This window comes from Vicia villosa, linkage group LG7 (genome assembly GCF_029867415.1).
Source record: "Vicia villosa cultivar HV-30 ecotype Madison, WI linkage group LG7, Vvil1.0, whole genome shotgun sequence".
Classification (NCBI taxonomy): domain Eukaryota; kingdom Viridiplantae; phylum Streptophyta; class Magnoliopsida; order Fabales; family Fabaceae; genus Vicia; species Vicia villosa.
The window spans coordinates 77631763-77703851 of record NC_081186.1 but is presented as its reverse complement, the minus strand read 5'-3'; the positions used below and the strand labels follow the sequence as shown (position 1 = coordinate 77703851).

General features: G+C 37.0%; 5 protein-coding genes and 1 long non-coding RNA gene across 6 annotated transcripts; 2 read left to right on the top strand and 4 right to left on the bottom strand.

Annotated features, from left to right (window-relative positions):
* Positions 1 to 3449: 3449 nt before the first annotated feature.
* Positions 3450 to 8205, bottom strand: LOC131619404 (uncharacterized). Its single transcript, XM_058890503.1, has 2 exons — positions 8127 to 8205; positions 3450 to 3880 (listed from the first exon to the last, which is right to left on the bottom strand). Exons 1-2 carry the CDS (start codon positions 8203 to 8205, stop codon positions 3450 to 3452), a joined length of 510 nt encoding a protein of 169 aa, XP_058746486.1.
* Positions 8206 to 24411: 16206 nt separating this feature from the next.
* LOC131617534 (uncharacterized ATP-dependent helicase C29A10.10c-like) lies at positions 24412 to 27481 on the top strand. The gene is made up of 7 exons (XM_058888810.1): positions 24412 to 24525; positions 24615 to 25190; positions 25353 to 26053; positions 26087 to 26417; positions 26504 to 26828; positions 26929 to 27187; positions 27268 to 27481. Exons 1-7 carry the CDS (start codon positions 24412 to 24414, stop codon positions 27479 to 27481), a joined length of 2520 nt encoding a protein of 839 aa, XP_058744793.1.
* Positions 27482 to 29022: 1541 nt separating this feature from the next.
* On the top strand, positions 29023 to 31412 carry LOC131617533 (uncharacterized). The gene is made up of 5 exons (XR_009288604.1): positions 29023 to 29412; positions 29842 to 29932; positions 30361 to 30442; positions 31069 to 31123; positions 31211 to 31412. It is a non-coding gene; the product is annotated as an uncharacterized LOC131617533 (long non-coding RNA).
* A 27648-nt stretch (positions 31413 to 59060) lies between these two features.
* Positions 59061 to 62654, bottom strand: LOC131617532 (helicase SEN1-like). Its single transcript, XM_058888809.1, has 6 exons — positions 62331 to 62654; positions 61585 to 62190; positions 60408 to 61460; positions 59990 to 60314; positions 59636 to 59894; positions 59061 to 59554 (listed from the first exon to the last, which is right to left on the bottom strand). The coding sequence occupies exons 1-6, from the start codon at positions 62502 to 62504 to the stop codon at positions 59266 to 59268; spliced, it is 2706 nt and encodes a 901-aa protein (XP_058744792.1). The 5' UTR covers positions 62505 to 62654; the 3' UTR covers positions 59061 to 59265.
* Positions 62655 to 63651: 997 nt separating this feature from the next.
* On the bottom strand, positions 63652 to 64796 carry LOC131619403 (uncharacterized). The gene is made up of 2 exons (XM_058890502.1): positions 64499 to 64796; positions 63652 to 64385 (listed from the first exon to the last, which is right to left on the bottom strand). The coding sequence occupies exons 1-2, from the start codon at positions 64794 to 64796 to the stop codon at positions 63652 to 63654; spliced, it is 1032 nt and encodes a 343-aa protein (XP_058746485.1).
* Positions 64797 to 65860: 1064 nt separating this feature from the next.
* LOC131619402 (uncharacterized) lies at positions 65861 to 67081 on the bottom strand. Its single transcript, XM_058890501.1, has one exon. It carries the CDS (start codon positions 67079 to 67081, stop codon positions 65861 to 65863), a length of 1221 nt encoding a protein of 406 aa, XP_058746484.1.
* Positions 67082 to 72089: the final 5008 nt, after the last annotated feature.

Here is a 72089-nt window from a genome sequence, read left to right as displayed (position 1 = left end):
ATATATTTCAGTAACCATGAGAACATACTTTGCTTCGTTTATCTTCTGTCACAAAAATCATTCCTCTTTCACTAGGTTGCTTTGTGTGTTTTTTTTACATTCAGCTTGTGTTGTCTTTATGGAAAGTTGGTATGATGCATGTAAAATCGTGTACTCAACCAACTTCCAAAAGTCAAAGGAAAATGTATCATATGGAAGAATTGCACTTGCACATACATTGCTTTCATTCTAATGTCAATTTTGTGGGTTTAGAGCCATATATCAAAGGATGTTTGAAGTATATATATGAATGGTTCCTCCCAACTTACCATTTTTATAATACATTCAATTACTTAATTATTAACTATATTTTGAATCTCTTATCTATAAAATGAGTTTTTTCTTTTTAAAATTTAAGTGAGATACATATAAAACGATGAATATTGATGTATTCGGAAAAAAAGTTTCTTTGGTGATTTTTTTTGTGCCTTTGAGGAAATTGGTAGCTTAAGGGTTAAAAGCCTTTTTTATTCATGCCCTCTTACCGCAGATTTTTATTCAAACAACTATGTTTTCAATAATAAATTAAGAGTTTTAGATTAGTCGGTCGCAAGGCCAGATACCAAGAATTTCAAAATAAAAAAAACAATGCTTATAATATAACTTGATTCTTCCATACCTAAATTTTTCTTTAACTTTTTTCTTATTTTGTAATTTGTAATGTAACTCCTGTGAATTTTATTACTAAATGTTATCACTAAAAATATCAGTTTATTATTGTATTCTAAGGAAACAATGAAAATGATATTTGCAAATTTTACCACATCGTATGAATTTTATCACTGGATTTCATTATTTTTACGGGTCCTTACCACTACAATACCTTTTTTATTTTAATCAACAAAATATTTATAAATATTTATAGTTATTAGTGATATTTGTAAATATTTATACTTATATATTTTTAAATATTTTCAGTTATTAGTGATTTTATAATACCGATTATATATTTGTAACAACTAAATCTTATCTAATAATGTAAGATATAAATGAACTTACCTGTGCGGACGCACGGATCTTCTACTAGTATTATTACGATCGTCAAAATAGTTGTAGTAATAATTGATTTATGTTCGCCTAAATTTTCTAATATTTTATTAAAATATATTTATCAACAACTTTTTCTTCTTTTCGATACAAAAAGGGATTATCATTATACTTTTATAAAATAAAAATATTTATCACCATGGTTAATATCAAAAACCGTTGTGAATAGTACTTACATATTATCACAATTGATTTTAACAATTGTGATGATAAATTTTATATATATATATATATATATATATATATATATATATATATATATATATATATATATATCATCGATTAAAATAATGATGATGATTCTGAATTAGTCAACATATTGATGTTTTGCAAAATAAAGTATGAGAGAATAAATTGTTGCTTTGAAGAACTCGGGGCATTGAACCAAATTTTATGTGTTAAATAGCAAGACTTGAATTATGAGATGCATGTAGTTCGAAAAATAATGGTTCGTTTATGTTGTTTTTCAAGAATAACTTAATATTTCTAATTGTCATCTTCTACATCAATTTTAATGATTGTATACATTTAGTAAGGTGTAAGGAAAAACAAGCAATCTACATATTATTTAATAAACTCAATATACATATTATAACAGTTATCTTTTGTAACTGTGGTGAAATGTTAATTTTATTTATGATAAATTGTTGTTTATATGGGTTTCAAACCCATGACCTAAATATATATCACAATAGTTGTTTAAGATAATCAATTGTGATAGGTAGCTCACTACTTGACTTATAATTACAGTCGCACGACCGTGGTGGAAAGCATCATTCATACATACAACCACCCCTTACCTCGCAACGGTTGGTCAGACGTTCTGGTATCCATTTTCCAACCGTTATGAAATGACTTTTACATAATAATGATGTTTGCAGGTTTCATATCTCTGAGCATTAGCCTTGCAAGTACACTTTCCTCCGACCACCGAAGATAGCTACCATTAATGCTGGAAAATTTCGACGGTAAACATCACTAGTTTGAATCTCATTTTTTGTTCTACACTAGAATAGTGGATACATTATGAAAATCATCTCTTCATTCTCGCTAAATTTGACATTTGAAAATATTTTTTTAATAATTATGAATAATTTTGACATTTAAAATAATATTTTTAATAATTATGTTAATTCAATTTATTAATTTATATATTTTTAAAAAATAAAAAATAAAAGAGAAAATCATAAAAGAAGAAGCTCCACAAGCGGAAAGACCAGATGATGAAGAAGAAGCTCCATCATAGTTTAATTTCACCCAATTTCTAGGAGGGGGCTACCATAAAACCTCCATAATATATGGTGCCCTCGGTGACCGAATTGTCACCTTAAAAATCATAATGAAAGTAAAGTTCTACATATTCAGATGAGAACCATGTGCTACATCATTACCAACAATAAGAACTTTAGTTTTAATAGTAGAGATACAAGAAAAAGTAGTGAGATCAAAGTCATTAAATTTGGCCCTCTTCCACACGAACCAGATCGAGTGAAGAAGAGAAAAAAACCGCTAGATGAATCACTTTACATTGGGGCAACATCGTCTTTGTCAAAAATCCTCCAAATATCTTCCCAACCGAGAATCGAGAACGAAATATTGAGCATGAATTTAAGCCAACTCCAAAGCTTCAATGCAAACCGACAGCAAAAAAAAAGGTGTTGTTCGGATTCCGCCTCAAGATCACACAGAGAATATCTAGAGGGGCAGGAGAAACCTCTTCTTTTCCAATGGTCATCAATAGGAAATTTGTGATGAAAGAGTCTCCAAACGATAAAAGAAATAGAAGGAGAAATGTATTTTTTCCAAATTAACTTCCATCGAACTTGCAGATTATCTCTAATTCTCTTGAAATCATATTCCAACTTTAAGGAAAGGTTTCCATTTGGAGAGTTGTCCCAACATATCTTGTCCGAATGAGAGACAAGAGGGATATGATAGTTAAGAATACGAACTTGAAGCGATACAGGGATGTTGGTAGCCGAACCAAAAAAATACCATGAGCCATTAACCAAAATACGGTTCACCGAATGATCCTCAATCAAATTTGGAGCATCGCTATGGAGGAATAACGAAGGACCACACCAATGGTCGAACCATAAACTGATGGAGCTACCGTTACCAAGACACCAATAGGAGTTTTCCATTACATTGTTTATTTCTTGTTTAACACTGGACCAGGTTGAAGAAAAAACATGGTGAGTGATGAAATTGTTCTTTCTTGTAACTTTGCTACGAAGAATAACAACCCAGTTGCAATCGGAATCAACAAGCTCCCAAGCAAGCTTCAACTTGAAAGCTTCCTTTAACTTGATAATGTATTTGAGCCCAAGACCTCCTTCCTCAGTTGGCAAGCAAACCGAGTTCTAACCAACAGTGACAACTTTCTGTTTAGACGTATCACCGCTCCATAAGAATCTTTTTATCGCCCTTTCCAAGTCACGAATAAGAGACAAAGGCCAAGCATATATGACCATACTATGTGAAAGCATCCCTTGGATATATGACTTGACCAATTCCACCCTACCTGCAAAAGATAGCAACGACCCTTTCCGCATAGCCAACTTAATGATAACTTTGTCGGTAATAGGTTGTAGAAAAACCTTTTTAGGTTTATCCTTTAACAGCAGAACACCAAGATAATTGAGGGGATTAGAACCAATGTTGAAGTTTGCTAAAGCAACAAGAATATTGAGGCGGGAAGCATACATAGCACCACCGAAAATATACGACTTCCCACAATTTACATGCTGCCCAGAAATTGCAGCATACTCTTTGAAGGTGTTGGAAATCTTCCCTTTACAGAAAATAAGAACATTTGAAGAATCTTTGAAGGTGTTGGTGAGATTTTTAATATGCGAAGGAACCGTGATATTCTACAGGCCATAAATGAGGTCGAGTTTACGATCCGAAGCCATCTAAAGAATCTTCCTGATAATCACTTCTTCAGCCAAACAAAATAATAAGGGCGAGAGCGAATCGCCTTGTCGAACTCTACGAGAACAAGCAAAAAACCATGTAAAGCACCATTGAACCCAAACTTCTCAGAACTTTGAAGAGGAAGTCCCAATTAAGAGTATCAAAAGCTTTCCTAATATCCACCTTCAATGCCAAATTACCATACCAAACTTTGGTGTCCAAAAAATTAATCCCTTCATAAGCTAATATGGTACAGTCATGAATTTGTCTACCTTGGATAAACTAAAGCCCCTTTGCTCTTGAGAAATCATGATAGGCGTAATAGAAGAAAGTATGTCAGCAATAATCTTAGAAATCAGCTTGAACTTGAAGTTAGAAATTGTAGTACCTCAGTCTCGTTTGGCTTTATCTCAATATTTGGACATGTCGGTATCAAATTTGATTCTGGCCCAAACGTCCCTCAGTTTGATTGTGGCCTGATGGGACTCCTTTGTATTTGCTTTTTATTTAGTAAAAAGGGTTTCCTTCCCCTTATATTTATATTTTTGTTCTTCCAGGTCTTCCTAACATTGACCATCGACTATTCTTTTCCTTTGGTGACGACCCTCTCTTGATTAAGCTCGGTGGACACCAAGAAACAGGTTTGACAAGCCTTAAAATCTGCATCTACAATAACCATTATGTCCTTACCAAACTAGTATTTTTGTTTCTGATGGACAGTTGAATATACGACCCTTAAGGTAGCCAATGTAGGTCGGTCTATTACACATTTGTAGAAGGATTTGCAGCCAATCACCAAGAATTGTGTTTTCACCTTTTTATGATTTCTTTCTTCCAAAAGACACCACGAGTTTGATGTATTCCCATGAACTTATTGTTGATCCATTAATTCCATGAAGGTCACTCCCTTTATAAGGGATGAGATTTTCACGATTCATGCATAAATTTTCTAGAATGTTGGTGTATATTATATCACACGAGCTTCCTTACTTTATTAAAACCTTCACACATCGTAATAGGCCTTGACAACCCTTACCAATAGTGGGACATGGGAATTGGGTACACTGTTGAATAATTATCTGTTATAAAATGATATTGGTAGTTAACACTTCTTAGTCGGTTCTTGGTCCATTTTCTTCTCTTGCAACATAATCTCCCTTTTCTTTCTTTTAAATGAATTGTAGGAGGCCCCTTTAGAGTGAGGGATATTTTTCAAAACCACTCGTGTGGGTATCTACGAGATTCATTCAGATGATATCTAGTCCTGTTTGACTTTATCTCTTCCACAGTTTTCTACTATTACATGTTCCATTCTGATGTTAATGGAAGGGTCTTCCAAGATTGGAATAGCTATCCTTTAATGTTCATGGAACATCAACAATAACACACTGCAAAAAGCAATAAAATAATACAAGAGATTGGTAATCCATTTCGGTGAAACCACACATACGTCTGGAGGGCACTCTACCCAAGAAAGAAAAATCACTACTTTGAATTAGTTTTATAGGAACAACAACCCCATGTTGTTCAATGCCTCTTCCTAATCATAGTGACATTCTATTTAGGTCTCCTTTTAAAGCTATTTCACTTTAAATAGTCAGAAGGACAAACAGACTTACTCTAAATTCTCTTAATTCAAGGCCACTACTATCCTAATACTACCTGTGAAGCTTCGTTCTAGTTTTCCCCTAAATATGATAACCCCTCTCAATTTCTCTCAAACACTAATCCCAAATGATCAACTCAATAAAATATAATATTTATGTTGAATTACAACTCAACTAAGACAAACAAACAATTATGCCAAGTTAATGAAGCAATAATGCGGTGTACACAAACACTTTGTTCTCATGCTTATAAAATTAGAATCTTAGAACAAAGTTTTACAACTCAACTAACAAACTAAACTTTATGCCTTAATATATGAATGGAGGCGCTAAAGTACACAAAAATAACACAAATAAAGACTCAAAAGATAAACTCTAACAACAAATCTTCAAAACATGCACACCTCAAACGTGAGGTTTGAGTATTCTTAAATAACAATGCTTCTTTTGGGCTTTTTCCAATGGGAATATGCATCTTTTGATCTTGTCCAAAAATATAGAAGATTTGATTGTGATTTGTTCTTCCACAAAAATCTTCAAAAGATATGATTTATTATTAATTCAAATTTAAATCTGATTTGATCTTCAACAGTTATCAAACAAATCACACAAACATTGCTAAACAATATGCAACAAATCTGATTAAATCTCAATAAGAAATTTTACACCTATTAACATTCATCATGTCCTGCTAACAAGGGCTAGATGTTGCATTACACACATGCTAAAACATCATATATCACAGGTTGCATCAAAACATCCAAATCAACTCTCTTTATAAAAATACATATCTTCTTGTAGAGTGAATCTTGGATAGAATAAGTTTAAACCAAAATTGAAATAACATCCGTCTATTGTGAGAGACTAGATGTTGCAGCACACATGTTGGAACATCATGTCCCACATGTGTCCTTTCTGTATCTAAAACAACTTGAACATACTCCATGTTGTTTTGTATAATGCTACCAATCCAAGAGAAACAACAATATCCCAATTTGGCAAATTTTGGCAAAAATAACTCTTCAAGAAGAAAACACAATTGAGTATCAAAAGGTATCTCATACTAAGAACAAACATCAGCAGCAACAGACGAACATCCATTAGAGTATACAATAGCAGCAGAAGCACAAGTCAATAGCATGGCAGTGGCTACACTTTATTCATTTGACACACGGTGATGCTCCCATAAAAAATTGACATGCAGTCATTCATGATAGATTGATCATGCATGCACACACAATTAGTAGTAAGTATTCAAATGTTAGAAGTTATTACTAACACGCACAAATTAGCTCACACAAGGTCAGATATCATGGGAGTTGCTCCAGCATGTGAGTATACATCGGTTTTAACAGTTAGTACACTAGTTAGTACTAAGCACACTAGTAATTAACATATTGGCAGTACTCATACACCATAAAGTCAACAGACAGTATTTTAAGCACACCACCCCTACACATCATTGCTCCCCCATTTTTTCCATAATTTGGCAAAGTTCCATTAGCACAGTCAATAAACTTGTTAGTCAAGAGCCCACACAAAATTAGGAGTAGAACTATCAACAATGACCATAAGCATAAATGTTGATAAAAAAGCCATATCATTAGGACTGAACCTAGAACATTAGAACAGAAAGCCAAAATATCTCCTGATGAAACAAAATTAGCCCAGTCTTCATCATCATCTGAGTAGGTTTATCTTTAGAATCAATTGTTTGTGTAAGTTTCTTCTTCAATGCACATCCAATCTTCCAAACTTCTTGATTAATCCAAATCTTTATTTTAAAGTAATTACAACAAAAACTTGTACTTGAACAGACTTGAAACAAATATGAAGTGTACGATAATCCAACCAATATAACACGCATGCCAAGATTCACACAACATGTTCCAAACATCTTGCTTTCTATTTTTCCTATAAGCCAAACAAAGAAACAACATTCCCCTTTGGCTATTTTCTAGGCAAAGAAGAGATTAAACACTTCTTCAAGATTTCACCACAACTAGTGCACAAGAGACAAAGACTAAGAAAATATTATCAAAAAAGTGTGCCCTTTACTATTTATCCTCCTCTTTGCCAAAAAAGAGACAAAGGACATAAGACCACGATCAAATAGACAGCCTAACAGTAGATCTTGCAGAAAGACATGATATTACACGTATTTTCCCAGTCATTCTTCAGATAACAATAACACACAACTACTTATGAACACCAGATAGAAGCAGCATCCTTCCACCCACACTTGTAGCAGCAATAACAACAGACTGAGGTGAAAAAGCTCCAACATTTCTTCATCAAAAACCATATCAGATTCATCAAATGGTACATATATGTTGGACATAATGTCTGAGACATCTTATTTAACAAACAACTTATATTTGAAATTCAGCAAATTATGAGGAAAACCATCATTCTTTAACCTCAATCTCCTCCATAAACATAGGATAAAAAGCTCTAGTATTTAACATTATCTTCAACAACTAAGCATCACTATAAAGTTCCATAAAATTAATATACTTAGTGCTTCAACAAAAAGTTCTTCTACATCTTCATTTGCAATTTCTTCTTCTTCCTCAGCTCCCTTTTTCTTGGTCATAATCCTGACAATAGAGGGGACATTTCTTCTGCCTAATTAATTAATGATTAAAGGTTAAGGCTTCACACACTTTCCTCTATCATACATTTTTCTAAACTCCTTGACCAACTTTTCAAAGCAAGGACCAACATCAGTAATAGTCTTCATTAACCCAACAACTTCCATGAGTTCCTTGTAATCTAGAGCTTCTTTACCTAGCTTTTTCTAAATTTCAATATTTCTTTGAGAACCATATTTCCACTTCTGAACTCTTGTTTCATAATGGAATGGCACATTATCCATGTGAGAACATGTGACATTCACATGAATTCTCATCCCTCCAACCTTTCTCCTCATGGTAAACACAATGTTCTGATTTCTGAACATATGCTTTAATATTTGTCTCAGATTTATATGTTTGAACAAGCTTTCTATTCACTCAGAATTAACAATATCAGCTTGTTCACCCTTCATCTGAGTTTGCAACTCAGTCATCAACATGTCATACATGTTGTATGGCATATCTTGGTTGACAATAATATAACAACAATAATAACACAATGCGAAAAGCAATAAAATAACATAAGAGATTAGTAACCCAGTTCAGTGTAACAACACTTGCATCTGGAGGGCACTCTACCCAAGAAAGGAAATCCATTACTTTGATTTAATACTATTAGTCTTATAGAAACAAAAACCCCATGCAGTTCAATGACTCTTTCTAATCCTAGTGAATTTCTATTTAAGTTTCTCTTTAGAACTATTTCATTCCCAGTAGTCAGAAAGACAAATGGACATACTCTGAATTCTCTCAATTCAAGGCCACTTTCCTAATACTACCCGTGAAGCTTCATTCTAGTCTCCCCCTAAATATGATAACGCCTCCCACTTTCTCTAAATCATTAATACAAAGTGATCAACTCAATAAAACATAATATTGATATTGAATTATAACTCAACTAAGACAAACCAACAACTATGCCAAGTTATTGAAGCAATAGTGTGGTGTACACAAACACTTATTTCTCAAGCTTATAGAATTAGTGTCTTGGAATAAAGTTTTACAACTCAACTAACTGACCACACTTTATGCCTTAAGATATGAATGAAGGCGCTAGAGGGGTGCACAAAAATAACACAAATAAAGACCTAAAAGATAAACCCTCACACTAGGAATCTTCAAAACACGCGCTCCTCAAATGTGAGGTTTTAGTCTCCTTAAATAGCAATGTTTCTTCTGGGATTTTTCTAATGGGCATTAACAACACTTGATCTCATATAGAAATATAGAAGATTTAGTTGTGATTTTTTATTCCACAAAAATCTCCAACATATATGATTTTTTATTAATTAAAATTAAAATTAAAATCTCAATTTAAATTTGATTTAATGTTCAACAACTGTCAAACAAATCACACAGACACTGCTAAATAATCTGTAGCAAATCTGATTGAATCTCAGTAAAAAATTTCACACCTAACAACATTCATTATGGTCTGCTGACATGGGTCAGATGTTGCACTATACGTATGCTGGAACATCGTGTTCCACATGTTGCACAAGAACATCCAAATTAACTATCTTCATAAATATATCGATCTTCTTGTAAAGTGAGTCTTGGATAGAATAAATATGAACCAAAATTGTAATAACATTTGTCTATTGTCAGAGACCAGCTGTTGCAACGCACATGTTCGAACATTGTGTTCCACATGTGTCCCTTATGCACCAAAAACAACTTGAACATACTCCATGTTGTTTTTCATAATGCAATAAATCCGAATGGAACAATTTTTTCCTCGTATTATATGTACTTTTGAGCTATTGCTAGTTGGCTAATAAAATTTTCCGGGCCCTGATCTGATTCTTTCTGCAAACTTAGACCCTGATTGGAGTATGATGCTCAACAAATACTTTTTCATTTCGTCGCCTCCCCTATTGACTAGAAGAAACTCCTTGTTGAGCCTTTTAATATAAGATCACAAGGATTCCTCCTTCTCCTTCCTAATCTACCTTAAGTTTTCCAACTACTTTGGATACCATAAAGTCTCTCTGAAATGAGAGGAAAACCACCAGTGAAGCCCTCAACTGTGAATTAATTGATTTCTTTCTTAATCCTTTGAACAAATCCACGACATCGCCCTTTGGCCCCCTAACTCCTATAAAATTTAGGAGGAAGCCAATTATTTCCACATGCACACAGGGGTCGATCGTCCCATAAAAAATTCTCATTACAATGGTTTTGGAGTTCTCGCCTATATGATATTAGTTGATAAGCATTTCTAAAAGAAATTTTCTCGCCCCTTCGAAAATGTCGGAGGATGAGAAATGTGATGTGTGTCGACGGATATGACAGACGTACCCCAAACAATGACCTTTAAACTCTTATCATAAAGGGGATATCTATGCGGGACTAAAGAACATGTTCTACGCACCAGTGACCTTGTGGATGGTGTACAGATAACTTTGTATGGTATTAATGTAGTTTTTCATTATGTCATAATTGATCTGGGTTGTTCCTCTAGTGAGTGTAGGTATTATGAAATGGTCGATATATGTTGTTTTGAACCTTTTGGTGCCATATTTGTCTCCTTGTTGAGACAAATGAGGTTGTAGGGTTTTTTCTAATTGGTGATGGCTTGTGATGTGATTTGGTGGAGGGGCCTTGATGCTTTCGATTGCCATTAGAGGCAGAACCAAATGTTCTTAGCTTAAGGAGGATGATTGTTAGTTACCAATTTGTGTAAATATCTTAGGTAATTTTTGGTAACTCTCAAGTCTTTTTGTGGTTAATAAGTAGTATTTTATTGTCATTTGGTATATATTTATTCTTATATTTATATTATTGTTGAATAGTTCTTATCTTTGCAATCTATGTTGGATTTTGTAGTTTTTATAGATAATTGGAAGCTGGGACCATTGAAAAAGCATTTTGAAGATGTTCCAAGACCAAAGCCAAGGATTGCTGAAAAGAGGTAGCGCGCTAAGCGAGGTTGAGCCCGCTAAGCGCGCTTTTGAAGAAAAGAAGGAAGTTCTGGCAGAGAGTTCCGCGCTAAGCGAGGTCTGGAGCCCGCTTAGCGCGGTTGGGCGGTTTAAGCAATTAGTGATAGCGCGCTTAGCGGGCTGCACCGCGCTAAGCGCGGTCTGCGAAACTTTGTTTATTTCTTTATGGGCCAGATCACTTTTGTGGGAGTGTAGGAGATATTTTAGAGAGAAACAAGAGCAATATACACTGTAGCAAATATAGAGTTGAAGATTGGAAGCCTTGATCGTCGATTAATCGCCATTTGATGCTTGTTGATCTTCATCCTTACCTTCTTGTGCAAGCTACCATTCTCATGGATAGCTAAACCACTTTTGTATCAAGTTAAGATGTAATCTTCCTAGCCTTTTGTATGTTTTTCTTGTGAATATATGTGTATGAACAAGTGATGATCAATATAGATGGTTTAGTTTGTTTATTAAAGCTTTTCCTTTGGTATAAATGTTTGAGACATCAATGTTTGTATCTAGACCTAACTAATCATCTTTCAAACTATAAGTTGCAGACATGGATTTAGAGTTTGATGTTTACTAAGTATCGGTTCTTAAAACGTTATTTGTATTGTTTAAACGGTGGAGAAATCGTCGGTTAAACAATACGGTAAATCTAACTATATCGTTGCGGACACGGACGATATAGGTGTCGATACGTAATTATATTGATCGTTAGCAAGTTCATAAGCATCTATTTATAAGGAAACATACAAATTTAGGTCGATGAAATCGAATCTTGATACATTTTCTTTAACTTAGAACTTTCATTAATTTACTCTTTGCTACTAAAAGAATTGAATGATCTTTTGCAAACCTAAAACTAAAGTAACATTAACTCAAGACAAAATAGGCTATAGAACGGCGGTGATATCGCAATAATCCCTGTGGATACGATATAAACGAAAAGTACACCACAATACTCTTTCAACAAAATGGCGCCGTTGCCGGGGATTGTTGTTTAGATATTGCAAGCATTGCAATAGTTTGTTTTGTATTGAGTCTTATAATTAATATCTTGTTTCTAAATTTATTTTCCTTGTGTTTGTTAATTTGCTTGGTTAGTTTTTCAGATTACAGTTTATGCGAGGACGTGTACCTGCAGATCAACTCCTTTTTGATCCTGAGATTGAGAGGACTGCTCGTAGAGAGAATAGCAAAACTCGTAGGAGGAGACAACTAGCTAGGGAAAGAAGACAGCAACAAGAGGCATCTTCTTCTTCAACTCCTGTTGAAAACTTGGTTGAGGAAGAAATGGCTGCGGATCCTCCAGCTCGAGGGCCATGTGTTAACAGCCCTCGTCTAAATGCACAATTTGCTCGTGATCAGGCCAATGGAAGAAACTCCGAAATGAAGACGGGGTTACTTCAATTATTATACCAAAATCCGTTCACAGGGGCAGATCACGAGGATCCATTTACTCATCTAACAAAGTTCTACGAGATCGCCGGAACAATTGGTGCTCCGGAAGACCAAGAAGAACAGGTGTTCAGGAGACTTTTTCCTCATTCCTTAATTGGAAAAGCTAAGGAATGGTACCTTGATCAACCTAATAATGTCATGACAAATTGGAACGAGTTAGAAGAGAAGTTCTTGGATCGGTTCTTTCCTCACAATAGGTTCATGGAAGCGAAAACTTCTATTGCGGTGTTCTCTCAAGGGTCGAATGAATCTCTCAATGAAGCATGGGAGAGGTTCAAGTCCATGGTTAGAAAATGCAAAGGTCATGGGTTTGATGAGTTGTCTCAAATCCATATCTTTAGAAATGGACTCCAACCTCAACCAAAAACTCTTTTAGATGCTACCGCGGGTGGTTCGTTGATGTCAAAAACTGCTGCAGAAGCGATTGCTATCATTGATAGAATGGCTTTGAATGATCATCAAGGGCAACACAACCGTAGTGCATTGCAAAGAAAACCGGGAGTTCTTGAATTGAATACTAGTGATGCAATACTTGCTCAAAACAAGTTATTGACACAACAAGTAGAATTGCTCACTCAACAAATGTCAAAACTCCCTCAACAAATCAAAGAGATAAATGGGAGCCCTTCTAAAAATCAACATGTGATGTGTTGTGAATTGTGTAGGGGTGACCATCAAACAGGTTTTTGTCCTCCACCGGGTGAAGAGGTGAATTATGTGTCTAATCCTAATCAAGGATATGGTGGAAGACAACAACAACCTTACAACAATAACCAAGGTTACCAACAAAGAGGTAATCAAGGTTATCAACAAGGATGGAGGCCGGAAGCGGGCCCATCGAATCGTCAAAATCCTTATCAAGGCGGTTACAATCAACAACCTCAACAAACAAAGCTTTCTATCGAGGACACTCTTAGCCAATTCATGCAATTGCAAATTGCAAGCCAAAAGAGTACGGATGCCGCAATTAAGAACCTTGAAACTCAAGTCGGGCAATTGTCAAAGCAACTTGCCGATCAAAACAAAGGTCCTTTTCCGGCTACTACACAAGAAAATCCTCGTGAGCATTGTAAGTCAATTCTAACTCGTAGCGGTAGAAAAATTGATATGGGTGTAGGAGAAATAGTTGAGGAGGAAATTGTTGAGAAAGAAAAAGATAGGGTGATTGAAGTAGAAAAAAATGTTGAGGGTGATTTAGTTGAAAATGAGAAAGAGAAAGAATTAGTGGAAAAAGAAACTCTTGAGAAAGTTGTAGAAAAAGAGAGAAAAAAATTGAGTGTGAGTGAAAAGGGAAAGAAGAAGGTGGATGATTCTATACAAGTGAAGAAATTACCTTACCCTCCCGGTCCGTCAAAGAAAGAAGATGCAAAGCACTATGCTCGGTTCTTGGACATTTTTAGCAAGTTGCAAATCAATGTCCCTTTTTCCGAAGCATTAGAGCAAATGCCGATGTATGCAAAATTCATCAAAGACATCATCACTAAGAAGAGAAGATTCTTGGATCCGGAGGTAGTAACGGTGAGCTCTTGTTGTAATGCGTTAATTCAACGCACTACTCCGATAAAATCAAATGATCCTGGGCGGGTAACCTTACCGGTGTCTATTGGAAATGTTCACATAGGCAAAGGTTTGGTAGATACCGGTTCTAGCATTAATTTGATCCCATTGTCTATGGTGAGAAGATTAGGAATCAATGATTTGAAGCCGACAAGAATGACGTTATCATTAGCAGATAAATCCACAGCTCATCCTCATGGAGTTGCGGAAGACTTGCTTGTCAAGGTTGACAAATTTTGGTATCCTGTTGATTTTATTGTCATAGACATGGAAGAAGATCCTGAGATTCCATTGATCTTAGGAAGGCCTTTTATGAAGACGGCCCGAATGATGATCGATATTGATGATGGCTTAATGAAATTAAGGTACCAAGATGAAGAATTATGTCTTGATCTCTTTGAAGCCATCAAGCATCCTAATGATGAGGATGATTGTTTTAGAATCGATGCTACCGAAAGGGCTATTATGAAAGTGGAGAATCAAATGCACTTGTCGAATCCTCTTGAGAAGACTTTAATGGAAGCTCTCGAAGTTCTCACCAAAGATCAAGAGAAGGAAATTGAAGATTGCTTGAGAAATTTAGAGGCTTGTGAGGAGATGAATCCATTTGAAACTCAAATTGAAGAGTTGAAGGATGAACCTAAAGTTGAAGAGCAAAAGGTGGAGTTGAATGTGTTACCATCTCACTTGAAATACGTGTTTCTCGGTGACAATTCTACTAAGCCGGTTATCATTAATAGTGGTTTGTCTAACAAGGAAGAGCATCGATTGAAGGAAGTGTTGACAAAGAATCAAGAAGCAATAGGATGGGTTTTATCCGACTTGAAGGGTATTAGTCCGGCCTATTGTATGCATAAGATTATGTTAGAAGATGATTTTCGGCCCGTGGCACAACCTCAAAGGCGATTGAATCCAACCATGAAAGAAGTTGTTAGAAAAGAGGTTGTGAAGTTATTAGAGGCGGGGATGATTTATCCCATCTCCGATAGCGAATGGGTGAGCCCGGTGCACGTGGTTCCTAAGAAGGGTGGATTGACAGTTGTGAGAAATGAGAAGAACGAGTTGATTCCTTCGAGAGCGGTGACCGGGTGGCGAATGTGTATTGATTATAGGAGGTTGAACCAAGCAACAAGAAAAGATCACTTTCCATTACCTTTTATGGATCAAATGTTAGAGAGGTTAGCCGGAAGAAATTTCTATTGTTTCTTGGATGGTTATTCGGGATACAATCAAATATCAGTGAATCCGGCGGACCACGAGAAAACTGCTTTTACATGTCCTTTTGGCGTTTTTGCATACCGAAGAATGCCATTTGGACTATGTAATGCTCCTGCAACATTTCAAAGGTGCATGCAAGCTATTTTCTCAGATTTGATCGAAAAAAGCATTGAGGTGTTCATGGATGATTTTTCTGTGTACGGGTCATCATTTGACTTGTGCTTGAAGAACCTTGATGTGGTGATGGAGAGATGCATTGAGACAAATTTGGTTCTCAACTGGGAGAAATGCACTTTCATGGTGACGGATGGGATTGTTCTTGGCCACAAGGTTTCTTCAAAGGGGCTTGAGGTCGATCCGGCAAAAATTGAAGTTATTGAAAAGCTTCCCCCTCCGGTGAATGTGAAAGGCATAAGGAGCTTCTTGGGACATGCTGGGTTCTATAGAAGATTCATCAAGGATTTCTCCAAGGTCGCAAAGCCTTTGAGTAATTTGCTCAACAAAGGTATGGAATTTAATTTTGATGAATCATGTCTAAAAGCTTTCCTAGAACTTAAAGCAAATTTGACCACCACACCCATAATTGTCGCTCCTAATTGGTCGCTTGAGTTTGAACTCATGTGCGATGCGAGTGACTATGCGGTTGGTGCGGTCTTAGGCCAAAGGAAGAACAAACAATTCCATGCTATACATTATGCGAGCAAAGTTTTAAATGAGGCACAGGTTAACTATGCCACTACCGAAAAAGAATTGCTCGCAATTGTATTTGCATTGGAAAAGTTTCGCTCTTACCTCATTGGTTCTAAAGTGGTGTGTTATACTGATCATGCCGCAATCAAATATCTTCTCACCAAGCCTGATTCAAAACAGAGGCTTATTCGGTGGATTCTTTTGCTTCAAGAGTTTGATCTTGAAGTGAAAGATAAGAAAGGTACAGAAAATTTGATTGCGGATCATTTGTCTCGGTTAGTGAATACCGAGGTGACAAACAAAGAAAAAGAAGTGAGGGAAGAATTCCCCGATGAAAAACTGTACATGGTACAAGAAGTTAGACCCTGGTTCGCAGATATGGCTAATCACAAAGCATCTGGCTGGATACCGGAGGATCTAACTTGGAATCAAAGAAAAAAGTTTTTAAACGATGCTAATTTTTATGTTTGGGACGATCCTCACTTGTTTAAGTTGAGTAGTGACAATCTCTTGAGAAGATGTGTCGCGGATGAGGAGACAAAAAGCATTTTGTGGCATTGCCACAATTCGCCTTATGGTGGTCATTTTAATGGTTTGCGTACGGCCACGAAAGTCCTTCAATCGGGATTTTGGTGGCCTACTTTGTTCAAAGATGCTTACCACCATGTTGCCTCATGCGACAGTTGTCAAAGAACTGGTGGAATAGGGAAAAGAGAGGAAATGCCCCTCCAAAGTATTGTAGAAGTTGAGGTATTTGATTGTTGGGGTATTGACTTTGTTGGACCATTCCCTTCCTCAATGTCAAATGAATACATCTTGGTAGCTGTGGATTACGTGTCTAAGTGGGTGGAAGCGATTGCTTCACCCAAAGCGGATGGTAAGACCGTGATAAAGTTTTTGAAGAAAAATATATTTTCGCGGTTTGGCTCGCCAAGAGTATTAATTAGTGATGGTGGATCTCATTTCTGTAATGCTCCGCTTGAAAAAGTGTTGGAGCAATATGGAGTAAAGCACAAGGTAGCTACTCCATATCATCCACAAACTAATGGGCAAGTTGAGAGGACCAATCGAGAGATTAAGAGAATTCTTGAGAAAACTGTGTCTAGTTCTAGGAAGGATTGGTCAATGAAGCTTGATGAAACCTTGTGGGCGTATCGGACCGCTTTTAAAGCACCGATCGGTCTTACACCATTCCAAATGGTGTATGGTAAAAGTTGCCACCTTCCCGTAGAATTAGAACATAAGGCATATTGGGCCTTGAAGCTTTTGAATTTTGACCACAAGTTGTGTGGAGAGAGAAGAAAAATCCAACTTAATGAGTTGGAAGAGATGAGATTGCATGCCTATAAGTCTAATTCGATTTACAAGGAAAAGACCAAATTCTATCATGATAGTAAGGTTAGAATGAAGGACTTTAAGGTAGGGCAATTAGTTTTACTTTTCAATTCCCGGTTAAGACTTTTTCCGGGAAAGTTGAAGTCTAAATGGTCCGGACCGTTTTTGGTCAAAGAGATTAGAAGCCATGGGGCTATTGTGATAGAGGACCAAAAATCAAAGCAAGAATGGGTAGTTAATGGTCAGAGGTTGAAGGTTTATCGAGGATGTGATTTTAATCGTGAAACTTGTGTTTTATCGTTTGGTGATCCTTGATTGCCTTTGACCGTCGAGCTGACCGACGTTAAACAAAGCGCTTATTGGGAGGCACCCCAATTTGTATATATTCAGCTTGTTTTATGTGTTTTTTACCGTTTATGTTTTTTGCGTTCTGGTCGAGCCAAAATCAGTCTACCGGTAAAGTTTCACATGCTGGTAGAAAGAAAAATTTTTCTGTGTTCTGTCAAGGGCGCTTAGCGCGCTCCTAGCCCGCTTAGCGCGCTTTTGAAATTTTGGAACCCTTCGTTCCAGAGACTTGCGCGCTTAGCGCGCTTCATACCCCGCTTAGCGCGGGTTGGTTTTCAGAAAAAAAAAAAAAAAAAAAAAAAAAAAAAAATATTTTTGATTTTGGGCCCTGTGACTTTGACCCGGCCCAGCGCGTTTTCTGAAGGGAAAATAGGGTTTTGAGGTCTTTGTGCCTCATTTTCCCCATTTTTGCTCTTCTAAGCTTGCTTTCTCTTTGCTTCTCCATTTTAGTCTTTGCTTTTTCTTCATCTTCATCATCACCAAGGTAAGCAGCTTCTTCTCCATTTCCTTTTCTATTTCGTTATGCTTGTTTTATATCTTAGGGTTTAATTGTAGATTAGGAATAGAAATTTTGTGGTTAGGGTTTGTGTTTTGAAAACTTAGTGATATAATCTGATTTCCAGTGCCTTGTACATGTTTAGAATAGAATTTGGGTGCTGGAAATGTTTGGTTGCAACCCTGGTTCGCAGGGAATTTTTCTGCAAATCGCAGAGCCCGCTTAGCGCGGTAGGCGCGCTTAGCGCGGTCTGGGGATTTCAGAAAAATTCCCTCTTCTGTTGTTTTTGTTTGATGCAGGGGGAGTGTTCTATTGCTTTGATTCTGATTGTAGCTGTTTATTTTTGTTATTTTTATGTTAACATGTTGGTTCTGTGTTGCCATTTCTGTAATTATTTCAGATGGGACCGAAATTCCTGGGCTCTAAGAAAAGAAAGACCGGAACCGAAGGTGGCAGTTCTTCTCAAGCACCTAGGGCTATTCCGTTTAATCAAAACCGTTTTAAGAGTCATGTTCAGGAGGAGAGGTATAAGAAGTTAGAGGTTAGGACATGGTGGCCAGAGAGAATTGTGAGGATCAATCCTGAGGGAACCTATGGGTGGTGTCATCACACCATTGAGGAGTATGGTTGGCTTAGACTTTGTGAGCCTGCACCTAAGTTTCATTTGGAGATTGTAAGAGAGTTCTATGCTAATGCCGTTCCAAATGAAGAATTTCCGGTTGAAGGTGTTCCCTTTGAGTTCAAAACTTGGGTTCGTGGTAAGGAAATTGATTTTTCTCGTCAGGCTATCCGTGAGTTTCTTGGAACTCAATTACCCTTTGAGGATGGTGAGCTGTGTGGGTATCATGTGCAATTAGCAAGGGGTAATTTCGATTGGGAGCATTTGAGGGAGGTCTTGTGTTCGGCTGGGCAGTCTTATGATCTTAATCCTTCACAACAGCCCCAGAAATTCTCTAGGAAGTCGTTGTCTACTAATGCTCAGATTCTCATGTCTGTGGTCCTTCATAATTTGAGGCCTAGGAGTCACACTTCTTCTTTACCTGCTGAGTCTGCTGCTTTGGTTGCTCGTATGATTGAGCATGAGCCGATTGATATTACTCGCATTATTGCGAATGAGCTGAAGAGGGTTGCTTTGAGTGGAACTCGCCATGGTGATCGTGCTCCCTGCAAGTTGATATTCCCGGGTTTGATCATGAATCTGTGCAGGAAAGCTAGAGTGCAGATTCCTTCTGAGGGGCTTATGTCCATTGACACTTTTATTGATGATACTTTTATTGAGCGTTATTGTTTGTCCAGGTTAACTGCTGTTCCTGTTGCTGCTGCTCGCCCTGCTCGCCGCCGTAGTGATCCTGATAGAGAGGAGAACTTGGCATTTCATATGGCACATCAGAGAGCATTCATGTTTATGCATGACGCTATGTCTCAGCTGAGGTTGCAGATGATGGAGCCCCATGTGGCTCATCCGTGGAGTTCTCGCCAAGATTTGGTGGATTATGCTAATTGGCCTGAGGTCAGTCCATTTCCTGAGGAGGAGGGAGATGGTGGCGAGAATGAGAATGTGGAAGATGATGATGAGGATGAGTAGTTCTTTTTAGTTGATACTTAGTATGTTTAGTTAGTATGTTTAGTGCTAGTTTTTTTTATTTTTGACTTAAGCTTTGTAGTTTTTGTTCCGTCCTTTTATAGGATGAGGTTTTGAACCTTAGGCATTGCTATGCCTTTTTGGATATTTTGACACCTGTTGGTGTTTGTTTTTAATTTATTAAGTTTTTAGTTTAATTGCTTTTATTTCTATATACATATGCAATTGTGTTTTTAAATTTTTGTTGTTGTTCTTGTGAAAGTGCTTCCTTTGATGAAGCAAGCTTTTACAACCAATTGGGGCGGTGATGATATAGTGTGAAATTAGTACGTGCAAGGTACATTTCTACCGTTCCTTTAATATACCATGAATGAGATGCTTGTAATTGTACAAATGAGATGTCATATTTTCTTTAACAAATATAGTTCAATAATGAATCATTTTAGTTCTAAAACTAGTGTGAGGAGCCTTTCCATTGTACATATATATATTATTTTGTGGTTACCAACAATGTGCGTTTAACTCGTGTTTATTATGTTTAATCTTGCGTTTTTTATTTTAATTGTGTAAAGCATGAAAGTGATCAAAGCATTTTGTTTCGCATTACGAGTATAACTTCTCTTCCTAATATAACCTACCCGGTGAGTGTGTGAGTATTTGCTAACCACTTTGAGCCATTTTGCCAAGATTCAATCGGTATCATGTCATGCCTTATAATTGCCGATTTTTGATTTGAATCTTGATGACTTTCTTTGAACCTTGAAAAGTACCATGAAATGTGGTTAGGATTGATTCCTTTTCGCCTTAGAATAGGGAGCATTCGTGATTATGTGGTGGTAATATTCAAGTTGGGGAGAATAAAATTTTGATCTTGGTTGTATTGGTGTGTAGAAGAAAATAAATAATTGCTCAAGAGAGAAAAAGAAAAAGAAAAAAAAAAAAAAAAGAAAAAGAAAAAGAAAAAAAAAAAAGAAAAAGAAAAGAGAAGAGCTTTGTATATAGCTAGTTCTTTTAAAATAAAAAGATGAACTCTTGAGCAATAAAATTGTGTGATCGGTTGATAAGGATGTGTGGATATAATCATGATTTGAATGCTCTCTTAGGAATTGACCCCTTTTGTTTCAATGGCCTTGAGAAATGACACTTCCTTGTTAACCAACCCAAGTTTCAACCCTTAAGTCTTTGTGATTCTTGCTTTTACGCTTTTTATATAAATGTTGTGTAGATGATTGCATAATTAATTCTGGATGTTGGCGACATTGTTGTGTGAGTGTTAGGTCCTCAATTTTGTCTCTTACTAGAGAAGTGTGTAGGTTGTGATTCAATTTTGAACTTATTTTGTTTTAGGAGCTGTTTACATCAATTGTGTATTTAGTATTAGTATCTCAAGCATGGTATTATTTGAGCAAGGGTGAGATGTTGCTTGTGTGCTTATGGAATTTGAACCACCCATTCGTTCTTGTCTCCGCTTGTGCTCTCTTGGTTTTGCTTGTTGATTGTTTTTGTGTTTGTTTTCGTTTGAGGACAAACAAAGGTTTAGTTGGGGAGAGTTGTTAGTTACCAATTTGTGTAAATATCTTAGGTAATTTTTGGTAACTCTCAAGTCTTTTTGTGGTTAATAAGTAGTATTTTATTGTCATTTGGTATATATTTATTCTTATATTTATATTATTGTTGAATAGTTCTTATCTTTGCAATCTATGTTGGATTTTGTAGTTTTTATAGATAATTGGAAGCTGGGACCATTGAAAAAGCATTTTGAAGATGTTCCAAGACCAAAGCCAAGGATTGCTGAAAAGAGGTAGCGCGCTAAGCGAGGTTGAGCCCGCTAAGCGCGCTTTTGAAGAAAAGAAGGAAGTTCTGGCAGAGAGTTCCGCGCTAAGCGAGGTCTGGAGCCCGCTTAGCGCGGTTGGGCGGTTTAAGCAATTAGTGATAGCGCGCTTAGCGGGCTGCACCGCGCTAAGCGCGGTCTGCGAAACTTTGTTTATTTCTTTATGGGCCAGATCACTTTTGTGGGAGTGTAGGAGATATTTTAGAGAGAAACAAGAGCAATATACACTGTAGCAAATATAGAGTTGAAGATTGGAAGCCTTGATCGTCGATTAATCGCCATTTGATGCTTGTTGATCTTCATCCTTACCTTCTTGTGCAAGCTACCATTCTCATGGATAGCTAAACCACTTTTGTATCAAGTTAAGATGTAATCTTCCTAGCCTTTTGTATGTTTTTCTTGTGAATATATGTGTATGAACAAGTGATGATCAATATAGATGGTTTAGTTTGTTTATTAAAGCTTTTCCTTTGGTATAAATGTTTGAGACATCAATGTTTGTATCTAGACCTAACTAATCATCTTTCAAACTATAAGTTGCAGACATGGATTTAGAGTTTGATGTTTACTAAGTATCGGTTCTTAAAACGTTATTTGTATTGTTTAAACGGTGGAGAAATCGTCAGTTAAACAATACGGTAAATCTAACTATATCGTTGCGGACACGGACGATATAGGTGTCGATACGTAATTATATTGATCGTTAGCAAGTTCATAAGCATCTATTTATAAGGAAACATACAAATTTAGGTCGATGAAATCGAATCTTGATACATTTTCTTTAACTTAGAACTTTCATTAATTTACTCTTTGCTACTAAAAGAATTGAATGATCTTTTGCAAACCTAAAACTAAAGTAACATTAACTCAAGACAAAATAGGCTATAGAACGGCGGTGATATCGCAATAATCCCTGTGGATACGATATAAACGAAAAGTACACCACAATACTCTTTCAACAATGATGTGAGTCTATCAACAAGGTTTTGATTTACCCAAACTTAGTCTGATTTTATCGTATTATTGCGCATGGGAAATTAAGGTGTTACAATGTTAGGGAGTTTTCCCTTGCTAGCCTCCTTGCTTTCTCTGCTTGTTTCGGTTTCCAAAATCTTCTAGGGAGACTTACCTTTAAGTGAAATATCTCTATCCCACTTGCCTCCTTTGACATACTCAATTAGGCGTTCCCTCTTGATTAAACATTCAATAACATCTTTCAACTAGATGTAATCTTCAGTGTTGTGGTTGTGGATTTACTAGAAGCTACAATACTTTGATCGATCCATCTAAGATGTCTTTCTAACGAGGTAAGGAGGTCGGATTCCCCATTTTCAAAACTCAATATTTGCATAGTCTTGATAAATTTTCTCTCGGAGATTGTCAAGGGGGTGTACTTGACGTACTTCCCTAGTATACCTCGGTCAGAGTCATCTCGACACGGGTGGGATTCCTTCCCGGCTAGGAGACTGGAGTGAGACTCGATAGAGGCAGGATTGTCAAAACGCGTGGCCAAATTCTATTTTAGGAGCATGCAACGTTCAACCATGGTTAGCATATTTACTGGACATATTTTACTGGGTTCTTCATTAACTTTTTCGTGAAAGGGATGGTCTCTCATAAGACCATTTTCAAAGATCCAGCACCGAAGACCTACATGGGCCACTTCCACCTCAATGGAGAATCGTGTGAATCGTTCTATGTAAGACCACATACTGTCTTTCTTTCCTTGGATGACCCTGTTTAGGGTGGCTTCAGTTACATGCCGTCACTTTCAGATTGTGAAATGCGTAAAAAACCTCTAACAGAAATCCGCCTAAGAATCAATACTTCAATCGGGCAAACCGTTTAACCATAATCAATACGTCAATTTAAATTTATAAAAAAAAAAATGTACATTCTAGAACGGAGATAGTAATACCATAGAGAATATTCTAATTATATGTTAGACCATCTCCAATGGTAGTTTCTTCTATTGAGTTCTCCACATGTACCATTAATTTAATAATTAAATATTTAAAAAATTTGCCATGTCATAATAGAGTTGCATTGCAATGCAACAACTAAAAGATTGTAGTACCCAATCAAATCAAGTTATGAGGTAAAGTTGTGAGACCCATATTAGATTTTTATTAAAGTTAAAATTAAATAAATTCTTTTAATATGACGTGGCTTAGTGGGTCCCATAAAGAACTCAAATGTAAGTTGCACCATTGGAGATGCTCTTATCAGAATGTGCCTTCCTTTAATTAAATGTGACACCTATCCTTATGTGGCATACATGCATTTGTGCATGAAAATGAAAAGAATTTGTTGAAGTCGAGAAGACAAGGCCTCATAAACCTTATCATTTCCTATGAAACCAGCATCATGCGCCATAATTAAAACAAGTAGTATTTCTATAATTAAACATAAATGTACTAGTAGTAAATTTCTCTACCCGTCGCACATAACTAAAATTATGTTTGGGTTAAACAAATCACCAAAATTTCTTAACCATGCTCGAAGCTATACGGTCACCAACTTTTGTTTTCGTCTTTATTATCTTTCAGTTTGATCATGTTTACTTGAATGGTTGGATAAAACATAGTACAGTTTTAACTGTTTCCTTACGTAAGGTTGTACCATTTTATATATCTTTGTGTTTTCATTTAGTTGCATGTATTATACTCATATTTTTCTCTCTTAATGATGTTTTAGAGTTGAAAAAAAGAGCAAAGGATGAAGACGACTAGTAATCCAAGTGGAGAGGATCTTAAACCTATCAGGCTTTTAGATGTTGTGCTCTCATGGCCCCTCGAGGATGTTCTTAACGAGAATCTTTACAAAGACAAGGTTTTAGGAATTCTATTCTTAATGATGCTACTATTGCGTGTTCTAACTTCTACTACGTTTTAACATTGGATAAACCTATGTTCTGTCAGGTTCACAAGATTCCAGAGACGTTTAAGTCACCAACAGATTACAAGAACTCTTTCATTCCTCTATTGTTTGAGGAAACACGCGCCGATTTATCTTCAAGCTTGACTGCTGTGTCAAGAGCTCCTTTCTGTGAAATCAAGAAAGTTGTGAGCAGCAAGCAATTGAAACTTCGCAAAGCTCCAAAGCAATTCAAACAGTTCGATCATATAATACAATTAAAGAGTACAATCCATAGCGGGGAAGATGGTGAGAATTATGAACCTGGAAGCGGCGATCTCATTGCTTTCACGAACATTAGACCCAAGAGCTTAGATGACTTGAACACACTCAAAAGTCCTTACCATATTGGCTATGTTAGTTGGGGGAAAAATCAATTTTCAAATACAATCACAGTTCTGTCATCCAAATGCATGAAGATGGATGTTGAAAATGGATTTTGGAATAACAATCAGCAGAAACTATATGCAGTTTACCTTATTAACATGACAACAAATATTCGCATTTCGGATGCACTGAACTCACGCCCAGAGGGTGAACATCTCAACTTAATTAAAACAGTGTTGGGATATCAGTTAATTGTAAGAATAACCTTTTGGTCTAAATGAATTTCTCCTTCATTTCATATATATCATACTGTGGAACGCTAACATACATAATCGATGATGTTTCGCTTTCGTGCATTAGTAAGATAGTTTTGCAGTTAAATATGCAACCTGTCTAATGCTTGTTTTATATTTCAGAATGGAGAAAACTGTCAAAATTGCCTTTCGGAAGAAAAAAGTCAAGCTTCATTCCTCAAAGAAGACATGATAATTCGTTCTCAAAAACTGAATGAATGCCAAGAAGATGCTGTTTTGAGCAGTGTTGGTATGATGAATTGCAATCACGCTGATATTAAACTTATTTGGGGGCCTCCAGGGACAGGAAAGACAAAGACAGTTGCATGCTTGCTATTTTCTCTACTCAAGTTAAAAGCAAGAACACTGACGTGTGCTCCAACTAATACTGCAGTGTTGCAAGTCGCAATTCGTTTGCATGGGTTAGTTAAGGATTCACTCGAGCATGATAGATATGGCTTGGGTGACATTCTGCTATTTGGCAATAGTAAGAGGATGAAATTAAGTTCTCATCCAGGACTTGAAGATATCTTTCTTGATAACCGGGTCGAGAATCTCATGCAGTGCTTTGATCCAAACACTGGATGGAAGACTAACTTGCGATCCATGATAGGGTTGCTCAATTTCATGGAGGAATTGGCAAAGAAAAATAAATGTAAGGCAGTATCTGCATTTAGGTGGAGATTTGGTGAACAAACAAATAAGCTCAAGTTCTTGATGCAAACATTATACACACACATGCCAAAATCTTGTATTTCACTTGAAACGGTGAAAAAAATGCTTCAAGCTCTTGATTTGCTAAGGTCTCTTAGAATTTCCATGTGGCAAGTAAAATTCAAGAGTAATAAAGATGGAAGCATTCTTGCTTACTTTCAATCATTATATGTCAGAAGAGATGAGTGTCTTAGCATACTAAGATCACTTTCTCACACAGTTTCTATTCCTAAATTTGACAAGGGAGGTAACATGAGAGCTGATGTAGTAAATTTTTGCTTGTCGAATGCTTGCATTATTTTGTGCACTGCATCAAGTTCTGTTAAAATGCACTACCCAGTGCAATTCTTGGTAATCGATGAAGCCGCACAGCTAAAAGAATGCGAATCAACAATTCCTTTACAGCTGCCAGGTCTCCGCCATTGCATCTTGATTGGAGATGAGAGACAACTTCCTGCATTGGTAAAGAGCAAGGTACAATGGTCATGCATTTAATTGTTGATTGTTTTGATTAACTCAAGATTCTGTCTAATATGTTCAAAACGATTATACACTTGCAGATTGCAGATAAGTGTGAATTTGGACGAAGTATGTTCGAGAGATTGGTAATTTTAGGATACAAGAGGCATATGCTTAATGTTCAATACAGAATGCATCCTTCCATCAGCTTGTTCCCATGCAAAGAGTTCTATGATGAAAAGCTTTTTGATGCTCCTGTTGTCAGGGAAGAAAGCTATAACAAGCTTTTCCTTCAAGGAGAAATGTTTTCTTCTTATTCTTTTATTAACATAGCTAAGGGTAAAGAAAAACTTGGACAAGGACAAAGTCTAAAGAACATGGTTGAGGTTGCTGTTATTTCTGAGATAATTAAAAGCCTTAATAAAGGTCAATATCACTTTTCTTTTAAACTTTTAATCTGTACTGAATTGAATAAGAAATCTTCAGCCTCAGTATGAATCATACATTTTTGTGTTTGTTCTGTCAGTGTTCATGAGGACAAATAAGAAAGTTAGCATAGGAATAATATCTCCGTATAATGCTCAAGTTCACGAAATCCAGCAGAGAGTTAAGCAGTACACTTGGGCTTCTAGTTCTGGCTTCTCTGTTAATGTTCGTTCTGTGGATGGTTTCCAAGGTGGTGAAGAAGATATTATAATAATATCTACTGTGAGGTCTAATGGAAGTGGTAATGTCGGTTTTCTTTCGAACAGGCAAAGAGCGAATGTGGCTATAACTAGGGCTAGGTATGTTGTATACTATTATTTTGAATCTTGTTATATGCTGTTACAATGTTTACTGAAAAGTGAGTTCATATTTTGTTCAGATATTGCCTTTGGATATTCGGGAATGCAACTACTTTAATCAACAGTGATTCGGTTTGGAGAAATGTAGTTCTTGATGCTAATAGAAGAGGTTGCTTCCATAATGTTGAAGACGACAAGAAATTGGCTCGGGCTATTGATTATGTCTTGTTTGAGCAAAAACTACTTGAAGAACCGGAGTTGCCATTTAAGAAACTAAGTTTAGGTGGAAACTGAGAAGCAGCAAGTAGCAACTACTTACTACAGGTGTGTGGAACCAATTTAATCTATTATCTTCTCAGTAGTTTTGAATTATTATTTTTCTGGTTATTAATTTTTTGCCACGATATTGGTTTTCTGATCAAATGTGTACGTTCATCAAAGTTTAGGATAATTTGGATAATTTGTTGTGTTTCTGTTGCAGGCCAAGGAAAACAAGGCCGTGAAGCATGAACATATGCTTTGTTGATTGATTGTGTGTCCGAATAAATGAAGACGTACAATAATCATAGACAAAACTAATCATATTCTCCGAAACATCGTTGTGTATAGAATTCGGTCGTGTTCATCTAATTTTTTAGGTGGTGCTTACTTTCTCCTTGATGGGCATGCTTTCATGTTTTAGATTGTGCCTCCATGAAGACATTCATTTAAAATCGGAGCTATAAACTTTTTTTTTTTTTTTACAGAAATAGCATCATGCATTAGATAAATAGAGAGACATTCTGTTAGGTCATTTTCCATTCACATTTTAAAAACAACATTAATAACTAAATCAATTAAGATTTAAATTAGGGAGGTTCAAAATCAAACCGGCTCAATACAAAATTGTAAAACTAAATCGAAACCGTAAAAAATCGTATTTGTTTCGGATGTGTTTGAACCATTTTTTAACAAAACCGCATAGTCCGATTTGCGGTTTGTAATTTAAAAAACCTAACCAAAACTCGTTATGTTACAACCAACATTCATTTAACCCACATTTAACTCAAACTCAAACCTATTGCCTTAGTCTAACAATCACAAATGTTTTCCCCTTCCTCACACTTAAGGTTTCAGTTTAAGTCTTCTCAAATCTCGCCTAGCGATATCGCGTCTTCTTCTCATCTTCTTTTCCAAGTACATATCACCTCTTCTTCTCTAGTCTATTATATCTTTTACTTTTCCAAGTACATATTATTCTCTCTTCCAATTACAATTTTAATGCTCCTCTTAATCTCTAATCTCTCATCTCTTTTACTCTTTCTATTTCATTTTCTCTAATTCAGAAAGAATGACCTTTAGGGAGACATTCGAAAGCAATTGGAGTTAACGATGGTTGAAGAATCATACTTGCAGACTTGTTAACTTACCTAAGCAAAAAAGAGTATTTGAAAATAAGTGGATGCAAGTGGCGAGATCAAGATTTAAGGGTGACTTGAATTTGATCAAAGTTATTGATTAGAGACACTACGCCAAATTTGGCTTTTAGCAGCACAGCTACGAAAGCGCTTTTAGGAAAAAGCGCTGCTATAGATTTCGCTAAAAACAAAACTAAAAAACAAGGGAAAAAAGCGCTGGTATAGGTGATCCTACGAAAACGCTTTTGAAAAGCGCTGCTATAGGCTACCTTATGAAAGCGCTTTTATAAAAGCGTTGGTATAGGCTGGTTACAAAGGCGCTTTTGAAAAGCGCTCTCGTAGCTAATTTAAAATTAAAATTTTTAAAACAAAATTAATTAACTAACAGAATAAAAAAATAATAATAGAAAGAAGAATAAATAGGAAAAGGGACTAGGGTTTGTGTTGGTTAAAACACGTTCTTTTCTTTTCCTCCTCAACATAAGAACAACACCCTTCATCTTCAACAAAGCTGTGGTGGCTTCTCTCTTCCTCTGATTGTCTTCCTCTTCTTCTCCGATCAATCACCGGTGACTCAAACCCTTTTTCAATTCCGTTCTCTTTCTCTGACGTGAATCTCCGTTCGTCCTCTTCTTCTCTCTGATTCGAAGCTTTCTCCAATTTCGTGGAGATGATGTTGCTGGGTTTGAAAGCTGAACGCCGGTAATGAAACTGTTCGCGAGTTGAAATTGTTGTTGTGGTGTTGAACATTTGTGGTTGCTTCGTTTTTGTCCGTTGATACGATCTCCTTGTTCTATGAGCCATTCAATTTCCTCTGTTCAATCCCAGGTATAAATCTTTTTTCACAATGATTTCTTGTGTTTATTATTGAAGATAACCTTTCATTTTCCAATCTTTATAATAGAGATTTGTATTTATTTTGCTCTTAGATATAATTTGAGGTTTTGGGTTTTCTGATTTGAAATTTTGGGATTTAGGGTTTCTGTTTCTTCAAATCTGATGTTGCAAGTTGTTATTTTGGATTATATGGTTGCTATCTACTCCTATAATTTGATGTTGCCTAGTGTTTTAATTTGATTCTTTAAACGTGGATGTTAGAGCTGCTACAATTGGACTTATATGTTGTGAATACCGAGTTATTTTACCTTTTGAATGTGGATTGTGATTCATAACTTATTTTACCTTTTCTTTTTTAAAGTTTTTAAATATATTTTTGTGATAATGCGTTCAATTTTGTTGGCTTTAATTTTTCATTAGGTTTAAGCCCCATGGTGATAAAATTGGTATAAAGCTGTTGAAGATAGTTTTTAAGGATCGAAGCAAGTCAAAGAGGCCCTTTAGTTTTCCTGTAAGTTTCGATGCTAAGCGTTTTCAGGATCTGTAGAACTTGCTATGTCTCTGACAAGTATGTCTTGAACATATATCCTGGATATAGTTGCTTATGAAATAGAGAAAAGATAGTTAATATTTTATGGTAATGAAAAGTTTGGATACATACTTTCTTAAGAACTAATGTTTTTATTAAATTATTCTATTGAAAATTGACGTCTAGATAAATATATTTTGCGATTGGGAAGCCTTGTTTCTGTGCAAGCACACTTAGTAGATGTATATTGTAGAAAGAGTTTTTTATATGTTACAAAGTGTTCACCTTCATTATATTTTCAAATTATTTAATATCTTTTAGAAAGCACCACTTACACATACTGATAGGAAGAAGCTCTAAGAGGAAATTGTTAAAATGAAAGTAATGGTTTGATTTGTTTCTGATTGCAGTTGCCTGTTTTGATGATATTTTATATGTGAATTCAAGGAGAGGTTCAAGAAGGAAACTAAAAACAACAAACCTGTTATTGTGGTGAGTTTTGTGATTTATATAGTAAGAAGATAAGTGTGGTTTGGAAAAGATTGTATGGCTTTATATCAAACTATCTTTTTGTATAAATTTTATTGTAATTTAGTTATAACTTAATGCTAATGAAAAATCTAATGTGAAACTTGGTTAATTTGTATCTTCCATGCTAGGATGCAGAAGGATTGACACTTTTTTCGGCAATCGATCACTGTTGAGTTTAGTAGTTGATTGAACTATCATGGATAGTAAACCTAAACTAATCCTTTTCCTGTTCTTTATTCATATTATTCACTTTCTAATCTTTTTTTAATCCCCGGACCAAAATCAATGTTATTGAAATATGAATTTTTATTCATTTTCCTAAAATTTAAAATACTATAAGATGTGTTCATGCTTATTCATTTAGTTTACTTGGTTATAATTGAGTAGTGTGGATGTTTTGGTTCTGAAAGATGCTTTCAATATCCCATTTATCTTTCAATTTGTGAGATCCTAATCATAAGTAAGGACTATTTTTTATCGAAAGAGTGAAATCCTAATCATAAGTAAGGACTATTTTTTACATAGTTAAATTTATTTTGCCTTGATCATGTGATTTCTAACCACACATGCTCACCTGAGTTGTGCAGCTGAGTACAAGCTTCGTTGTGGAGGTTTCACAATTTCAGAGAATCAAAACCATTAGTAAGTACACAAAATAATCAATCCTGTTTCAAAGCTGTTTTATGCTAGCTGTTAATTTTCTAACCTCGAAAGTTTATTTTGGTCCAGGTCATCAATTGATTGAAACTCAAAAGTGGACAGTTTTACAACACTCACTTGATCGGAGCTCATAAGTGAACAACTTTACACCACATAAGAAATATTGAGTTTTCAATTATATCATCACATTTTTATATGTGTGGTATTTGCTGTGAGGCTAAGTAGAGAAAGGAAGGAAATGTCTCAAGTTGGATTTTGGGGAAATTTCTTAGGGAGCAAATATATATATATATATATATATATATATATATATATATATATATATATATATATATATATATATATATATATATATATATATATATATATATATATATATATATATATATATATATATATATATATATATATATATATATATATTTGTATTGTATTTTGTGTTTTGAGAATTTGATTGTAAACTTAGCTTCTAGAGCACTTATAAAATTAGTGATGTTTTATTTCCATTTTGATAATAAATATATGCAATACTAATTCATAAAATGTTTCATATTAAATGTATTTTTTTTAAAATTTTATTTGTTTGATATAATAAATGTATTTCTCAAAATATTAGTGAGAATTTGAGATATGTCAAAATATTAAAAAAAGCGCAACCTACGAAAGCGCTTCTGGAAAAAGCGCTGCTATAGAGGAGGCTACGAGAGCGCTTTTTCTGGGAAAAGCACTCTTATAGGGGGGGTCTACAAGAGCGCTTTTCTGGAAAAAGCGCTCTTATAGGGGGGGTCTACCAGAGCGCTTTCAAAAGCGCTTTTGTTACCTACGCCAGCGCTGGCTTTCACAGCGCTTTTAAAGCCCAAAATAAGCGCTTTCGTAGGCCTTCTGTGTTGTAGTGAGTTTCAACATGGTAGAGAGCAACAAAGTTGTTTATGGTTAAATTGACATCAAAATGGTTTCAAGTTAAGGCAGAGATTGTTGAATTATGCGTTGATGAAGAGAAAGAAAACATATATGTGTTTACGGTGATTTCCGGTAAACAACCGCTAGTCTTCCAAACTATAATAAATATGATTTGGTTACTCGCATGATCGACTAGATTGATCCTAGGACACATAGTCAAGAAGATTGTTATCAATGTTCATTCGAACCATATTCATGATTTGTCTTTTTCAATAAGCGTTGTTCGATTAAAGAACAAATAGTCTTGATAATCACTTTGTTATATATAAATGTGACTTCAACGAAAAGATAAGTAACATAACATATGAAATTAAAAGGACTATTAAAACGTAAAGAATCTTAAACTGCAGAAACGTTAAAGACTTTGAAAGTAAATAACATGAAAGTAATTCGAAAGTAAATGACATTAAAGTAAAGATACAGAAATGTAAATGGCAAGAAGTAAACGAAATGCAGTAATTCTGGAAGATATTTAAAAACAAAAGATAATACACATGCATTAAAGTGGTGGTGTCATACGTACATTTTCTCAGCGAACTCTTTCTCTTAACGCTTGATACTTGAGTAAATATGTGAGTGATTTGTACAAAATGAACACACAGAATCCTAACATTAAGACTCCTATTTATACTAGTTTCGACCTTAACGGTCCTACACTAATCTGCTGCCACGTTTCTCATAAGAACTTCTAGCGACGCCATCTGTTACTTGGACAGTTACGAAACCGTCTTCGAATTTCAAATCTTCCCGCCTGAGTCCGTCTTCGACGCGTGGCAGTGTATTAAAACACTACGAAAACACGCTAAGTAGTAATACTTAAATATATTTATAAATTTTGTCTAAGTCCCCGAAGACACATACTTTTCACTAGCTTTCAGTATTCATTATCTTCACAGCGAACTTAGAAATCTTTATTCTCGAAGCATGACCATCAGTAGCCATTCTTTTATTTTTAAGGGATGGCTATCAGTAACCATCTTTCCTTCGATTTTCTACTTCTTCGAAGGACAAATACTACAAAACGAAATCTTCAGCTAACAAATTGCCCCCAATAAATGCCTGTTTCGAGAGTCAACAGAAATAGGCGTTTCTTGTCATTATAAGATTTCGTTCTTTATTGATCTTTGAGAGTTCCAAGACTGCTGACTAACGTCATAATCATTGATGACCCTGTTTCCGAAACGTCTTGTCATTTTCAAAGATGTCTTCTCATAACTTACATTCCCACGTTTTAACCTTACTTCTTGATCATTACTCCTACATACTAGGAGTGAAGCTAACTTATTCGACCGCCGTTGGATTAAATCACCAGCCGCCACGTGTTCTTTGGATTTTACCCAAAAGATTTAAAAAGGGTTTCCGTTAAACCTTTAAATACTTGGTCTTGTATTTCTACACAACCTTTCATTCCTATTTCTTCATCTTCTTCAACAAAAAACCAAACATCTTTAATTTCTTCAAAATCTCGCTCTCTTAATCAGAAATTTCTCTATGGCTTCATCTTCAAATGTTCTTCAACCTGCTCTGAAGCTCCAATCAACAACACGGTCTAGGGAACAAGAGCACGTTCAAAACCCTAACACCGAAGAAATACGCGCTATTTACGCTTCCCAGGTAATCATTCCCTTTGAACTTTCTGGAAAATCTCTCGCTTTTATGGGTCCATTACCAGGTGAAAATATCCCATCTCTGAATAAATTCTTCCCTGCTTATTACAAGACTAGACCATTAGTTAGCAAAATTAGGATAGATGAAGATGGCTGTTCTCCCTCAGGAAAATCTGCTAACATGGAAGAAACTCCAACTGTAACTCCTTTAGCTTTAGCGAAAATTAGGTTAAACTATATGACCAACTCTGTAAAAGTGTTTAGGTCAATTCCTTTAGCCAAGGATCCTGATTTGTACTATGCCTGGTTAGAAAAAGTAGAGAAACAGAAAGAATCCTTCTGGAAATCGTTAGGAATATACGATTTGATTCAACTGTCAAAGACAGGTTTAGAATACAACCAACCCATGTTATTAGCAGCGGTTCACTTTTGGGATGCTTCTCACAACACTTTCCATCTCCCCTGTGGAATGGTTACCCCTACTCTTTTCGATGTGGCTGCGATTACAGGACTTCGACCAACTGGCGAAACCTTCGATCCCAACGAAATGGATAATGATACTATTGGTTTTAATGACTCACAAGTCACTTATACTGCATTCATCCAGAAGCATCATATTACCACCGAAACGGCAGTATCCGATGAAGAGCATATTGCTTTCCTAGCGCTATGGCTTTCACGATGTGCCTTCTGCTCAAGATCTATTCAAGTTGCAAAGAGGTACCTTTGCATGGCTAATCAGTTGCATGCTGGAAAAAAGCTCAACCTCAGCCAACTGCTTTTAGGGTCTCTTTATGAAAACCTCAGCGAAGCTGCAACCCTTACCAAGAATTTCAAATCTGGTAGTTTACTTTATGCTGGCCCTTTCTGGCTATTACAACTGTGGCTTAATGCTACATTCGAAACTCATCTTCCCTTTCGAGGAAACGTCAATGAGGAGGATAGCAAAATCAAAAATCGAACTATAGAAGGGACCAGGTTAGCTTACCTAACTCCAAAAGAAGAAATTGGAAAGCTTCGTGAACACTTCCTGGCGTATTCAATGATGTTTGCCCGGCGTAACCAGTTCGATCCTTCTATGGCCCCATTTGTACACAGAACAATAGGTCCCGAATGGTTTACTCGAGAATTCCCATCAACATCTCAGGATCAACACACTGAGTCTATGGAAATTTGGGAAGCCTTTCTGACTCCAAGGTTATTTTCCCATCGCCTTCGACCATCAAAAGGTCAATGTATTCTCATGTGCTATCAACCAAATTTGGTCTCGAGACAGTTTGGGTTGGTTCAAATAAAACCCAAGTGTTTATATGAGAAAAGGAACCATATGTGTTTCCATACCTTGTACTTGACTGAAGAAGAATGTAAAACAAAAATCAACAAATACGTTGGCACCGCCAATCTTTCTCCTGTCCCTTTCGAACCTGCTTTTTATTCTACACCAAACTTTCATCAATGGTGGACGGGTTATTATAGCTCCCAAATCTTTGATGCTGATAGCCTTGCTCAAGAACTAACTGCAGCTTTTACTGATGTGCAGGAGAATTTTCAAAAAGGTACTTCAACTCATATTAAAGAAATCCAAGCTTTTCAAAAATTCTTTGAAACTATCTACAGGCCTTATGATCTTAGTCGGACCGTTCGTGAGGCTGCAGTCATTTTGCGCGAAAAGTTTTCCGCCAAACTGGATAAGTTGAAATTGCCCTCGTATGTTCGACCAGAACTACGTTATGAAGTGGCTTTCAAACTTAATCCTCCAAAATTCCCTCCACTACCAAGTGCTGATTTTGGTGTGGCTCTAAGTCCTCCTTTCCCAGACTGGTTCGTGTGTGGGAATGCTCTCAAAATTCTTCGAGATTGTACCAAAAAACACGCTGAACGAGTGGTTCCGACTAAGCATACCTTGGATACTTTCAAAGGACATCTTCATATAGATCTTAAACATGTTCGTGTCCTGACCCCAATACCTGAAGGTTGTTAGAACAAGATTTGTTCTGATCAATTATCTTAGTTTTGATGATAACAATAATATGAATTTTGCTTAAGATTATATGGTACTCTAACCCATTGCAATTTCCTTTTCAGGAAATATATAAAGAGTACGCATAATTCAGCGCTCAGAAGCTTTGTCTCAAAGGGTTCAACATGCAACATCAGAACATGGTCTGGCAAGACATCAGAAGATGGTCAAAGCAGAATCAGAACATGGGTCTATGGAAGCATCAGAAGAACAAGAGAACAGAAGCACTGAAGTTCTGATGGTATCACGCTCAGAAGCACTTCAAGGTCAGAAGATCAGAAGATGCTATGCACCAAGCTGTTTGACTCTGATGATATTCAAACGTTGTATTCACAAACATCAGATCAGAAGGAAGTACAAGTGGCAAGCTACGCTGACTGACAAAAGGAACGTTAAAAGCTATTCTAGGCTACGTCAGTAGACACAGCGTGAACAAGGCTCGAGGTAGTTGACAAAAGCGTATAACATTAAATGCGATGCTGTACGGAACACGCAAAGCATTAAATGCACTCAACGGTCATCTTCTCCAACGCCTATAAATATGAAGTTCTGATGAGAAGCAATGTTAACGATTCTGCATCAAAACAATTCAAATTAACTTGCTGAAACTCTGTTCAAATCAAAGCTCAGAATCTTCATCTTCATCAAAGCTCACTACATTGCTGTTGTAATATATTAGTGAGATTAAGCTTAAACGTTAAAAGAAATATCACAGTTTGTGATTATCGCTTTTAAGAAACATTTTGTAAACTCTTAGAATTGATTACATTAAGTTGTAAGGAACTAGAGTGATCGTGTGGATCAGAATACTCTAGGAAAGTCTTAGGAGTGAACTAAGCAGTTGTAACTAGAGTGATCGTGTGGATCAGTAGACTCTAGAAAAGTCTTAGAGGGTATCTAAGCAGTTGTTCCTGGAGTGATCAGTGTGTGATCAGAAGACTCTGGAAGACTTAGTTGCTGACTAAGTGGAGAACCATTGTAATCCGTGCGATTAGTGGATTAAATCCTCAGTTGAGGTAAATCATCTCTGCGGGGGTGGACTGGAGTAGTTTAGTTAACAACGAACCAGGATAAAAATAACTGTGCAATTTATTTTTATCTGTCAAGTTTTTAAAGCTACACTTATTCAAACCCCCCCTTTCTAAGTGTTTTTCTATCCTTCAATTGGCATCAGAGCGCCGGTTCTAAGGTGCAAGCACTTAACCGTGTTTAGAAAAGATTCAGGAAGAGAAAAACGCTTCAGTAAAAGATGGCTGGTGAAATTCCAACAGATCCACCTACATCTACATCTGGCTCTGCTGAGCAATACAATGGTAACAATGGTTATACTAGACCGCCGGTATTTGATGGTGAAAACTTTGAATACTGGAAAGATAAACTGGAAAGTTACTTTCTTGGTCTAGATGGTGATCTATGGGATCTTCTGATGGATGGTTACAAACATCCAGTAAATTCCAGTGGCGTAAAGCTGACAAGGCAAGAAATGAATGATGATCAGAAAAAGCTTTTCAGGAATCATCATAAATGCAGAACTGTTTTGCTGAATGCTATCTCTCATGCTGAGTATGAGAAGATATCTAACAGGGAAACGGCCTATGACATATATGAGTCCTTGAAAATGACTCATGAAGGAAATGCTCAAGTCAAGGAGACTAAAGCTCTAGCTTTAATCCAGAAGTATGAAGCCTTCAAGATGGAGGATGATGAAGACATTGAAAAGATGTTTTCAAGATTTCAAACTCTTACTGCTGGATTGAGAGTTCTTGACAAGGGATACACCAAGGCTGATCACGTAAAGAAGATCATCAGAAGCTTACCCAGAAGATGGGGTCCTATGGTGACTGCATTCAAGATTGCAAAGAATCTGAATGAAGTTTCTCTGGAAGAGCTTATCAGTGCCTTGAGGAGTCATGAAATAGAGCTGGACGCAAATGAGCCTCAAAAGAAAGGTAAGTCTATTGCATTAAAATCAAATATCAAGAAATGCACTAACGCTTTTCAGGCTAGAGAAGAAGATCCTGAAGAATCAGAATCTGAAGAAGAAGATGAACTGTCCTTGATCTCCAGAAGGCTAAATCAACTCTGGAAGACCAAGCAAAGGAAGTTCAGAGGCTTCAGAAGTTCAAGGAAATTTGAACGTGGAGAATCTTCTGATGAAAGAAGATTTGACAAGAAGAAGGTCATGTGCTATGAATGCAATGAGCCTGGACACTTCAAGAATGAATGTCCAAATCTTCAGAAGGAAAATCCCAAGAAGAAGTTTCATAAGAAGAAAGGTCTTATGGCAACCTGGGATGAGTCAGAAGATGATTCAGACTCTGAAGATGAGCAGGCTAACTGTGCGCTGATGGCGACAGAAGATGACGGATCAGAATCTACATCAGAATCAGATTCTGAAGAGGTATTTTCTGAACTTACTAGAGATGAGTTAGTTTCCGGTCTAACTGAACTTCTGGAACTCAAGTCTCAGATGAGTCTCAAATACAAAAAGCTGAAAAAGCTATTTGAATTTGAAACAAAGAAGCTTGAGTTGGAAAATTCTGAATTAAAAGAAAAACTTTTAAAATTATCCAATAATGTTGGATCTCCTTCTGATTCAGAACAATCCACTCCTAGTCTAAACCATATTCTGAAAGAATATGATTTAAGTTTCAGGAAGTTCTTATCTAGAAGTATTGGCAGAAGTCAGCTAGCTTCTATGATATATGCTGTGTCTGGAAACAAAAGAGTTGGCATTGGTTTTGAGGGTGAAACCCCATACAAACTTGAACCTGTTGATGAAATGAAATTCACATACAAGCCATTGTATGATCAGTTCAAGTGTGGCCACTCCCATGATATTAGGCACACTTCACATGCTCAAAGTTTTCATATAACACACACCAAAAAGCATGTGACACAACCTAGGAAATATCATGAAACTCACATTAAGAATTATCATGCTGTTCCTCCTATTGCTTACAATGTTAAACCCAAGTTCAATCAGAACTTGAGAAAATCTAACAAGAAAGGACCCAAAAAGATGTGGGTACCTAAGGATAAGATTATTCCTATTGCAGATATCCTTGACTGCAAAAAGGAAAAAGCACAACATGTCATGGTACCTGGACTCTGGATGCTCACGACACATGACAGGAAGAAGGTCTATGTTCCAAGACCTGGTGCTTAAGTCTGGAGGAGAAGTCAAGTTTGGAGGAGATCAGAAGGGCAAGATAATTGGCTCTGGAACTATAAAGTCTGGTAACTCTCCTTCCATTTCTAATGTACTTCTTGTAAAAGGATTAACACATAACCTCTTATCTATCAGTCAATTGAGTGACAATGGTTATGATATAATCTTTAATCAAGAGTCTTGCAAGGCTGTAAATCAGAAGGATGGCTCAATCCTATTTACAGGCAAGAGGAAGAACAACATTTATAAGACAGATCTGCAAGATCTTATGAGTCAGAAGGTGACTTGTCTTATGTCTGTTTCTGAAGAGCAGTGGGTCTGGCACAGAAGATTAGGTCATGCTAGTTTGAGAAAGATCTCTCAGATTAACAAACTGAATCTGGTCAGAGGACTCCCTAATCTGAAATTCAAATCAGATGCTCTTTGTGAAGCATGTCAGAAGGGCAAGTTCTCCAAACCTGCATTCAAGTCCAAGAATGTTGTTTCTACCTCAAGGCCATTAGAACTCTTGCACATTGATCTGTTTGGCCCAGTCAAAACAGCATCTGTCAGAGGGAAGAAATATGGATTAGTCATCGTAGATGATTATAGCCGCTGGACATGGGTAAAATTCTTGAAACACAAGGATGAGACTCATTCAGTGTTCCTTGATTTCTGCATTCAGATTCAATCTGAAAAAGAGTGTAAAATCATAAAGGTCAGAAGTGATCATGGTGGTGAATTTGAGAACAGATCCTTTGAAGAATTCTTCAAAGAAAATGGTATTGCCCATGATTTCTCTTGTCCTAGAACTCCACAGCAAAATGGAGTTGTAGAACGAAAGAATAGGACTCTACAAGAAATGGCCAGAACCATGATCAATGAAACCAATATGGCTAAGCATTTCTGGGCAGAAGCAATAAACACTGCATGCTATATTCAGAATAGAATCTCTATCAGACCTATTCTTAATAAGACTCCTTATGAATTGTGGAAGAATAGAAAGCCCAACATTTCATATTTCCATCCTTTTGGATGTGTATGCTTTATTCTGAACACTAAAGATCATCTTGGTAAGTTTGATTCCAAAGCTCAAAAATGTTTCCTTCTTGGATATTCTGAACGCTCAAAAGGCTACAGAGTATACAATACTGAAACATTGATTGTAGAAGAATCAATCAATATCAGGTTTGATGATAAGCTTGGTTCTGAAAAACCAAAGCAGTTTGATAATTTTGCAGATTGTGACATTGATATATCAGAAGTTGTTGAGCCAAGAAGCAACGCATCAGAAGCAGAGCTTCTCAGAAGCAAAGAATCTGAAGATCAAGTATCAGCTTCTCTGGAGAATCTAAGCATATCTGAAGAACCATCTGTCAGAAGATCATCCAGACTCATCTCTGGTCATTCAGAAGATGTCATTCTTGGAAAGAAGGATGATCCAATCAGAACAAGAGCATTCCTTAAGAACAATGCAGATTGTCAATTAGGTCTTGTATCTTTGATCGAGCCAACTTCTGTTGATCATGCTCTAGAAGATCCAGACTGGATAATTGCCATGCAAGAAGAATTGAATCAGTTTACAAGGAATGATGTTTGGGATCTTGTTCCTAGACCAGATGGATTCAATATAATCGGTACAAAATGGGTCTTCAGAAACAAGCTCAGTGAGAAAGGTGAAGTGGTAAGGAACAAAGCCAGACTGGTGGCTCAGGGTTATAGTCAGCAAGAAGGGATTGACTATACAGAAACCTTTGCACCAGTGGCCAGGTTAGAATCTATTCGTCTATTAATTTCATTTGCCACTCAACATAACATCACTCTCTATCAGATGGATGTTAAGAGTGCCTTCTTAAATGGTTATATAGATGAAGAAGTTTATGTCCATCAACCTCCTGGTTTTGTAGACTCTATGTCTCCTAATCATGTTTTTAAACTAAAGAAATCATTGTATGGATTGAAACAGGCTCCCAGAGCTTGGTATGAACGCTTAAGTTCTTTCCTTCTGGATAATGGTTTCACTAGAGGAAAAGTGGACACTACTCTCTTTTGTAAAAACTTTAAAAGGGATATTTTAATTTGTCAAATATATGTAGATGATATTATTTTTGGAACATCTAATGCTACACTTGGAAAGGAGTTTGCTGAGTCTATGCAGGCTGAGTTTGAAATGAGCATGATGGGAGAACTCAAGTATTTCCTTGGAATACAAATAAATCAAACATCAGAAGGAACGTATGTTCACCAAACCAAGTATGTGAAGGAACTTCTGAAGAAGTTTAATCTTCTGGACTGCAAAGAAGCCAAAACTCCTATGCATCCAACATGCATCCTAGGTAAGGATGAGGTAAGTAAGAAGGTAGATCAGAAGTTATACAGAGGTATGATTGGATCTCTTCTACATCTGACTGCTTCTAGACCTGGCATTCTGTTCAGTGTTTGTTTGTGTGCTAGATTCCAATCAGATCCTAGAGAATCTCATTTAACTGCTGTTAAGAGAATTCTAAGGTATCTGAAAGGTACTACTAATGTTGGCTTAGTTTACAGAAAATCTAAAGAATACAACTTAGTAGGATTCTGCGATGCTGATTATGCTGGAGACAGAATTGAAAGAAAGAGTACTTCAGGAAGTTGCCAATTTCTTGGAAGTCATTTGATCTCTTGGTATAGCAAGAAGCAAGCAACTATTGCTCTATCAACAACAGAAGCAGAATATGTCGCTGCTGCTGGTTGTAGTACACAGATGCTCTGGATGAAGAGTCAGTTAGAAGATTATCAGATATTTGAGAGTAACATTCCTATATTCTGTGATAATACTTCTGCTATATGTTTATCTAAGAATCCTATTCTTCATTCAAAAGCTAAACATATTGAGATTAAACATCATTTCATAAGGGACTATGTTCAGAAGGGTGTTATATCTTTAAACTTTGTTGATACAGACCATCAATGGGCTGATATCTTTACAAAACCCCTGGCTGAAGATAGGTTTAAGTTCATTCTGAAGAACATCAGTATGGATTTATGCCCAGAGTGAGGAGATGAGAAGTTCTCATGTATGAGTATCTTCTGAAGTGAAAGTGGACTATTTTTTTTAATCAGAAGTTCTGATTGAAATCTTTTAGAAATTATGATTCGGTTATTACTAACGTTTCATTGTCTAAGTTGATTCAGAACCTCTTTTAAAGCAAAACAGCTGTAACGTTTTATCTCGGGATGGTAAACCTGTCGTTACTATTCATGGATAAGCGCGCGTGCAGTTGAAGGGACGCCGACCATAGGTAACTGTGCTAGTCACCTCATTTGTCTTTATTATTTCTCCTCACGTCACGTAACATTAAATGCTTTTCATCATTTACTCTCTTTCAGTTTTTCTTTATATTCTTCAAACATTTTTCCTTCCCTCTCATATTCACTCTATCCTTTTGCATTCATATCAAACCCTACCCGTTCATTATCTGCAAATCCATTATGAACTCCTCATCAAGCCCAGGAAACCATGAAAAAGATCAAAACAACAAAAGGAAAGCTGTTGAAACATCTCCCTCCAAACCCAAAAAGATAAAGATCACCTATGACCCTCTCAAGGTGAATCCATTCGAAGCAATGTTATCTGGAAACTATTCTAGACGTGTGTTTCATCCTCCTGGTGAAAGCCCTCCATCATCTCCATCTTCTTCCTCATCTTGTTTCCTTTTGGACTCAACTTCCTCTTCATCTAACCTTTCCTCTCCCTCAGCCCATTCCGAAGAAATCTCTTCATCTTCACCCGCTGAGAATGTTGTCTCTGATAAGGATTGTGGAAGATCTGCATCAGAACCAAGTCTCCCTGACCCCTCGCCTGGAAGCCCAAGAAGCAGTCAATGAGGCATTTCACTCATTCATGGCATGCTGGCACAGACTTTGTCTTAGCTAGGGTCTTAGGAGTTGGTCTTAGTAGTTTTACTTTCCTTGTTGCATCTGCTTGTTAAAACATCTTCATGTAATTTCTTTTTGATTATAAATGAAAAAGTCTCTTTGTTTTTTTTTACATTCCAGTGTTTTTATTTGTCGTTTTATTCATCTGAATCTTTGTGAAATATTCTTTTTGATGTTATGACAAAAAGGGGGAGAAAGATAAATGATAAATGATTTGATTAAATCTATCAGTTGCTGGGTAAAGCTCCCACACATTTTACTAACAAGAACTGCAAGTTCTATATGGTTTAAGTGTTTTGCAGGCATAAAGAAGTGAAGAGAATCTTCAAAGCAAACACAAGAAGCAAAACCATGGAAACTGAAGCAAGCTGAGTGCTGTCAAGCTTCAAAAATCAGAAGCAAGAAAGAAGAATGAATCAGAAGCACTGATAATAGAATTTGACCCATATTTGTCTATTTGCTATGACAAAATTCTATTTGCTCTGATACATTATTTTAGCCTATATGGCTCTGATACATATCATGTGTTCTAATATACATTTTATGTTCTGACTCGTTCATGCTGACTTTTGTCGTTTAGTTTTTGTTCTGTAACATTTCAGGATGTAGAGATGCTCAGATGATGCTCTGGTACATTCAACAATGTTCTGATACAAATCTAGCATGAAGTGATGTTGGTAGAAATTCAAAGCTCTGAAGCTATCCGAGGGAAGCAGAAATCAGAAGCTGCGAATGTTCTAAAGATCCAGAAAACTCAAGTTCTGAAGCTGTCCTAAATGGAAGCAGAAATCAGAAGCTGTGAATGTTCAGAAGATCAAAGAAATTCAAGTTCTGAAGCTGTCCTAGATGGAAGCAGAAGTCAGAAGCTGTGAATGTTCAGAAGATCAAAGAAATTCAAGTTCTGAAGCTCTCCTAGATGGAAGCAGGAATCAGAAGTTGTGAGTGTTCTAGGAATCTAAAGAAATTCTAGTTCTGAAGCTGTCCAATGGAAGCAGAAGTCAGAAGCTAGGAATTCTCTAAAGACAGAAACTTATATGATCGTCTCTACCGAAATAATCAGGGAAGTCTTTTATTAAAGTTCTTCGAGTATTTATTTCAGGGGGAGATTATTTATCTCAGGGGGAGATTGTTAATCTCAGGGGGAGACATATTCATATGCTTATGCTATAGCTGTGTAATTTGTCTTTTGCCGTCTGTTCTTTCTGATCGCAAATTCATATCATTTATATATGTTTTTGTCATCATCAAAAAGGGGGAGATTGTTAGAACAAGATTTGTTCTGATCAATTATCTTAGTTTTGATGATAACAATAATATGAATTTTGCTTAAGATTATATGGTACTCTAATCCATTGCAATTTCCTTTTCAGGAAATATATAAAGAGTACGCATAATTCAGCGCTCAGAAGCTTTGTCTCAAAGGGTTCAGCATGCAACATCGGAACATGGTCTGGCAAGACATCAGAAGATGGTCGAAGCAGAATCAGAACATGGGTCTATGGAAGCATCAGAAGAACAAGAGAACAGAAGCACTGAAGTTCTGATGGTATCACGCTCAGAAGCACTTCAAGGTCAGAAGATCAGAAGATGCTATGCACCAAGCTGTTTGACTCTGATGATATTCAAACGTTGTATTCATAAACATCAGATCAGAAGGAAGTACAAGTGGCAAGCTACGCTGACTGACAAAAGGAACGTTAAAAGCTATTCTAGGCTACGTCAGTAGACACAGCGTGAACAAGGCTCGAGGTAGTTGACAAAAGCGTATAACATTAAATGCGATGCTGTACGGAACACGCAAAGCATTAAATGCACTCAACGGTCATCTTCTCCAACGCCTATAAATATGAAGTTCTGATGAGAAGCAATGTTAACGATTCTGCATCAAAACAATTCAAATTAACTTGCTGAAACTCTGTTCAAATCAAAGCTCAGAATCTTCATCTTCATCAAAGCTCACTACATTGTTGTTGTAATATATTAGTGAGATTAAGCTTAAACGTTAAGAGAAATATCACAGTTTGTGATTATCGCTTTTAAGAAGCATTTTGTAAACTCTTAGAATTGATTACATTAAGTTGTAAGGAACTAGAGTGATCGTGTGGATCAGAATACTCTAGGAAAGTCTTAGGAGTGAACTAAGCAGTTGTAACTAGAGTGATCGTGTGGATCAGTAGACTCTAGAAAAGTCTTAGAGGGTATCTAAGCAGTTGTTCCTGGAGTGATCAGTGTGTGATCAGAAGACTCTGGAAGACTTAGTTGCTGACTAAGTGGAGAACCATTGTAATCCGTGCGATTAGTGGATTAAATCCTCAGTTGAGGTAAATCATCTCTGCGGGGATGGACTGGAGTAGTTTAGTTAACAACGAACCAGGATAAAAATAACTGTGCAATTTATTTTTATCTGTCAAGTTTTTAAAGCTACACTTATTCAAACCCCCCCTTTCTAAGTGTTTTTCTATCCTTCAAAGGTTTGGATTAAGACAATCTTTTCGACTGACTTTTCTTTTCTTTGCTGATATACTGATTTCAGTTTCAACTACAGCTGTTGCACGAAGGAGGAAGATCAAGGAAGCTTCTGCCCAAAAAGATTCTGGGACATCTAAGAGCAACAAACCAAGTGAAAGTGATTCCATCGTCACTGGCAAGAAGCCCACGGTACATACTCATCTCATATTCTTGATTTTGTACAATCTGTGAGTAGCATCCATCTTACTTATCGTCTATTTGCCAGAGCTCGAAACCCCCAACAGGTTCGAAGCGGAAAGCTTCCTCGACAGCTGCCTCAGATGGCGAAGATAAATCTCCTCCCCAAACTAGACAAGGACACAAGAAGAGACAAAAAGCTGTTACCCCTTCAAGAAAAGGGAAAAGGATAAGTCCCTCTAAAGCTGCTTCTCCTGGTGATAAGGCATCCTCTGAAGAGTCTCCTTTGAAAACTGCTAGTAATGCTTTCGTTGTGGAAAGTCATAATTCAAGTCCAGACAATATCCCAACCAAGGTATTTGGGTTCCACCCCACATATTATCTTGTGATTTTAACCAAATAATTGAACTGACATTTACCTTGTTATTGCTGGATGACGCTGGCACTGCCACTTCAGGTTTCAAGGACCATGGCTTTACCATTAATGTTGACAAACTTTACGGTAATTGTCAAACTTTAACATAGGTACCTCTCAGAACCAAACTCATGTTCTCTCGCTAGTCTTCGAAGATGTTAGGCCAATTGCTACCATATTGCCTAATGAACCAGTCGAAGAAAGTCACTCCACTGACGAATCCCCACCTACTCATAAAGACAAAAATTTGGAAGAAGATCATCCATTCTCAGGCAGCGACAATGTGAACCCCCAAACACATGACAGCGAAGATACTGCGTCGGAGCAAGATGCTATGGAAGAGATTTCTCAACCAGAAAAACAAGATCCTCAAGGGACTTCGACCCTTGATACAAAAACCATTCCTGAGACAACTTCGACGCTTTCCCCTGCGAAGCCTACTCCTTCGGAGCTGGAACAACTTAAGCAAACTGATCCTCTTAGTTTCTTAAAGGCTATCATGAATGCGAATACTTCTTCGCCTTCGGAACTTGATGTCTCTCCAGCTGTAATTGTAGCATCTAGTGATAAAGAAGATATTCCTAGCCTCCTCCGACAAATAAAAGAGAGATTCTTTGGGGTCAATCTTGTGGATGTTCTCAACCGGGAACCTATTAAGAGTCACAACTTAAATCAACTTCTAAAGAAGGTAGATTTGCTTCAAGTTTCCACAGAAGTTTCAGAGGTAATTGTTCTGCTAGGCTCTCTACTCGAGCAACTCCAGGCCAACATTCTTCGAAAGCAAAATGTCGAAAAAGAGCTATCCGAGATAATGGCCTCTCATGACTCTTCATGGAATTCTGCTGTGGATGCAACGAAGCAAGGTGAGGCCCTCAAGCTTAAACATTCAGAAAATCAGAAGGCCTTTGATGATTATGAGAAGAACATCAACTCTTGGAAACAAGAGATAAAGGCACTCGAGGACAAGATAAAAGAAGCTGAACGTTGTCAGGCAGCCATACAAAAATCTAACCAACAAGATTTGCTCGAAGTGGTGCAGTCGGGAATTAAACATTTCGAGACTGCACAGAAATTAGTGCCAGAGATCGAAAGATTGAAAAAACAACGGGCACTAATTGAGCTTCGTATGTCTTCGTGGGAGACTCAATACTTGAAGATCAAAACGGACCTCCCTGAGGATTTTAACTAGATGTTTTCAGTCCTGTTACTTGTTGCACCTTTGTTTTGTAATCGAAACTATTGTAGACCCATAATATTTGTATGCTTGACTCCCATTTATATCTATAATGTTTGCCAGCATTACTTTAGCGAATCTAAACATTTCTGCCAAAATATATCTTTAGATTTTCTATAGTGCTTTTATTTAATGCAACGTGTAGAACCTGAACATCTTTCGCAGCATCCTTGCCTCTAGACTTGACGTTTCCCCTTCTCTAGCCATAATCATTATTAAACAGTGACGTCACTTTCTCCAAAACGCCGGTTTAAGACGTGCGTGCATCAGTTTCATGATTACTTCTCAACTTCCAAGGGCGGGAAACGGCGGAAGCCATAACTTCTTTCTTTGGAAAACCAACCGCAGTCCAATCACTCATTAACAATTTAAAACCACCCTTCAGTATTCCCAGTCTATATAAAGGGTCTAATATTGCCTTTATTTCTTCATTCATGCGCTTTCTCTCCAAACCAAACACAGAAAAAGAAAACACACAACTTCTTTCTCAAAACACCTTTCTTACCTTGCAATGGCTGAAACTCTCTCCTTTTACAACATCAAAGCCCTCATCAAAGGTGAGTTCAGACTCTCTGAGGATGAACTTACTCGTAACTTCATCAATATCGAAACCCTTTTTGTCAACCAAGAACTAAACTTCTATTTTGAAGAAGTCCTGGAGGGTGCTATCTACCCCAACATGGTGGCAGAATTTTGGATGAATGCGTCTTTAAGCATAGATCCTGAAGGTAGGGCCACCATTGATTCAGCAATTCGACATGCCCACCTTAGCATCACTCCCACCACTATTGCCAACCTAATAAGATGCAATAATTCTGGGGCGACTTTTGATGACAACAGTTTCAGCATGACTACTCATCTCATGTTGAGAACTCTTATGGACAATGATCGCTTTAGCGCTAAAGTCATCAGGATCTGGCACCAGATGCTCGTGGGGAACTTCCAACCTCGGCGGATCGATGAAAACAACATCCTGGTTGAAGACTTGGAGTTTATCCTCTGTGGTCTTCGAGGGAGGAAAATTAACATTCCTTTAATGATCTTTAAAGGACTTGTTAAAGCTGTCTCCATCGGTGTTGACCGTCGAGAGAGTGTGACCTGTCTTCCATACGGGAGACTCCTCAGTTACATTTTCCTTAAGAAAGGTGTAGTGAGGAGGATGCGTGATTCTGGAGCCAGGGATATGTTCGAAGCTGAACCCTCGCCTGTGCTGTCCTTGGAAGGCTTAGACCAAAGGATCAACTAGCTAGTTTTTACCTTAGGTTTTTTCTTTTTTTTATGCCTTCTTTTTTTTTTTTTTTTGTAATCTCAGATCCTGTTCTTTGGATCTTTTTGTAATGCATATACTTCTATGCTTTAAATGAAAAATATTTTGGTGTCTCCTTAGACTCTTTTCCTTCCATTTAAAATTTATTCTGATCGCAAAGCCATTTTGATCAATGTGGCGTATATGTTTTGGCACATGCCTGACCATTTTGGCTTTTCGTAGTACCCTGCGTATCTACGTTTTTGCAATCTTTACTTCGTACATACTTGGTTTATATCTTTTCAAATATTTCCCGTTTACTCTTAAGATCCTACGATCTTCTGCTAATTCTTCAATTTCGTAAGCATTGTTCGAGAATACTTTCAAGATTCGAAAGGGTCCTTCCCAATGTGGGGACCATTTACCAAGTGCCTGATTCTTTCGATCTACAGGTAAAATGACTTTCCAGACTAAGTCATTATTAACAAAAGTTTTACCTTTCACCTTTTTATTATATGCTCTGGACACTCTTTCCTTTTGCCTTTTTATCATTTCCAGTGCTCGAAGTCTGTCTTCGTCCAAATCTACTAACTCATTCATCATTAACTCCCAGTATACGTTGGGAGGAATGTCTGCTTGTCTTTGTATTCTTACCGATTGCAAACATATCTCAATTGGGAGTACTGCATCATGTCCAAACGTCAACTGGAAAGGAGTTGTATTTGTAGCTTCTTTTGGAGATGTCCGACAAGCCCAGAGTGCTTGATCTAAAGTCTTATGTCAGTTCTTAGGTTTCTTTCCCACATGTTTCTTAATAAGGCCGATTATTATTTTGTTTGCTGCTTCAACCTGTCCATTTGCTTGAGCGTAGTAAGGTGTAGAAGTAAATAACTTGAAACCTATTTCTCTGGCAAAGTCTTGCATTTTTCGTCCAGTAAAGACTGATCCCTGATCAGTTGTTATACTTTCTGGGATTCCAAACCTATATATAATGTGTTTCTGAATAAACTCAATCACAGCCTCTTGATCCACATTTGCCAGTGGTATTGCTTCAACCTATTTTGTGAAATAGTCTATTCCTACCAAAATGTACCTTTGACCTTTAGATGACTTGGGGTGAATTTCTCCAATCAAATCTAATGCCCATCCCCTAAAAGGCCATGGTTTTACTATCGTACTTAATTCGTTTGCTGGAGCGTGTTGGATACCTGCATGTTCTTGGCACTCTTGGCACCCTTTCGCAAACTCTATGCAATCCTTTAACATCGAAGGCCAATACATCCCATAACGAAACAAGAGCCATTTCATTTTGTGCCCTGCTTGATGTGCACCACATGCCCCACTATGTACGTTCGACAGAGCCAAATATGCTTCTGCTTCACCCAAGCATTTCAACAATACCCCTTCAGGAGTTTTCTTGAACAATTCATTTCCCATCAGAAAATATGACAATGCTCTATACTTGATTTTCCTGTCTGTATCTGTCGAAGGGTTTTTTAGGTAGTTAATAATTGGACTCCTCCAATCTGAGTCTGCCAACGAGTCTATGTTTAGTACTTCGAATTGTTCCTTGTTGGCATAACCCAATTGTGAGTTCTCTAGATCACTTGGCGAAAGTTTAGTAAACATTGCTCTTCCTCTTACTTCAATCAATTCTTCCAACTTTTCTTTTGATACTTTATATCCTGAAGCTAATTGTGCCAAGTCGTTTGCTTCCTGGTTATTCACCCTTGATACGTGTTTTAATTCCACATATTCGAATTTCTTGAGTAGCCTATTTACGATGACAAAATACATGATCAAATTCTCTTTGATACACTTGTACTCCTTTGTCAATTGTTTGATGACCAATTCGGAGTCTCCTTTAATTTCGACTCTGGTTGCCCCCAATTCTAACAAAGCCTCAAGTCCAACAATTAATGCTTCGTATTCAGCTTCATTGTTGGAGCATAATGGACCTTCGATTTTAAACTTGAGCTTTGTTGGAATTCCATCAGGAGAAATTATCAACATTCCAACCCCAGTACCCTCTCTATGCGTTGAACCATCGAAGTATAACTTCCAAGGTTTTAAGTCCACATAATGCTGATGATTCTCAACTACCGCATGGTCGACAATGAAGTCTGACACAATCTGACCTTTCATTGCCTTGAGAGGCTGAAATATTAATGAATATTCAGTAAGGGCCAAAGCTCACTTGCCAATTCGACTATGTAGTATTGGCTTAGATAACATATGTTTAATAACATCACAATGAGATGAAACGTAAACATCAACTGGCTTTATATAATACTTAAGTTTGATACAGGAGAAATACAAACAAAGGCAGAGTTTTTCTATATCAGTATATCTAGTCTCTGCATCATTGAGTACTCTACTTAAGTAATAAATGGCTCTTTCGATGCCATTCTCATCTTCCTGGGCCAGCATGCTGCCTATTGTTTTATCTGACGCTGAAATGTATAGGCGCATGTGCTTCTTCCCATTTGGGGGAGACAGAATTGGTGGACAAGTCAAGTATTGCTTTATCTGATCGAAAGCTTCTTGATGTTCAGCACGCCATTCGAATTTTTCTTGCTTAAGCCGAAGTAGAGGGGAGAAAGCCTGCGTGCGTCCACTCAAGTTAGAGATAAATCTCCTTAAGAAATTTATCTTACCCAATAATGATTGTAGTTCTTTCTTCATGGATGGGGACTTGGTTTCCCTAATGGCTTTCGTCTTGTTCTGGTTAATTTCTATCCCTTTTTTGTGGACTACGAACCCCAAGAAATCACCTGCCTGCACAAAGAAAGCACATTTAAGGGGGTTCATCTTCAAGCCATATTTCCTCATTCTTTCGAATGATTGGCTCAGATGATCGAGATGATTCATACCCGAGGTAGATTTTACCACAATGTCATCTATATACACTTGCATGAATGTTTCTATAAAGTCATGAAATATAGAATTCATTGCTCTCTGATAAGTTGCCCCAGCATTTTTCAAACCAAAAGGCATCACAACCCATTCGTAAGTGCCTATTGCCCCTGGGCAACGAAATGCTGTTTTGGATACATCATCTTCTGCTATAAAAATTTGATTGTATCCCGAATATCCATCCAACATGCTCAAATACTCAAAACCTGCGGCTGAGTCTACTAGCATTTCTGCTACAGGCATGGGATACTCGTCTTTAGGAGTAGCTGCATTAAGGTCACGAAAGTCTATGCATACTCTTAATGAGCCATTCTTTTTAATTACAGGTACTATATTAGCAATCCACTCAACATACCTTGTAGTTTGGATAAATTTGCAACATAAGAGTCTTTCGACCTCTGCTTTAATCTTCGAGTGAATCTCTGGCGCGAATCTTCTGGGAGTTTGCTTTATGGGCTTCTTCCCTTCTTTTATTGGTAATTTTAGTTCGACTAAATCCCTTCCTAGACCAGGCATCTCATCATAGTCCCAAGCAAAACAATCTCTGTTTTCTTTTTGCATTTTGATGACCGTTGCTTTCAATTCTGGTTCTAGTTTCGCGCTGATATATGTTATCCTTTTTTGATCATTGTCTCCAAGATTTACTTCTTCAAGTGGATCTTGGGCCAACATCTTTATGTTTGACGCCATTGGGTCTTTTTCGAATCCCAAAGGTTCCTCGTCGTATATTGCATCCAACCTTTGGTTTGGTTCTTCTCTTATGATCTCTTCGTCTGGAGCCGCGTGTTCAGGGAGTTCGAAACTCGTACGTATCTCCAATTCTGTTATTCCTTCTTTGGTTAGAACTGCATCTATCTTTGTATTTGATAGTTCGGCTTCGAGAGCCGCCTTCCTTTTGTTCTCGGCCACATAGGCCGAAATCTTTTCGAAGAACGAAGACTCAGACATGATTAATGTCATCGTCCCAGCCTGTTGGCCGTACTGTCGGATAATTCTCTAATGGTGCTGTATCTGGTGGACCATCCATGATCTCTCTATCCCATTGGAATCCATTTGGGTGTAAAGTTAAATAGTACAATGCATTTTTATTTGGGGTATACATCTCTTCTGCAGCATGACAAGGGCCTATGTTTGCCAGGTTCCTATCGAAGTTGGTTTTGTTCACCTGGTTGACTTCAGCCATGTAGTAACTCTGATCACCTTCGATATTCTCCACTATACCATCTTCTCTCCAAATTGTCACCCTCTGATGCATTGTTGAGGGCACAGCTGCTACCCCATGAATCCATTCCCTACCAAGCAAAAGGTTGTAGTTTGCCTTTGCTGGTATAACCATGAACATGGTTGGCCTGGTAACTGAGCCTACTGTCAAATTGACTTGAACAACTCCCAGTGTTTGTCCTATTTTGCCTTCGTAGTTAGATAAAACCATGTTATGTGGCCTTATATCCGTATCGAACATACCAATTCTTTTTAGCATGTATTGAGGCATTAGGTTCACTGCTGCTCCCCCATCAACTAGGACTTTATTAATGCCAACGTTCTCAATCTTAGCCCTGATATAGAGTGGCTTCAAATGATTTCGCATACCCTCATCAGGCCTTTCGAAGAAAGCATTCTGTTCTTCTACTGCACCATTATTCAGCACATAGTAACACACAGGTCTGTGTTTTGTCATTTCTTCGATATCAGCCTCTTCACAGTCTTCCTCTTCAGTTTCCTGATTAAACTCGTGAGGGAGTACGGAAACAACATTGCAATTCAAGTTTATAGATGACACTCCATCAGAATCAAAATCATTTGTCATTCTATCCTCTTCTTTCCAGGAATTTGAACGCATCTTTTCTTCTTCATCCAAGAGTTTTTCAGCTTCGAATAATCTGCGTTCCACCGGAGGTTTGTTTGACTTTGCCCCCTGGTATGGGACTTGGTTGCTACTAGATTCTCCAGCTTCTCTTGGCCTGTATTCCTTCTGAGCCTTTTTTATTCTCTGATGCCTTCTCCACTGGGACCGAGACATAGGATTTTTTCCTTTATAATTCTCCAATCGATACGCCTCTCGATTTGGTCTTTGAAATTATTTCCTATATGCCATTGCAGTTCTACCACCTTGGTCCCAACTTCGCCATTTGTTGGTTCTTGCATCAGCTTGCACCCACCTATCCCTTGGCGCATCTGCAGGGATTTTGAAAGTTACCCTTCGAGCTCTGGGGTGTGGGCTATCAGGCCTCTTTGTTGGAGTCCATATGTCGAAACCGTACAGGTTAGGACGCAACCCCTGAGTTTCTCGACTCATGTAGCAGTACACACGTTCGAATGATCGTGCTAGCATTTCATCATAGACTGCCCCACATCTTGGGCACAGAGCAACTTCAGTGTTTTCTTTGTGGCATCTGACCAAAAATCCTACCAAGCTTTCCTCCATCTTTGGATACAGTTGTAGTAGGGGATTTGGCTCCCTTCCTGGGTGTTCCCATCTTTCGCGTCGAACCCTTTCGAAGTTGGCTTCGACCCTTCGATTCAGCATGATCGAACACCTTGGACACATCCATTGCTTACCACCATTTCTCTCGTGGCAATTCCAGAGATATTCTTTGAGGCTTTCGGTTCTTGGAGGAACTTCGATGCCCCCATTTTGCCTCGTCAGCCATGTCTCTAGTTCGCCAAATTCAGACACTGGTCGTCTGGCGCTGACCATGTTAACCGCTGCTGGAGGAACTTCAGAGATCTGGATTTTCTGGAGTTTCATCCTGAGGTCTTCAGTGGCCTCACTGTTTTCTTCCTTCGATGCTTCAGTTATTTTTGTCTTGGAAGATTCTCCAACAACAGTGTTGAAGACTATGTCACCTTTTAGGCTTTCAGTAGCCTGCTTTCCATTGAACATTGCTTTAGTTTCCACAACTTCAACTTCAGATGCCTCCACCATGTTGATATCTTCTACCTCACAGAGGCTGGCGTCAGCAATGTTCAGGGGATTGGTATCGACCCTCATATGACTCTTGGTCTTGTCAGCAAACTTCAACCTTCCATCATTGAGAGCATTTTGAATTAGATCCCTGAAAAGAAAACATTGAGAAGTTTTATGGCCTAAAAACCCATGATATTTACAAAAACCTCTTTTCTTCCGTTGTTCCAACGGAGGAATTTTTGAATTTGGATGTAGTATCATTTGGCCATCCTTTACCAATAAATCAAATATTTCACCACACTTGGTAATGTCGAATGTATAAATTTTCTTAGGGAACCTATCATTCTTATCGTTTTCTACCGGGTTTTTTCCATTTGCAGGATTTAGCAATTTGCAGGCGTAAGGTGGCGCTTCTTTCAATTCAGCCAAGTCTATTTCGACTTCTTCAGGGCTATATGAGTCATTGAAAGACTCATCATCAACGTCCTCGGCTTCGACGTACGCTACTATTTCTTTCTTATAACTTTTATTCGCCCTAACTTTTTCTGCTTTCAGGCGTTCGACTTGTCGAACCCTGTCTGATAATTGGGCCATGTCCCTAAGGTATTGGGTATCTAGTTTCTTTCTTATTGAATAATCTAGACCACCTACAACCATTTCGACAAGTTCATGCTCTGGGACTGTTGTAAAACACCTTGATTTCAACAAACGGAACCTATTCAAATAATCATCAATTGTTACTGTGAATTTTCTTTTAACACTGGCCAATTCTTTCAAACTTATCTTAGTTTGACCCATGTAGAATTGCTCATGGAAAAGCCTTTCTAAGTATGCCCATGCATCTATCGAATTTGGTGGCAAAGTAGTAAACCAAATGAAGGCATTCTTTGTCAGCGAACTAGGGAAATATTTGATCCTTAAATCCTCGTTTCCCGCTAAGTCTCCTGCTTCTGTCAAATATCTAGCAATATGTTCCACCGTTGACTCATTAGTTTCGCCTGGAAATTTTGTAAATTTGGGTACCTTAGTGCCCCTAGGCAATTCTGTCTGCATGATATAATCTGATATAGGGGATGTATAGTTTGGACGTCTAAGTTCAGTACTAAGGCCATTATTGGCCATAACCCTTTCTATCATGGCAGTTAAGTTATTTTCTGTAGCCAGATTTTCTCTTCTGACTCTTTGAACAACCTCATCTGGGTGTTCGTTCCTACCTACAATCCTTAATCTGGGTCGCTCCTCCTCCGTTTCCTGTCGAACGGGGACGGCTCTTTGATTTGAAGCTTCTAAGTTAATTACTGGAGTTCCTTCGAACATCTCTGTTCTTCGTGAGGGGCCTACATCCCTAGTGGCTGTCCGAGATGACGGAACTACATCTTGTACACGTTCCAAAATGGGCCTCTCTTCTTGATTCGAAGGCTGTTTGTCTTTCCTTTTAGGTGGTGTTACTCCCATGAATTCCGCCATTCGATTCATTTGAGATGATATCTTTTGGAAAGTCTCCATGTTTTCTCTATTTGTAGTAGTAACATTTGCCATTAGTGGGCTTAAAACTGAAGTCAATTCTCTGGCCAAAACCCCTACCATATCATGGTTGCTTGCATCCATTCCTTGTCGAAATGCTGCTTGGTTGTTTGTGGTAAAGTGGGGCACCTGGGTAGCAAAACTAGTGTTATGGGCACTTCGACCCACTGAACTAACATTTGGTGAAAATGTCGCATTGTTAGTTGGGGCATATATAGATCCTGCCCCTCGTACGCCTGTTCCATATGGGTATGACATTCCATATGAACTATTTGGTCTCCATTCGAAAGCAGAATTCGTGCCTTGACCAGACAAATTATTTGCAGCATTTGTCGAGGCAAACAATACGTCCTCTGCGCTTGTGGATGAGGGTGCGGTTATCGACACTGAAACTGGAATAGTCCCTGAAGGCCCTGTATTATTTTCAGGCAAAGCCTGGGAATTATCTGCAGGTCTCGATCCATTTGGACCCGTTGCATCTCGTGTTCCTTGAGTAGAAGTCGAATTTGCCGCTCCTGATCCTGAACCTTGTGGGGGATCTCGATCACCCCCTGCACTGGCCGTAACGACCATTTTCTTGTTGTACCTTCGTTTGGGAATCGGTTGTGCACTGTTCTTTAATTTACCGCTCCTAAGGTTCATACAAGATCTTGATATTGTCTAGACAAAAATAAAGCAATTGATTAAAACAATCTGTCTTTGACACTGTTCCACTGGGCGTGCCAATTTGTTTACGGTGATTTCCGGTAAACAACCGCTAGTCTTCCAAACTATAATAAATATGATTTGGTTACTCGCAGGATCGACTAGATTGATCCTAGGACACATAGTCAAGAAGATTGTTATCAATGTTCATTCGAACCATATTCATGATTTGTCTTTTTCAATAAGCGTTGTTCGATTAAAGAACAAATAGTCTTGATAATCACTTTGTTATATATAAATGTGACTTCAACGAAAAGATAAGTAACATAACATATGAAATTAAAAGGACTATTAAAACGTAAAGAATCTTAAACTGCAGAAACGTTAAAGACTTTGAAAGTAAATAACATGAAAGTAATTCGAAAGTAAATGACATTAAAGTAAAGATACAGAAATGTAAATGGCAAGAAGTAAACGAAATGCAGTAATTCTGGAAGATATTTAAAAACAAAAGATAATACACATGTATTAAAGTGGTGGTGTCATACGTACATTTTCTCAGCGAACTCTTTCTCTTAACGCTTGATACTTGAGTAAATATGTGAGTGATTTGTACAAAATGAACACACAGAATCCTAACATTAAGACTCCTATTTATACTAGTTTCGACCTTAACGGTCCTACACTAATCTGCTGCCACGTTTCTCATAAGAACTTCTAGCGACGCCATCTGTTACTTGGACAGTTACGAAACCGTCTTCGAATTTCAAATCTTCCCGCCTGAGTCCGTCTTCGACGCGTGGCAGTGTATTAAAACACTACGAAAACACGCTAAGTAGTAATACTTAAATATATTTATAAATTTTGTCTAAGTCCCCGAAGACACATACTTTTCACTAGCTTTCAGTATTCATTATCTTCACAGCGAACTTAGAAATCTTTATTCTCGAAGCATGACCATCAGTAGCCATTCTTTTATTTTTAAGGGATGGCTATCAGTAACCATCTTTCCTTCGATTTTCTACTTCTTCGAAGGACAAATACTACAAAACGAAATCTTCAGCTAACAATATGTAAGTGTGATAATTTTAAAGTTTATAAGGTTTATGGTATTCTCAAGGGAAAACTTAGAAAGACAAAGGTTTTGGGAAACTTTTCGAATTATCTAAGGGAATATGTAAGAGTGATTCATATATTAAGAGTTTGAGAGGTTGAGAAACACTTGAGTAGAAAATAAAGGTTTATCCATGGGAGCCTTCATGATTGTTCTTGGGAACTATGAAGGTGAAGACTATTTTCTTGTAGCAATTTTCTGAGTAAAGTAAATTGGAGAGCCGCTCTCTTCCTAGAGTAAATTTTTTGATCGAATTAGGTAAACAAACCTTTCATCTTTTTTAGCTTTATTCTGTTATAATTTATGCTTATAGGTTATCATTGCTTGAGATAATTTGTTTTGAATGCTATTGTTTTTTCCCTCACGTATTAAAGTATTGATTGAAAATGAACTTTATTGTTATTGATAATAGAATTCAGTTAAATAAGTTTATTGGATAAATTTAGTGGATTTGATTGATTTAATATTTATTAGCTAAATTCATAAAAATAATTTTTTATAAAATTCACAACATTTAATTTTGGGTTAATACCACTTTATCCCTTGAAATATATGCGAGATTCGGTTTACCCCAGTAAAATAATTTTGGATCCCCCTTAAAATGTGAAAATTCAATGTCTTTTATCCCCTAAGAGCCAAGTTACCCCCTGTAAAATTTTTTTTATTTATCCCCAAATTTAGTGTTAAGATTATACGCTGCTTAGGGGGAGGGGGGAGGATTAAAAGAAATTATAAGGGGAAATCAAAATTTTTTTGTATAGGAGGAAAAATCAAAACTCACTACAATGGTAGGGAACAACGTATATTTAACCATTTATTTTTTAATTTTAAGAAAAAAATCAAAATTTTAAGAAAGGCTTATTATATTTTCAATATTATTGGTAAGAAGAATTATTTTTATTATTAAATATATATATATATATATATATATATATATATATATATATATATATATATATAACATTTTCAATATTATTTAACATTAATTTATTATTATCATATTTAGACAACAAATTAAATAACCTTCAAAATTTCATAAACATGTTTTAGTATGCTTGTGAGTAAACAATCACTATTAAATTATAAAAATATAATAAAATTACAATAATATCAATCCCATTTTTATAATATGTCATCCTATTATAATAAAAAAAAAAATAGTACTTAAGTTTTGTTAGATTTGATTTTCTAACTTGTCTAAAATAATAATTTGAGCTTGAGCTCGACGGAAGTAATTATTATCCAAATTAAATAACCGAATTAATCCGACACCTGATCAAACCCCGAATCGTTTGCAAAACAAATTAAATGGATCCGCCGGGTTCGATCTGTTAGATGAAATTTGTCCACCCCTAAATTATCTATAACACTAATGAACCAAAAAGTAACCGTTCCCAGCTAAAAGCCAATCTTTGACAATGGTGTTGACGGAGCAGGCAACAGCATCGGCTAGAGGACGGACAGAACATGCAAATTGCAGTTGTGGCAAGTTGAGGTGAATGAATGTGAGCTTTTTAACTAAATCTGTAGTTTAAAAATGTTAAGGATTTAGTTATAAATTGTGCTCAGATTTAATTTTGTTGACTAAATGATGAACTCTAAGAATATATGCAAAAGAGTTGTATAAAACTATTGCCTGGATTAAAAAACTTGGTGGATATTCAAAGCACAAAAATTAACAAGGCTACTATGTTTTTCATCAAACTCATAAACATCTTAAACAAATCAGAATCACCACCAGAATAAATAATTCACCACCACAAATGGCACTAAAGGGAGGGACTAGTTGATTTTTTAATTTTCCACCTAAACTTAGTTTTTTATTTTAAATCGAGGCTCGGATTCTTCAGATATTGATTTTGTATCTTAAACCAAGAATCAGATTCTTCAAGTATTGGTTTTCCATCTAGCTTTGGTTTCTTAAACCGAGACTCGGATTTTTCGAGCAGCTGGAGATCGAATAAGACATCCTCAATAGCCTGGCCCAATTTCTTGTCCTCTTCAGCATTATGGAAACAACCCCTTTTCTTAGCATCAACAACTATATTTCTCCAAACAGAGTCACTGTTGATTAGAGTAGATTCATTTCCTAATATCCATAGGCAATATCTGCACAGATAAATGAACTCAGTTTTAAGTAAACATAGAAACAACATCACAAAACCAAATGAATACTAATGTTTTACATACCTAGCCCTAGTAATAGCCACATTTGTTCTCTGTCTATTTGAAAGAAAACCTACATTACCACTTCCATTGGATCTCACAGTAGATATTATTATAATATCTTCCTCGCCACCTTGAAAACCATCAATAGAACGAACATTAACAGCGAACTTGGAATTAGAACACCAAATGAATTGCTTAACTTTCTCCTTGATTTCATAAACTTGAGCATTATATGGAGATATTATTCCTATGCTAACTTTCTTCTTTGTCCTCATGAACTCTGCAAAGAAAACAAATGGTTACAAGTACGAATGCATATTTCATATTAAATTAGTCAATAACAGCAACCTCGTAGTACAAGATAGAGAAACTCACGTTGTTTAAGGTTTTCAAGTATCTTTGAAATAACAGCAACCTCAACCATGTTCTTTAGACTTTGTCCATGTCCAAATTTTTCTGTACCCTTAGCTATGTTAATAAAAGAATAAGGACCATACATATCTCCTTCAAGGAAGAGCTTGTTATAGCTTTCTTCCCTTACAACAGGAGCATCAAAAAGCTTTTCACCATAGAACTCTTTGCATGGGAACAAACTGATGGAAGGATGCATTCTGTATTGAACGTTAAGCATATGCCTCTTGTATCCTAAAATTGCCAACCTCTCAAACAAACTCCGTCCAAATTCACAATTATCTGCAATCTACAATTATACAAAAGTTTTGAACATATTAGACAAAAACATTGATTACAAAGAAAAGTAAACAATTAAATACAATGTTGAATGATCAAGTACCTTACTATTTACAAATGCTGGAAGTTGTTTCTCATCTCCGATTAGGACACAGTGGCGAAGACCTGATAACTGTAACGGAATTGTGGATTCACATTCTTTTAGCTGTGCAGCCTCATCAATAACTAAAAATTTCACTGGTTTCACCTTTGCTGAGTTCATTTTAATAGAACTTGATGCAGTACAGAAAATTAGACAAGCATTCGACAAGCAAAATTTTTCTACTTGAACTCTATCGACAACTCTCGTGAAGATACCTCCCCTTAAAACAATCTTGTCAAGTTTAGGTAGGTCTACGGTCTCAGAAAGCGAACTTAGTATGTTAAGGCATTCATCTCTTTTCTTGAATTTGGCCGGTGTCAAGGAAATTCCAAGAGACCTTAGCAAGTCAATAGCTTGAAGCATTTTTGTCACCATTTCCAGTGAAATGAGAGATGTTGGCATGTGTGTGTATAAGGTTTGCATGAAGAACTCAAGCTTCTCTCTTTGTTCACAAAATTTCTTCTTGTATTCAACTACTTCACTAGACTCTTTCTTAGCCAATTCTTTCATGGAATTGATCAACTGTATCATGGATTGCAAGTTACTGTCCCATCCAGTATTTGGATCAAAGCACTGCATGAGATTCCGGACCCGGTTATCAAGAAAGATATCTTCAAGGCCTGGATGAGAACTTAACTTCATCCTCTTACTATTGCCAAATAGCACAATGTCACCCAAACCATATCTATCATGTTCAAGTGAATTCATAGCTAACCTATGCAACCGAATTGCCACTTCCAAAACTGCAGTATTAGTTGGAGCACATACCAATGTTCTTGTTTTAAACTTGAGTAGAGAAAATAATAAGCATGCAACTGTCTTTGTTTTCCCTGTCCCTGGTGGTCCCCAAATAAGTTTGATATCAGCGTGTCTGCAATTCATCATACTAACACAGCTTGAAACTGCATCCTCTTGGGATTCATTCAGATTCTGAGAAAGAATTACCACGTCATCTTTGATGAAAGAAGATCTAATTTCTGGTTCAGACAGACAACGTTGGCAGCTTTCTCTAGTCTGAAATACAAACAAGCATTAATTAGGTTACACATATATACTGCAGGTGTACTTCACAGCAATTTTCCATGCAGGAATTGTAAATGAAGGAAAAAATCCATTCATATAAACAGTTTATTCTTACAATTTGATGCGGCCCCAAAACTGTGTTAATTATATTCACGCATGAGATTGAACACAGGGCATTCCAAATACAAAGACTTGTCGTCATGTTCATAAGGTAAACTGCATACAGTTTCAGCTCTTTATTGTTGCAGCAGTCATATTCAATATTCATCTCTATGTGTTTGGAAGATCGAACAGATATTCTATAAAAATAATCATATTTTTCTCCATTAACTTTTGATAGATTTTCTTTTTTTGCCCATTCAACATAGGCAATATGGTAGTGACTTTTGAGAGTGTTCAAGTCAGTATAGCATTTAGGCCTTATGTTTGTGAATGCAATGAGATCTCCTGATTCAGGGACATAATTTACACCATCTTCAACTTCATCAGATTCAGCTGCACTCATCAACTGTATGATGTGATTGAACTGTATGTTTTGCTCTTGAGCTTCAGGAAGTGAAATTCGCCTGCTGTTTTCAATGTGCTTGATTTCGCGCAAAGGAGCTCTGGACACCCCAAACAAACTTGAAGATAAATCAGTGCGCATTTCTTCAATCAAAAGAGGAACAAAAGAGTTCTTGTAATCTGTTACTGAGTTAAACGTCTCCGGAATCTTGTGAACCTGAGAGAACATAGGTTTTGGTTTTTCAAACCAGTAAAAAAATGTAATAATTTCAACGTTAGAATAAATAGCTATAACAATACAATAAATCCATAAATGGGCACTTTTCATTGTGAGTGTTAAAAGGGAGTAAAAGAAACCTTGTCTTTGTAAATATTTTCGTTGAGAACATCCAAGAAGGGCCATGACAGTACAATATCTAAAAGGCCGTCACGTTTAAGATAATCTTCTTCACTTGCTTTACTAGCCGTCTCTATCTTTTGTTCTTCCTCAACTCTAAAGCAATCGTTAAGGAGAAACATATCTGTAGACATGCACCTAAGTAACGAAAACAGTCAAAAGTATATGTCTTGTTAAACCTTAATAACTTTGAAGTTTGAAACAAAGGAGGAAGTGTAAATGAAAGGTTAAAGCTTCATGCTCATATAAGTAAAGTTGGTGACTTAAGAGAGGTAATTAGCAATTAATAGTATAACTAATAATTAATTAAAGTGTTAAAACGGCGCATGATGAGAGTAGTTTCCTAGAAAATGACAAGATGAAATGAATGGTGCATTGTATTTTCGACTTCTGCGGCCCCTTTTCAATCATGAACTCAACTATATGGCTCATTAAGGATTACAAATTACTCCCTCAGTTTTTTATTACAAGTCAGTTTTGGAAAAAAAAATTGTATTTAAATATAAGTCGCTTTACAATTCCAATGAATAATTAGTATTATTTTTCTTATTATATCCTTAAATATTTATTATTCTCTCTCCTTTCAATTATATAAATTTATGTTCCACATGTCATTAATAAAGGATAATTTTGTAAAAACCTTCATAATTTCTCATTTTCATACAACAATTATTATTTTTCTTAATCTGTGTGAAAAGTCTAAAACGACTTATAATAAAAAACGGTGGGAGTAAAACTAAAAGTAATCTACAAAGAGTACTCTCTTCTTCTCAAAATAAAAGTTTTTTTTTTTAAAGATTTTACATAAAGATAAAGATTAAAAAATAATAATTGAATAAATAAATATAATAATTGTATAAAATTGTTCTTAATTAAATATTTATTAGTATATGTGATTTTTTTTTAAAAGCAAGATATATTAAAGGAAACCAAAGATTACACCAAGTTCAAGAACACACCACCCCAAGAAAATTACACACCTATTGTAACCTAACTTAAGTACAACAACGGATTATTGCTAAACTCAAAGAAATTACAATTGGCACGCGTAATTTTCCCGATAAACGACCATCTCCAAATTAGAGCCTTACAACTCCAAACAACATCTCTTGAATTCCAAGACGAGTTGTTGAAAACTATATCATTCCTCCGTAACCATATGCTCCAAAGAATAGCGAGCCAAATGATTCCCTCCTTCCCTTTTTTAACCTTCTTCGCTCTAACATAATTGCTCCAACACCGAAAGTTCTCCTTTAAATCTTCAAAACAAATGTAAGACATTCATATCCAATCGACCATCTCCATCCAAACAGTTTCGACATAACGGCAATTGAAAAAAGAATGAAACAAAGTTTCGATTGTTTCCTCACAAAGAACACACTTAACATCCGAAGCTAAAATAATACCTCTTTTCACAAGTAAATCTTTGGTTGGAATTTTGTTTAGGAAGCAACGCCAACCGAACGCTTTGACTTTAAGAGGAACCTCCGCCTTCCACATCTCTTTGAAAATGTAATCAAAATGGTTTGTCGGCCCGAAGGGAGAATGCCTTCTGTTCATCCCGTAGCAGCAGGAGGCTATCGAATAAAATCCGCTAAGCTCGTGAGCCCAAGAAGCCGAGTCCTGCCTATCCGCACACAGAGTTGCATTCAATAATAAACTTTTCAACAATTCTGCCTGACTCATAATGGAAGGGACCATTTGCATTGCACTGTTGCTTAAACCACCACGTTCTGCCCCATTGGTAAAAGAGCTAGCTGCTTCGGCAACACTGTTGTAAGGCATGGAAGGTGCTGCAGCCAATACTGAAAATGCTGCGGCTTGCTCCCTTCTTGGCTGAGCATTAATAACAATGCCAAGGTCACTCCAATTCCAACATCCATCCTTCCAACCCCCCATAGCACCAATAGAGGCATCCTTCAAGAGAGAGATGTTGAACAACTCCAGAAAAAGATCTTTTAGAATACCTTCTTTCAACCAATGGGCATACCAAAAAGAAATAGAACAACCATTACCTACATGAAAAAACAATTGTTAGTAAAAAACTCCGATGATGTTTTGTTCTCCAAGGATGAAATATCCCTCCACCACACCGAAGAAGACCGCTCGGAATACTTCATCATAGAACAAAATGTGGCTCTTAGCTTGACATCCACATATCTCGCCTTCAAAAACCGAAACCAAATAGAATTAGTCTCTCCAAAAATTCTCCAATTCCACTTCAAAAGAAGGGCCTTATTGAAGTCTTCTAGGTTTCTAAAACCAAGCCCACCCTTCTCCACCGGAAGACACAAATCCTTCCAACTAACCCAATGCGTTTTCCAATTCCCCTCCGAACCTCCCCATAGGAAATTACTTTGCAATTTATTTAACTCCTCTATAACCTTCTTAGGAGCTTTATAGAAAGAAAGAGTGAAAATCGCCATACTACTCAACACCGACTTAAGAAGAGTGGTCCTTCCCCCAAAACTAAGCCACCGGCCTTTCCACGAATTCAACTTCCTCTTCTCACATTATCCATCAACGGTTTCCAAGAGGAAATCCTTCTCGGATTTATCCCGACCATAATACCTAGAAATTTGAATTCTTTATCTTCCGATCCACAAGAAAGAAAGTTAGTAGCAACTTCCAATACATGCAGATTGATATTAATACCTATCAACTTGCTTTTATGAAAATTGATTTTTAGACCCGACACCTTTTCGAAACCCCTCAACACCGCTTTAATGGCCCATAGATGATTCCAACTCCCATCTCCAATTAATAGAGTATCATCCGCAAATTGGAGAATATCTATTTCACATCTCCCGATTACATTAAAACCAACAAAGTCTCCATTTTCCACCGCCTTACCAACCAAAGCCCTTAGCCCTTCCGCTACTATAACAAAAAGAAAAGGAGAAATAGGATCTCCTTGCCTTAAACCCCTCTCTACTACAAATTATTTTGTAGGGCTACCATTAACAAGAACCGACATCTTACTAGAAAAAATAATCAACTCCATCAAACGCATCCACAACTCTCCAAAACCCATCCTCCTCATCATGTACCTAAGGAAATTCCAACTCACATTATCATAAGCTTTTTCGAAGTCTACTTTAAAAAGAAGACACTCCTTTCCTTCCTTGCTAGCATAGTCCACGATTTCATTAGCAACTACCACTCCATCAAGCATTTGTCTACCCGGCACAAAAGCACTTTGATTAATGGATATGATAGAAGAGAGGACTCTCTTAATCCGACAAGCCAACAGCTTAGAGATCATCTTGTAAATGCTTCCCACCAAACAAATCGGGCGATAATCATCAAGATCTAACGGATTGTATTTTTTAGGGACAAGAGTTAGAAAAGAAGAAATAATAGCCTTAGAAATAACGGTTCCCGAATAAAAAGCATTAAAACAAGAAACCATATCTTCTTTAACAAAATTCCAACACTTCTTAAAGAAAAGGAGAGAAATACCATCCGGACCCATGCTTTTCGAACCATCTCAACTCCACACCGCCTCTTTAATCTCCTCCTCCGAAAAAAGCACCTCTAGCGAATCTCTATCTTCCACGCTCAAAGAATGAACCAAAACGCCTTCCAAAAAAGGCCTATTAAAGAACTCCTCCTTAAACTTATGTTCAAAATGCCCTCTCACCACCTCCTTGACCCCTCCGACCGATTCTACCACTCCACCACTAGTGTTCAAAGAGCAAATATGATTCTTACTCCGCCTTTCTTTCATAACACGATAAAAGAATTTACTATTGGAATCTCCATCATTTAGCCACCTTAGCCTTGATTTTTGAATTAACATATTCTCCTTAAGTTTAAGATTTAACCAAATCTTCCTTGAAGCTTTAATTTTGTTAAGATGGACCTCCTCTTCCCACATCTCCCTATCATCCGAGTCATTTAAAACTCTAACACCGTCTTCTACTTCCAAATCCACCTTCCCAAAAATATTCAAATTCCACCATCTCAATCTATCTTTGATAAGACGAAGCTTCTCCTTTAAAACAAAGTCTCCTCTACCAAGAACTTCCATTCCCTTCCATTCCTCTTTCACAAAAGATAAAAAGTTCTTATCGGAAAACCACTCATTGTTAAAAATAAAAGGCTTGGGACCCCAATCAACTTTATCGAACAATAACCAAATCGGACAATGATCGGAAATATCCCTATTTCCTATCAATTGACCAACAACACCCCACGAACGAACGATATTATCCGAGACTAGAAATCTATCAATTCTACTATTTGATTTACCATCCCCACTAAACCAAGAGAACTTCTTTCCTTTACACGCAACATCCATCAAACCACTTCCTTCAATAAAATCCGAGAAATCCCTCCATTCTACATTACTACTTCTCATGGAACGCCCCACTCTTTCTCTCTGATTCTTCACCGCATTAAAATCACCTCCCAAAATCCACTCCCCATCATTATGTAAGTTTTTCAAAGCTAATAACCGCGACCACAAAGCCCGCTTTAAAACTAGAGAACAAGGGGAGTAAACATTAACAATATAAAAAATACCTCCTTTCCATTCCACCTTCGAACCAAGGTATCCCTCACCTCTAAAGCTAGCCAAAATCGACACTGTTTTGCTACTCCAAAGCATAAGTAAGCCTCCAGCCATTCCAACCGAAGCAGAAAAAGAAAAACCACACTCTTCCTTTCCCCAAAAGCTCCCAGCAACTGAAACAGATACCTCCACCATTTTAGTTTCTTGAATGAGAAAAAAATCTGCCCTCCCTTTATTGATAATACTCCTTATCCTCTTCCTCTTGATAAGACTGCCTCCTCCCCTAATGTTTAAGCTCCCAATAATCATTTGAAATAATTTAATTGCCCCTTCTTGCCTTCCAATTTCTTCACTTCTTGCCCTCTGTTATCTCCTCCCGACCCCACTCCAATTTTAAGCATAACTTTTTTCAGTTTTATATCCCCTTCAGAACCAAAGTTAGATAAGAGTCTTGAATTACATCTAACAATGTCTGAATTGTCCGAGAGGGAACCTACTGAAATTTTTTTAGAAACCAGAAGCCTGTCAGAAGAAACCGAGTCCGCTATAACACAAGGGAACACACTGGCTTCAAAACAAGGTTTGTTTCTAGCATAACCCACCTCTAGATGGCCCACTTCTTCCACCAGGACTTTCTTTTTTAACTTCTTATTGGGCCTTGATAAAAGATTAAACAAAGGCCCATCCGCCTCTATGCCTTGTTTCAAGAGAACTCCTTTATTACGTGGGTCCCTACAAAAATCTCTCTCCACGTCACTGAGAATGGTTAAAGACTGAACACTACTAGATCTACTAGGTTTCGGTCCCAACCCCAAATGCTGAACCGCCGCATCCCTGCTAGAAGATTCTGGATCTGAAATCGTGTGTTCAGAGGATAACACTAAAAGCTGCTGCTTAAAACCTTTTTTCTTCTTTTTATCCTCCAAAATCGATTGTAAAGCCCCATCAAATGTCTCTTCCGCCCCTTTTGATATTGACCCTCCATTCAAAAAGTTGTCAGAACTTTCAGAAAGTTCTGAACAAACCCCTTTGGTAAAAGGTTTGACCGATGCCGCCTCCTTATTCTGCTTCTGTAAATCCTCTACTACTCTATGAAGAACAACCCTCCCTTTATCTGATGGGTCCATGAGAGAATCCGGGATAAACTCCCCGTCTTCCTCTTTCTCAGAATCCAACGACGCTGCTATACTCGACGAACTCGACAAAGAAGATGATTTCAAACTCAACTCTGGGGCCTTCTGAGCCGTAATCCTAAGGGGACCGTAAGAATATTCCCTGAGATGTAAAGAGAAAGGTTTTCCATCTATCGCTATCTGTAATAACTCAGGTAAGGTGAAGCTTGCTTTAACCCTCACCATACACCTAGTTGTGTCCATGGAGCTTCCAGCCATGGTGTTCTCATCCAAACAAACGAAAGAACCCAACCAATTTGCTAGGGATTTAAAAAAATCACTACACCATGCATGACAAGGAACCCCATAAATTCTAATCCACACCACCCTTTCCACGTCTACATCATTTTCCTGCCAAGGTTTAACAGATTTAAACCACTTTTGCCGCCACCATTTCCCATTTTCTATCAATTCTTTTATTATTCCTTCCTCCATCTCCTCTAACAAGCAAATATTTTCTCCCATCGGATGGACTTTGATCGAGAAGAAACCTTCAATCTCTAAGTGAGTTTGAATGTTGTAAGATCTCCCGGAAACAAAACTCCCCCAATAAAAGCTTTCTTCCATCTATTCTTAAGCTCTACACCCGACGAAAAAATGAGAAAAACCTCATCCTCCTGAGCGTCTTTTTTCTTACTTTCCCCCATGACAATATCTGCAAAAGTTCTGGATTCATCTACCCAACGATTTGCAAAGACCGGAACTTCCTCCTTTCTGCTCCCCGAGTTCTTCCTCTCATCACAAACTCTAACCTTCCTTCCACTTCTTTGAAATCTAGGTTGGTTAGCATAAATTTTATTCCCGTCTATTAAAATGTTATCAAGCCGAACTGCTACCATCCTTCCATCCTTCACCTCTTTAAATCTTGAGAATCCAAACCGCTTCCCGAATTTATTAAGCCTTGGAGGTATCACCACCTCCACCACCTCTCCCACACAACCAAACAACTTGAACATATCCATTGCCTTGCATCTATCTGGAAAATTCGAAAAATAAAAAGAAGTTAACAAATCTCCAACGCCCGACTGACTACCTCCAAAAGGGAAGCAATCCCATATTGGAGATAAATTTCTGTAAACCTTCTTAATCGCTCACTTCCACGCCATTGAGAAAGAAGAAGAAACCCAGAACTTCTAGAGATAAGGGAGAGAGACCGAGACTTTCTCTCTCATATTGCACCTCTTAAAAAGAATATGATAATGCTAATGATGGTTTGACGTTTTATTGTTGTCTAGTATATGTGATATTATATGTGATACTTTCACACATATTAAAAATATATAATAAATGACAAAGAGGAAGACAATTTTATTAAATTATTCTTAATTATCATTAATCATTAATATAAATTAAAAGAGTAATTAGATGGTACAATTGAAAGTTAAAAGTCTAACATTTTAAATTGTATTGAAAACTAAAAGTCACACTTATTTTATTATGACATATATTTTACAAACATTACACATATTTTGGGATGGAAGGAGAATTGACTATCATACATTATTATAAATGTTGGGTTTTCCCTCCTCTTTGGAGTGACCTAAATGGATGTGGGTTAGTGACTCATGTGTGTAAGTCTTTTTTGTTACCTACAAAACCTAAATGGATGTGGGTTATTGACTCATGTGTGTAAGTCTTTATTGTTACCTACAAAGAGAATTAGGTCATTCATTCATTGTGTGAGAGAAACAACAAGAAAAGTTATAGAGAAAACTCTATTCTCGCAACCCCATTTCAGCACATAGCAGTTCTACGAAATCGGAACTTGCACAAAATACAACGGTCGGATCGTCCTGAAATTTTGGCACAATGTTCATGACTAATTGGAGCAAATTCTGAACGATGGAGATTGAATTCTGAGCTTTTAAGTCAGTATGTCGAGTCGATCTTTGAAGTCAAAATTTCTTGGTGTTTCTGAATTGTTTTGTCTTTCTTTGTTCTTGTTGTATTCAAAGATTGATTGTGTTTATGTATGCCTCTAACTAGTGTTAGAGAGAACCTTGCTTGTACTCACTGTTAATTATAGTGGAGATTTTTAAGTGGCCGACCAGTCCCGTGATTTTTACTCCTAGTTAACGGAGATTTTTTCACGCTAAAATTGTGTTGTGTTGTGTTGTTTGGTGTGTTTTTTGTTGATTATCTCTAAGTTGCATGTGATATTTGGGAGAGTTCGTATGGTTGAATTATTTTGTTGTGTTTGTGATTTTCTCCCAACAATAAATGCATAGTATAATTTAATAACTTAAAAGTAGTCTAAACCATACTCCATCAGTTTTTTATTGTAAGTAGCTTTAAAAAACTCGTAAGATATCCGTGCTATCGTACGAGTCTCGTATGAATTCATATTACACGTCTCTCACTCTCATTTGTCAAATCTGTTTTTGTCGGTGTGTTAACGTTTGCGCTTGCAGAAAGTCCTAACAAAGGCTATTGTAAGTCCTCGAGAAAGCAAGTACAGAGGGTTCGCAATCAACCCCCGCAACTTTCAGTCCCTAGATCATCCTTATGCTTACTTTTTGCAAGTTCAGAGCTCTAGACAAGTCCCCAAGATCGTCGAGTCGAAGGCCCAAACGGGTAAAGTGAAGTGGGTCCATGCAATCGGACCCCCACATTTCTTAGCTCACGTCGTCTGACGTTGACGCTCGATGTATGCGCGCATCAATTTTCCTCTGCTCCTCTTTGCCTCGGTAATACAATGCCGCAGTTAAAGATTCACATCTCCTCGGTCTAATGCTTGGTTGACTCGGGTGATACGCTCCCCTTGGCTATGGAGGGACCACTTTTCTACTACAAGGTCTGCACCTGTAGGTGTGTGTTCACGAGTCGAGATTGTTTGTTTGATATTCTTGTTTGTTTTCGCTTTTACCCCCGTAGGTTGCTAGTTTGGTATAGACTTTCACCTTTTGTATGACAACATAGGTAGCAAGCTTTCCCTCTTAGCTTAGGTTTTCCTAATGCATCTTTTAAAACACAAGCAAAACTCTTTGATTTTCTTTTCTTAAGAGCTTGTTATTTCCGCTCTATTCCCAACATAAGGCTCCAACGGTTGAGCCGCGGAGTGCGAATGTAACTCGTTCACCTAAAAAACACAAAGCAAATAGAAATTAGTTAGCCGAGCTATGGTACCTCTGATTCGTCAAAAAGGATATGTAGGTAGTAGGGTAAGGCCCGTGCGAGTACAACTCTTTCTTTTCCCTACATTTCGCATGCATGCTAGTTCATTTTAGGCGTAGACTTTTTACACACCCATAGTTTAGACAACAAGCGTAGATCCCGTTTAGATCAGACAACAGGTTGAAGAACCTGGCTACTGGCATGATGTTACAGTATCTATTTGAAAATGCCATTGTGGTTCATTCTACAGATACTGATAATGCAGCCTTGGTGAGACTCTTTTCTTTGACTTTTTGTTTGAGATAAGGTGAATCTGAGCCTTCCTCTATAACCCTACAATCATGGTTTACACACATTATATGTTTTCAAAAATTATAACTACTTCATTACTACTAACATGCTTGATTACTCTTTCAATATTCAGTTCCATTTCTTGAAAACACATTAAAATTCACTATCATCAATAGCATTCCTTTATTGTTCAAACTTGGGCAAATGCTACTTCGACATTTCTATACACATAAAAAATCCTAGCTTATCAATATATGTATTGTATTCAAATAGATTTGTGAATTTCGTCAACGTTGCTTTGATATAATTTATTTAAAATATTCTTTGTTGATGTCAAATTGGATTTATTTTTATTAATAAGTACTGTAGTATGCTAGAATAATTTCATCCTTTAATTATTTTTATTTGTATATTGAGTAGTATGTTGTAAAATCATTGACATCACTTTTTGTGGAAAATGTATCAGTTTATTTCTTCTTCTTTTGGTTCTATAGAGTCGTTTATCCGCAAGATGACATGAACAGTGATGCAGAAGGCTTGATGAAAGATGATACGAACATGAGTTTATTTCTTCTTCTTTTGTGTGAAAATCTTATTTTGAAGTTTGACAATGTTAAATGTATTGA

Excerpts from the sequence above, each read along its gene's own strand:
- LOC131619402 (XM_058890501.1), bottom strand. The coding sequence starts at position 67,081 with ATGGTGGAGGTATCTGTTTCAGTTGCTGGGAGCTTTTGGGGAAAGGAA.
- LOC131619404 (XM_058890503.1), bottom strand. The coding sequence starts at position 8,205 with ATGACCAAGAAAAAGGGAGCTGAGGAAGAAGAAGAAATTGCAAATGAA. Across the intron at positions 3,881-8,126 it reads ACTTTTTGTTGAAGCACTAA|GGAAGATTTCCAACACCTTC; the intron begins GTATATTAATTT and ends TTTTCTGTAAAG.
- LOC131617532 (XM_058888809.1), bottom strand. The coding sequence starts at position 62,504 with ATGTCTACAGATATGTTTCTCCTTAACGATTGCTTTAGAGTTGAGGAA. Across the intron at positions 62,191-62,330 it reads AAAATATTTACAAAGACAAG|GTTCACAAGATTCCGGAGAC; the intron begins GTTTCTTTTACT and ends ATGTTCTCTCAG. Across the intron at positions 59,895-59,989 it reads ACTTGAAAACCTTAAACAAC|AGTTCATGAGGACAAAGAAG; the intron begins GTGAGTTTCTCT and ends TTTTCTTTGCAG.
- LOC131617534 (XM_058888810.1), top strand. The coding sequence starts at position 24,412 with ATGAAGACGACTAGTAATCCAAGTGGAGAGGATCTTAAACCTATCAGG. Across the intron at positions 26,829-26,928 it reads AATTAAAAGCCTTAATAAAG|TGTTCATGAGGACAAATAAG; the intron begins GTCAATATCACT and ends TTGTTCTGTCAG. Across the intron at positions 27,188-27,267 it reads GTGGCTATAACTAGGGCTAG|ATATTGCCTTTGGATATTCG; the intron begins GTATGTTGTATA and ends TATTTTGTTCAG.
- LOC131619403 (XM_058890502.1), bottom strand. The coding sequence starts at position 64,796 with ATGGCGATTTTCACTCTTTCTTTCTATAAAGCTCCTAAGAAGGTTATA. Across the intron at positions 64,386-64,498 it reads CAAGCTAAGAGCCACATTTT|GTAATGGTTGTTCTATTTCT; the intron begins GTTCTATGATGA and ends TTTTTCATGTAG.